General features: G+C 45.6%; 1 protein-coding gene across 4 annotated transcripts; it reads right to left on the bottom strand.

Moving 5' to 3' along the window:
* Positions 1 to 18,676: 18,676 nt before the first annotated feature.
* On the bottom strand, positions 18,677 to 58,385 carry LOC144944565 (zinc finger transcription factor Trps1-like). Of its 4 annotated transcripts, none has more exons than XM_078872831.1 (7): positions 57,972 to 58,385; positions 49,772 to 50,685; positions 48,097 to 48,890; positions 45,777 to 46,407; positions 34,028 to 34,150; positions 29,400 to 29,750; positions 18,677 to 22,753 (listed from the first exon to the last, which is right to left on the bottom strand). In XM_078872831.1, exons 2-7 carry the CDS (start codon positions 50,681 to 50,683, stop codon positions 21,878 to 21,880), a joined length of 3,687 nt encoding a protein of 1,228 aa, XP_078728957.1. In that variant the 5' UTR covers positions 50,684 to 50,685; positions 57,972 to 58,385; the 3' UTR covers positions 18,677 to 21,877. The 4 variants fall into 4 exon arrangements, with proteins under 4 accessions (XP_078728957.1, XP_078728964.1, XP_078728972.1 ...); XM_078872838.1 differs by lacking the exon at positions 57,972 to 58,385 and adding an exon at positions 57,383 to 57,392; XM_078872846.1 differs by lacking the exon at positions 57,972 to 58,385 and adding an exon at positions 57,199 to 57,204.
* Positions 58,386 to 72,089: the final 13,704 nt, after the last annotated feature.

The raw sequence follows: 72,089 nt of genomic DNA on the forward strand, positions 1-72,089 counted from the left end.
ACGTCACTCTCACACCTGTCAGGTGTGACGTCACTCTCACACCTGTCGGGTGTGACGTCACTCTCACACCTGTCAGGTGTGACGTCACTCTCACGCCTGTTGGGTGTGACGTCACTCCCACACCTGTCGCGTCACTCCCACACCTGTCGCGTCACTCCAACATCTGTCGGGTGTGACGTCACTCTCACGCCTGAGAGATGCATGGAAATTGATTCAGAGGCCACGCTCGCCGCCACTGGGACACACGTACACCGCACCTTCGATTAGCATACTTGGCTCACGTACGGTGCGAAAGAAGCTCAACATACGTTCGTACATAGAGATACAAATGCACCCTTGGAGGGGCTCTCTACTGCTCCCTCCAGCCGATGCCCTTCCCACCGGCAGTGACGTGACCAGCGATTGGAGGGCTGCACCTTCGCCTTTCATTGTAGCTGGAAAGACTGCCTCTGAATGGCCCATCACCACGAGCGGCACGGCGAAACAGCACCGCTGGACAATGCACCGCTGGGATTGTGAGCGGTGGATTGTGCACGCTGTCGCCGTGACAATGAAGGTGGCCAAGAGTAAAAAAATGAAGCGAAACGACTGCCTTCGAAGGGATAATGGTCGATCGGCATTGAGCCGATCGTTGGGTTTCACCATGCAAGCGCCAATCGAAGCGAGGAGGCTCGGCCTCTGACGTCCGCCGTTGGGAAACCCGTGGATAACGTGGCCTAAACATATAGACGAGCAAGGCAAGCCCTGCGAGAGAGGTCGATATTACGAGGTTACGTCACGTGGGTGACCCAGGCATGAGGTCGTGGGAGGGAGCGCTGGATAATGGCTCAAGAGAGAGCCGTATCCTTGGCTCGGTTGAATCGAGTCAACAGCAGCCGAATGTCCACAGACACTCGCGCGTGGGCGCGGTGCACTTCATTCAGGTAGCCCTCGATTTACAAAAGGGATGCGATGCGTTCATAGAAAAACCTGCGTAAAAAACGAAATTTTCCCATGAATTTAATAGAAAAAATATTGTTTAACATGTCGTTAAACTCGCCACCACCCGACGCAGCCAACTCGCAAGGTTTGTCTCGTAAACAAAACGTGCCAGTTCGTTACTAGTGTAGTGTCAACGATTCAGAGACAGAGTTCCTAAGAGGCACTTTCTTTATTAAATACTTTCACGGTCTCGTCCGCACACGCTCCACTGTAGCTCAGCCTAATCTGTACACAACACCAGCCGTCTAACACTGACGGCGCTGACTGAGATAGCCAACTACTATCCTTCATAGCGCAATATTGAGCGGAGACGTTTAGCGACGTCGGCGACGAGACGACGGCAACAACAAGACGAGTTCATTCCCATAACCGGCAGCCTCGAGACCCCACTTTTGGATCCTTTTATGCTCCCAGCGCGGCTTGGCTCCGCCCTGACCGCGCCTTCCTTCTCGAACCCGCCAGCAGGTTCCAGGGGCCTCCAGACGGGGTCCTCCGTGACCCTTGCCCTAGTGCCTCCGCTCTGCCTACACCCTGTGCACGCCCTCACCGGCGTGTGTGCTGTCTGTCCACCACAGTTGCCGCTGCTGTCCACCAGCCGGCGCTATTACACTACATCAGTACAGCTTACCGGTCGTGTGTTGGAGAGTAAACCGATAATATTTATCATTCGAATTACGACGTTTTGCCGGTAATTACAACCAGCCTCATTAGGCGACAACCAGAGTTGTGGAGACATTCTCCTGTTTCCGTTCCGAATCTCAACAACTTGATGTGTTTGACGACCGCAGGTCTGATGCAGCCTTTGGACCGGTGCTCCGGCGAAAGCCGAATTAGACGCACTTTTCTCCGGATCGCACTTCGTATTTTTTCTGTTTTTATTACTATAGTTATTAGCCATAAATATACGTTCAGTATTTTTTATTGAGTTGTTGCATGTACTGGATATCATATTTAACGCTGAAATCAAGTGTAAGCTACCTTTTTTTGTCACACACGTGGTGCCAATGGCCAGACTGGTTACAGCCTTTGGAGCGGTTTTGCCGGTTTTGCTGCATTGGGATATGTTGGAAGCCGGATAATCGATGATCAACTGTAGATGCGTTCTCAATCCAGCAATGTGTGAGAGCCTCCTACAACTATGGCGGTCATGGGTTGTTTTTAACGATACTACACCACACTGGTCAGTGCGGCTTGGTGAAGGTGGAGAGGGATATCACGCGCCACTGTTAGCCATGCTTGGGAATTCAACTTGGATGGTCAGGTCCAAAGTGCAGAGTGCTAATCACTACCACGGCTCAAACTCCAGCATCATTAATATTACTATTAAAGTGTTATTATTATGAATTACTTTCATGAACAAAAAAATCCTAGAAATTTGTACAGTATGTACCGTATTTAAAATTTACGTTTTTTTTCTCACACCAAACAAAATCGGCGTGTTTCATAGCCACCGTGACTGGGCTGGGGTTGGCTCACGGGGAAGCGGCGGTGGCACCCACGTCATCGTGATTGCTGACCCACGCATCTGCGCGTGCGGAGTGTAAAAGTGCTCGGGGCGACAACTCTCAACCTCTGTTCTTTTTTTCCGCCGCATTGGCGTCGAAGGGCCAGCGGTAACATGACGTGAAAACAACACAAGGGGCAGCAGAATTCGGCATCTCGCCAAATACTCCGAGCATGAATAAGTGCCTACACCACAATACGCATAGGTGTGGGCCGTTTGATAGAATCAATGATCGGCAATCGTGAGAATTGAAGATTATTTTCCCGGCCGGGTTAAACTCAAACCATCGGTTTTTTTTGGTCGGGGGGGGGGGGTTAGTAGAATGGGTACAGCTGGGTAAATAACCGCTTGGAGAACGATCAATAATGGCCGTCCTTTTGCGATACTGGACCCTGCCAGAGAGCTGTGGAATTTGCACCACTGGCTCAAAAAAACACGCAACGAATGCAGTGGCACTTCGATTTTGACAACGCAACGCGAGAGCCTGAGTGACTTCAAGATAGGCCAATTTCATGCTCCTGTCATAATTTTTCAAGTTTTTTTGTTTTATCATTTGAGACCTCCCCCCCCCCCCCCCCCAAATTCTGTCGGTTGTCATATGAAGAGTCGAATTTTTGCCCGACGGGGAATCCCTCGCGTCAGCTCGTGTTACGGGATGACCAGATGAAAGCAATGCCACGGAACCATTTCTGATATCAATTGAAGTGACCCCTTATCAGAGTGGTGACCTCTGAAACAATTTCGGTGACCTCACACCAGAGTCGTTGCACGACCCCACGCACCCTTCCGAAGAGGAGGATGGCAAGCGAACTGATGTGTGCTTAATTATCTCAGAGCTTGAATTTTACCAAAATGTGAAAAAAACGGCCGATATTACAGTTATGTGACAGTTGTTGCACGTGCGATAATTGGAGCATGGGCCGAGATCGTCAATTTGCGACACGTAAGTCGCCGGTTTAATCAAGAGGGGCTACTGAGATCTGCACCCAGGATCTTGGCGGTGCCCACTCAGTGTCCTGACCCCTAAATCACCAAGCCGCCTCGATCCAATCATTATTTAAGGAAAATCCAATACTCTCCTGACATTTGAAAGTATTTTTTTATCATTCATATTTCAGCGTTTTATCCATTTAACCGAACAGACACGATGTGAATTATATCCCACGGCACTATATCTTACCTTATGTAGATTTATATAGCGACTTTTTGTCCAAAACGCTCATACGTTTAATATTTGATCCGTTTATTAAGGTGGTGGGAACAGATCTGCTGAAAAAACACACAAGGGTGTTCACATCTCGTCTTAAAACTGCATGCTAAGTAATGACTGTGATAAAATTAGTTGTGTTTTTTTTCTATGTACAACAACAATTCCGAGTTCTCTCGGTGCACGTGACCACCGCGTCACCGCTGACATCCCCGAACTTGCTGGGGCTGCGAGCGGATCATTACATTTTTTATGGTAATACCCGGACCTGGAAGAAAAACATTCCACGAATAGTTCGATTTGAATCCACGATGTTGTATTGTAGTCGATTTTGCACGACGCATTAATTGTGAAACCGGGGGTTAAGACTCTCCAAACTCGGGGGTTGTTTTTTTTCTTTCACTTTGATGCGAATAAAACTTGTGCACACACCGCAACGTCCATGTACGACAAACGCGACGCGCACACCGGATGCGATAGATTACGCTACAACTCGGACTTTCGCCACCGAGCAAGCATTCCGGCGGCAGTGCTGCTGTGTAGCTTTCCGATGCGTCTTCGCGTTGCTCGGCAGGGTGCTTGCCCGTGCCGGGGAGCTTCTTCGGATTGAGATGTCACTCGCCGTCGAAAGTTTACCGTACCTGGGAATCAAACTCGGGTTAGCTCCGCTAACCGCTGCGCGACCGCTCCCGCTTTGTACCTCGCACGACGCTGCAGCCTCAGTAGCGCGGGTTGACGTCGGGAGTGGGTCGTTGTCCCATGGAACTTGCACTAACGCCCTTTGCGCAACGTCCCACTTTTGGTGACATTCTCACTGTGGCTAAATTATTTTTAAAAAGGCCCATAAATCAATATAAATAGGTTTTTAACCACTAACATAAAAATGGAGTGGATGAGAGAGGTGACCGTGCCATATAGGAAAAGGCAAATGCATCAGCGCGATAAGGCCAAGGTAAACGTCTGCATAGCAGATGGCCCCACTTGAAAAGTCACTGCTCAATGCATGAACGGCTTAGCGGGGCCAAGGTGGTGGAGGCAATTGATGGCACCATACTGATTTACCACAGAAAGTTCCATCCTGTCAGCTGAACTTAATGAGGTGCAGTTAGTTTCCCTTTCTACCATACATCACCTGAGGCACGGACCAGTCCATTCAGAGGCAGCGGAAATATGGCCAACGCAATTTATAATCCACCTCCGAGCCAGAAAATCTCAATATTATCAAGAGCAAAGCGGTCTATCAAAATGCACACCGTGTAAGAGCGCACGCGTACGGTTTGTTCGCATTTCTTTGCTTTAAATTGCTTACGAGAATACCCAGCCTCACCTTGGGAAACAAAAATCAATAAACGTATTTCTTTTTTAAATGGGTATTTCTTGGCCACGAAAATGTATCCAAAATATGGAATATGATTAATATAATGCACCGGCGCACAGAGCTAGAAAACGATTTCAAAATAACTTGTCACGCTGAGAACGAGTTGTTTACACCCCCCCCCCCCCCCCACATATGCATTCATTCCAAAGCAAAACGGTTGGACAAATGTAATCGTATGTTGTTGGGTTTTTTTGTATGAATTCTCCAGCTTGTAACGCACCTTGCACCTCCGTCTTACGGGTCACACATGCCACCTAGAGGGATTTGCAAACATTGTTTAAATTCCCTTGATGTTTAAAACATGCGCGGTACACACACGTGCAGTCTGTCCGCTGCATTTGGGGCCAGATTTAAATATATAATTACGTCTAAAAAAATCCTATTTCTTGTGCCAATGTTTAATAACAGAAGCCGCGTTAATGGAAATTATGCACGTGTCGATTACTTTCTTTCGTACATTTATTTGGCAGGATACCTGGCATAATGATAATCAATAATTTGTAACGGAACACACAGATACCTTTAAGTTGATGAATGATGCAAACGAGCATAAAGGAAAGGCTAAATGAAGAAACCCATGTCATGTTTTTTTTTTATTAAAGGGTAATTCCATTTTGAATGCCCTAACTTCCCCGTACACAAAGGATTTTAATTAACTAGTGCATTTAGGAAACATGCGGTAATTGGAATTTGGAAACAGTTGCTTCTGCACAGTGGCTGGGTAGTGGCCATTCATCAATGTCAGCTCCGTGGTTTCCTTAAATAACAAAAAGCTAGATTTTTGTGGCTGTGCGGGAAATGCTGATTTTTTTTCTTCTTTCACAAAGCCACTAAATCCAATGAACATTTGGGTTTTGCAGCAATAAGCATGGACCGGTCAATCCGCCCACAATACGTGGATGAGAGCAATTGCAGACTGCATTGAGTTAGGCAGCCGTGTGTCATTCCTAAACCTCGTCTCCAGCGACCTCCTCCCTCCTCCCTGGGGTTAATTTGAAGTAAAACGAGTGTTGGGGACCGCAGGCACTGTCGGGAAATGAAATTGCAACACCTCGGCTGCAAAATGGCTGAAGTGCACACACACACAAAAGCAAACGAGACGAATTGAAGCCTAATATATATTTTTAATATATTCTTGTCGGATAGCATCGGGTTTTTTCTTCAAGAAACATTTGTTTCGGTAACAAAAATAAACCAGCAGTGGCTTTACCACTGACGAATGAGAACAATCTGATAAAGGTTTGATCGCCAACTCACCAGTGAGCTGTCACAAGAACAATTGGCGCGTTCAAAGCTTGCACACGTGATAGTTGTATCGGTTTGGTGGAAGGTTTTACGACAGAGATTTGGCCAGGTCATCACGTGTGTCCAAAATCCGAACAATGCATGTCAAAATATTGGTATCGAAAGCTCAGGTTTCTGGGTTATACATCACGACTGTGCTACCATCGTCTGCCATCGTATTTCACCATAGTATGGGCGAGATGTTAACTACCTCGCCTGGTATGGAGGAGGTTATGGGTTTCTTTCCGACCCCGATGCCTGTATATTTGGAGTTTGAATGTCTCTGTGTGGATTTTTTTCCGGATCCTGCGGTGTCTCCCTCCACATTTAGAAACATGCGTTTGGAGTATTTGGCTTATTTACATTTCCACGTGCAAATCCACTTCGTTGAGCTATCATTTCTGGCCGGATCGCTTCTGACAAAGGGTTATATAGCTCAGTGGGTCTTACCTGGTAAAATTAAAATCGTATTCATTTGATTTACATCTGGCTATAGTCACAGTTCATTCTAAACCTCTCAGGGCCTTGAACTATTCTGGAAACCTAAGTGGAGTCTTGCGACCCAAAGTGGCACTGTTGCTCTTAGACCCAGCGCTGTGAAACAGAGATTCATTTCAGCTTGGTCGACAACCCGAAACATTGTCCTGAACCACGGCACACCACTTCTAGTCTAACATGTCTACAGTGAGGGAAAAAAGTATTTGATCCCCTGCTGATTTTGTACGTTTGCCCACTGACAAAGAAATGATCAGTCTATAATTTTAATGGTAGGTTAATTTGAACAGAGAGAGACAGAATAACAACAACAAAATCCAAAAAAAGCATGTCAAAAATGTTATCAATTGATTTGCATTTTAATGAGGAAAATAAGTATTTGACCCCCTCTCAATCAGAAAGATTTCTGGCTCCCAGGTGTCTTTTATACAGGTAACAAGCTGAGATTAGGAGCACACTCTTAAAGGGAGTGCTCCTAATTTCCGCTTGTTACCTGTATAAAAGACACCTGTTCACAAAAGCAATCAGATTCCAAACTTTCCACCATGGCCAAGACCAAAGAGCTCTCCAAGGATGTCAGGGACAAGATTGCAGACCTACACAAGGCTGGAATGGGCTACAAGACCATCGCCCAGCAGCTTGGTGAGAAGGTGACAACAGTTGGTGCGATTATTCGCAAATGGAAGAAACACAAAAGAACTGTCAATCTCCCTCAGCATGGGGCTCCATGCAAGATCTCACCTCGTGGAGTTGCAATGATCATGAGAACGGTGAGGAATCAGCCCAGAACTACACGGGAGGATCTTGTCAATGATCTCAAGGCAGCTGGGACCATAGTCACCAAGAAAACAGTTGGTAACACGCTACGCCGTGAAGGACTGAAATCCTGCAGCGCCCACAAGGTCCCCCTGCTCAAGAAAGCACATATACATGCCCGTCTGAAGTTTGCCAATGAACATCTGAATGATTCAGAGGACAACTGGGTGAAAGTGTTGTGGTCAGATGAGACCAAAATGGAGCTCTTTGTCATCACCTCAACTCGTCGTGTTTGGAAGAGGAGGAATGCTGCCTATGACCCCAAGAACACCATCCCCACCGTCAAACATGGAGGTGGAAACATAATGCTCTGGGGGTGTTTTTTCTGCTAAGGGGACAGGACAACTTCACCGCATCAAAGGGACGATGGACGGGGCCATGTACCGTCAAATCTTGGGTGAGAACCTCCTTTCCTCAGCCAGGGCATTGAAAATGGATCATGGATGGGTATTCCAGCATGACAATGACCCAAAACACACGGCCAAGGCAACAAAGGAGTGGCTCAAGAAGAAGCACATTAAGGTCCTGGAGTGGCCTAGCCAGTCTCCAGACCTTAATCCCATAGCAAATCTGTGGAGGGAGCTGAAGGTTCGAGTGGCCAAACGTCAGCCTCGAAACCTTAATGACTTGGAGAAGATCTGCAAAGAGGAGTGGGACAAAATCCCTCCTGATATGTGTGCAAATCTGGTGGCCAACTACAAGAAACGTCTGACCTCTGTGATTGCCAACAAGGGTGTTGCCACCAAGTACTAAGTCATGTTTTGCCGAGGGGTCAAATGCTTATTTCCCTCATTAAAATGCTAATCAATTTCTAACATTTTTGACATGCGTTTTTCTGGAATTTGTTGTTGTTATTCTATCTCTCACTGTTCAAATAAACCTACCATTAAAATTATAGACTGATAATTTCTTTGTCAGTGGGCAAACGTACAAAATCAGCAGGGGATCAAATATTTTTTTTCCTCACTGTATGGCTGCATCATATGCCACCTGCTGGGAATGTCACGGCCGTGGCCGTGATTTGATGCAACTGTCTGTCGTCTGGTGCTGTCCGTGCGTAGAGGTGGACGGCGCGATGTGTGTAGATTGTTGTGTGTAGATTGTTGCGTGTAAATTGTTGTGTGTAGATTGTTGCGTGTAAATTGTTGCGTGTAGATTGTTTAAATGTGTGTAGATTGATGAATGCCGCCTCCCACCGCGTTCGACCTGTGGCTACTTCTCTCTGAGCTTGCCGCCAGTTGCCCAAAGAAGTGATGAGATTGTGATAAATTTGAGTTTAGATTCCCAAAAACAAAGATGCCCCGTATAGCCTGAACAGGCTGTTGGGGCAAGTCCTGTTAGTGAGCACCTATGAAGGCCGAAACGGCACACGACATGGTGGGTGGCCAACAACACGCCCGGCCGCCTTTGTCTCCCTAGTGGCAATGTTTTTATACATCGCACCAGGTATTCATTTGAGGCTGAGTCGACCTATGGAAGGCCCATGACCGGTTCAGATAATCGTCACTGGTGTTGGCCGTGATCGGGAATCGAACTCGGGTCGCCGCTCCCAACACGCGCGCACACACACACAAAGCCGGCCCGTTTAGGAGCTAAGATGTCGATTTGATGAAGGAAAATGAAATCAGCCGTCGATTTGCTGGGGAACGAGCGGGCGAGAGATCGATCGAGGGAGAGATCATTGCACGCATCGGCCAGTAGGGGGCGCTGCTGCTTTGCTCTCACTGCGAGCGTCCGCTCGGCAGCAGTGAGCCAGTCACCTACTCCGAGGTGAAGCCCGAAAGAGCCATCGTCGTCATGGTCAACAGCAACAACAAAAAACACGTTCACGCCGCCATATCGTGTGACGGGACGGGTGATTCACGTTGACGCAAGGCAACCTCCAATGCAACGAGAACACGTGGTGGAATGTGTCGATGTTGCGTCTCGATTTGTTGTCTGGAAATGTTTCAAGAGAAGTGGGTTGTCGAGAGGACGGCCAAAGCCTGTGATAGCGAATGCTCTCTCCTTTCTCTCTGCTCCATAATAATAATAAAAAAAAGTCCTGATGGGCAGGGCAGTATTATCCAATATGCTCAGTAGGTACTGTGCTTAGGGCCTACGAAATTAAAGGGCCTACGAAAACAAGTTTTGATCATATTTTATTTTATTTGTATGTAACCAAGATACTTTCTTGAATAAATATATGTATATAGTGAAGATAGGCACAGTGCATATACAAAGAGGCAGAGTCATGTCAATCGTTTTTCTTTTCAGAAGGTGAGAGAGAAATTCGGCACCTGAGATTAACTTTTCGAGATTTTTTTCATTGCAAAATTTACAAAAAAACATCTTAAAATGGTGTTTTCGCAGATTCGCAATGGAGAGTTGTGCAGGGATGACAAGCGGCGTTGTTGGTCTAGCGTTGATTGGAGACAGTGGCTTTTTGTTTGTTATCAGCGGCGGTAGTGACACACGCGGCAGCAGCAGCAACTGCAGAGTCAACACTGAAGGCCAACGAAACTGATGTGCCTAGGGCCTACAAGAACCTCAATCCGGCCCTGCTGATGGGATGAGTTGAAGCCCACGTGGTTTCCCGTTAAGTCGTAACTCTCATCTCCTGTTCACAACCCAGAGCCAGTGACGGAAAATCCACATTCCTATGCCGGGGGCATGGAGGGGAGTGATATTTCTATAGGACAACCAACTGTGAACTTCCCCACAAAGTGATACCTATTTTATTTGTCCTGTAATGATGATGGGCTGAGTTAACCTCTGACGAGGATTCGAACTTGCAATCTTCCACTGCGCCACCTAGCCGGGTCACCAACTTTAGACAATTAATCACAATAATTGCATTGCCACGGAACAAACAATGAGTTGGGGTGTTGTTTGAATGTTCAATAATAGGGTGGCATTCTTTGGGTCTTTCGGTAAAGTCACGTAGAACTATTGTCTTTACAAAAAACTACGACGTTTCGATAGCAACACAAGCAATCGTCATCAGGAGCTCTTTTTTCTCCTGATGATGACTGCTTGTGCTGCGATCGAAACGTTGTTGTTTTTTGTAAAAATAAATTTAGATCTGCGTGACTTTACCGATAGACCCAAAGAATATGAACTCCTGCATTCAGTGCAGCTGCGTTTATTGATCTTACGAAGTGTGTGGGGTGCTTCCGTGGCGTAACCAGTTGGCCACGCTCGACTCGCAATCCAGAGGTCGCCCGTTCGATCTGCCGGCGCGGCAGTTAAAACGCTGGGCAAGTTTCTGAACCCCTCCCACCCCCCTCGGCATCTGTCCACTTAGCAGTTAGTTGATCGGCAGGACGCGTGCGGTGGGGTAAAGTGTGGGTGCTCCCACCTCTTCCAAGGCGTCTGACCAGTGCGTAACGGAGACAAAATATCCTCGAAGGGGTCATTCATTGAGTACGTACACATGGAGGGGGTGGGGGGTTAACCCAAATGCGTACGCTTGCGTATGGGGGGTCAACTGACAATGTTCGCATAGGAAACGGAGGGGGGGGTGAAGCCTCGATAATAATTTGTCTACATTCAAATGAGTCAGATTGTCCGGCGGTGGACTATCTGTTTGCTTCAACACGTCAATATGATTAATCCTTGATCGTTTCTGCGTGGATTAAATATCGGCCGTTCTCTAGGATTCGGGGGGGGAGGGGGTAAAAAGTCCGCGTGCGTACAGGAAGGGGGGAGGGGCTCAAGTTTTGACATATTTTTGCGTACCTACACAATGGATGGCCCCGAAGCCGGTGTTCTTCATTGCAACTGGTGGCCCCTGGCGGCCCCTGGCGGCCTTTAGTGCGGCCCTTGACGTGCGGCAAACTCCGACAAGACACGGGTGGTGAAGACACCCCCTACCCGTCATCGTCGTCGTGCTGCTGTCAAAGCCGACAATGGTTTCAAATGGCGTGGCGGCCAATCACGCTCATGATGTCTCGTCGGCGAAAGTGACCCCACCCCCCGCCCCGCCCCTCAGAAAATGAGTGAAGAACGCCGCTCTAGAGGGGGGGGGGGCTTTCTCGAGCTCCCCTCTAGCGGAGGCCCTTCCGCCAGCAGTGGCGTGAGCGAGGCATTGCAAGGCTGCGCCTTTACCTGTTTCACGAAAGGGGGTGGGGGGGATGGGCTGGTGCAGAGCGGCACCTATGGGCGCGGATGGTATCGGCCATTCGTCAGGGGCGCAGCGCGAGCGCAGTGCTTCGTCACTGTCAACGTCGTCCGTCAACCCCCGCCAGCCCTCATTAGGAACCGCCCTGGAGATGATATAAATGGATGGGCATCCGTGATTGCCTGTGATCGCGGTACAATAACCTCACTGGGTCACCGTCATCGTAATCAGCCATCGCTCGTCTCGCGGGCGAAGCTGAATGCGTTCAACCTTCACTTAGCGCTTTCGTGACTGCAGGCATTCATATTCTTTGGGTCTTTCGGTAAAGTCACGTCGATAGGTTCAAAGGAAACAACAAAAAGCTACGACGATTCGATCGCAACACAAGCGTCGCTGATGACGAACGCTTGTGTTTCGATCGACACGTCGTTCGTCATCAGCAACGCTTGTGTTGTGATCGAAACGTCGCAGTTTTTTGTTATTTTCTTTGAACCTATCGACGTGACTTTACCGAAAGACCCAAAGAAAAGTGAATGCGTTCCCTCGCTTCTTTCTTTGTTTCCCCCCTGGACGTTACCACTCCTCGCTCTTCCTCTCGGCCGCGATTAACCATGGACAGGAGGATGAATTCCACCGCCGATTGTTACAAAAGGGGTGAAATCGATAGCGCGTGCCATTCATGAACCTTTTTTATTGGCCAAGATTAAGAGGTTCTCGCGGACCGAAGCGTTTAAAGGCAATTTTGGAAATCGGAATTGCGTCCTCATTTCCAATGGGAAATGTGTTACATTTGGGAAATGTGTTACATTGTGTTATATTTCCTCAACGCAATGCCCATGGGACGAATAAGTCACGAACAACAATTCCTGCTTGTTTTTTTGCAATTGCCCTTCCATTCAGCATTCGTTTGGTGACAAAGGCCTCTTCAAAGGACCGATGTCATAACCGTCAACTTTAAGACAAAACGTTTTAAATGTTAGTCGGATAGAATGTATGCAAATGGCGGAACGGTCAACACACACACACACAACAACGGGTAGACCGAAGCAACGGTGCTTGTGGTGCTAGACAGAGACGGAGGGAATTAATACGGCCCCCGTCGCGTCTCTCGCGGTTCCCGTGGCTCGTGTCGACAGTCGGAGAGCCTGGCCGAGGCTCGTGATTCGGTCAGGAGGGTCCTGCCACGTTGGTTTGCATCAAGGCCGTAGCCATGGAGTCAATATTGGGGGAACCAAATCTTCCAGGGGGTCTGCGGGTCCCCCCCCAAGAAAAAAAATCTAAATTTGAAAACGAATTTCCTGCCTAAAACATAAAAAATTCACTAGCACATAGGATGGAGTTTTTTTTTACAATGATGTCTAATAGTGTATTAGATACATTTTCTTGTTTTATTGTACGTAATCGCAGAGATTAGGGATTAATAAAGTATAACCATAACCACAATCATATAAACAGAAATCTATTTTATAGCAATATATTGGAAGGGATATTTTGAGAATATTTGAATACTGGGGGGATGTGTCCCCCACAATATATATTATAATGACGGCCTTGGTTTGCATTAAGGGGGACGGGGTGGTGGGAGGCGATGATTGCCGTAATTACAAGGCATTTACTGAGTTTATTTGCGGGTAACTTTTCAATTTTGGCAAATCGTTGCAACCCAGTATATAGACAACAAAGACAAATATCCCCCGTATAGCCTTACTAAACTGTTGGGGCAAGTGCTGTTAGCGAGCACCTATGAAGGCTCGAAACGGCACACGAGGGGGTGAGTGGCCAACACCACGCACGGCCGCCTTTGTCTCCCGAGAGGCGATGTTTACACAGCGCACCAGGTACTCATTTGAGGCTGAGTATATATCGACATACACACACGCACACACCGTACCTGGCCGTTTTAATTGATGTGCTTTTTTTTCCTATCCTGTGCACTCCTGTCACGTTTTTGTATTGTTTGTTGTTGTAACTTTCTGACCTGTCCCTGCTTGTCATCTGTGAAAAAAGAGCTTCATAGCTCATCGGATTCCTCCAGCTCCAGTATAAAAATGACGATTCCCTCTCTGTGCGGTCGTTAAAATGTAAATCTACAGTGACCTTCTATGGATGTACCGGCTCCCATCACAGGAATATGTAATTTCACAACAGCCTCAGGGTCAGTGGTAGACACTTTGATTCTGAACAAAGCCAAGATGCTGCAATGTGGATGGGGAGATGTTGACTATCTCTCCTGGTATTCAGAAGGTCGAGGGTAAGATCCCGACCCTGACGCTTGCTGTATATGTGGAGTGTGCGTGTCTCCCTCGCCGTGGTCGCGTGGATTTTTCTTCGGTTCCTCCGATTCTTCTCTCCACACCGAAAAACGTGAGTTTAGAATATTGCGCTGCTATAACTGTCCACGCGATAAGCCACTTCGTTGAGCTGTCATTTGTGGTCAGGTCGCTTCCGATAAAAAAGCTACACATAGCTCAGTGGGCTTTACCTGCTAAAATTAAAAAAGATAGTTTAGTTTCGTAGCTGCCGGTATATATTTTGATGAAAGCGGTTATAAGAACGTTTCCCAAGGGATGCAGATGGCGTTTTCATCTAGGATTAAGGGGTCATGCAAAAATATGGGTTATTAGGCGCTTTGGTTATTTATACAGTGGGTCCAATCGCACAGTAATATTGCCTGTAATAAAAACTCAGCGGGCATATTGTATAAAAGGCTGCCTCTTCAATCCTACAATTACCACTTGCTGAGAGTCTTATACCGTCATAAAATGAACGTGGAATTTTATTTGCAAATGTAATATGATGTACCGAGTAATATCGTAATAACATTCACAAATAGGATAAAAAAATACGTTTAATTTTGCATGCCCACACTTACAATTGCTTCATAATCATTGTCTGAATGCTTTGCGCACTGCTCTCTGCTAATGTACAGGGTGGTCCAGATGTCTTAATTCCCTAAAACTTCATATTTGTTTTGCATACCAAATGTGTGTGAAAAGAGAAATGAATAAGCAAAGGTCAAATAATTGGGGGTCACAAGACATTTTGGAACCACGCCTACACGGCGTAGAGCGTAGCCGCCGTGTCACCTGAACCCCCTGAAAGAAGTCGCTCCGATGTGGCCACTTGCCACGTGGACTGTTTCCCGCGATTGCACCGACCGCAAGTTGCTGTCGTCTGGGCACAAGCGACCTTTCCCCGAGTCCTTCCACCACCTTCCTTTCCTTGGTTGCTGCTTTCCACCAGTGGTCCTGCAAGGTCCATTGCTTTCTGACACCACATGGCGGTTTGTAACAAACTAAAACAAAAATCCGTCTCATTCCAGAAATGCGTCCGAGGGTCACGTCCAGCCACGGGAGATGGAGCGGTGAAGTCCGGCTCACGTGTCGCGGCAGGTGTCGGATGGATTGCTGCATCGCAGGATCGTGAGAGGTGGTGACGGTTTGGGGACTGGGGAGGGGCTTCATCCAGCAGCGGATTGAGCATGGCTGACGATGAGGATGATTATGAGACATACACAAATAATAACATGTATATTCCCCGCCGGGGTTTCAAACGCATACGAGACTAACGTTGTTGACAAGGGCCCCCTTCTTCAGATGAATGAGAAGGCTAGAATTGAAGCTTTCGTGACTGCAATAATTACTATACTCATTGGTTATTTTATTTGTGATTTATAAAAAAATAAATATACATACGTGACTTTCCCGAAAGAACCAATGAGTAATGAGAAGGCTGTCCTGAACTGAAGTTGGACACATCACCATGGTCTGTCCGTCTCTCGAGCGCGGAGATTTCTCACCAACGTCAATGCTGACGTGAAGGTTGGCGGGTGAGCAAGTCGTAGGGCTGAACGATTAATACAGGTAGGAACAACAGTTCCACACTGCCCACCAGGGATTATTTGTCTGTCGTGCATAGCCCCTCCCAAACATGTACGCTCCCGGATTGGTTGAAGTGCGTCACGTGACCCCGAGCTTTCTGTCGTGCACGAATGCGTTGTCCAACCAAGTTCCTACCTGCCCACTCCGAAGGAGCGTGTTCGATTTCAAATCGAAATCACTATTTGAAACAATGCGATTAGCAAATCGCAAAGGCTGCGATTTTTTGCGATTTGAAAAGTCATATTACTATACTTTCTTATTGGAATTGTTTATTTTTTTTATTATTATAACTATATTTACTTAACTTAACAATTGTTCTATGTTTGATTGTTTTATTTAAATTAAAAAAATTGAATAAACAAATGTTGGAAGCAATTCATATATTTTAAGTTCTCATCCTTGCATTATAATATATATCAGTTCATATTTTGATGGTATTATGTGGTAATGCTCCATCACATGTTTTAAATCTATTACACAGTGAATATTGAACTGAAGCTTGATTTAAAAACATGTTTTTATCGCAAATCAAATCGCAATCGCAATATCTGTCAGAAAAATCGCAAGTAGATATTTTCCCCAAATCGTTCAGCCCTAGCAAGTGGACGGATCCAGGCGTATAACCCAAGCCTGTGGCGAACCCCTCCGATCCAGGGGTTGCCCGTGCCACCCTTGCCGATCCAAAAAGCGATCCCATGTCGATCGCTTGCGGGCGGTGAGGTTGCCCCCAACCCAGGAGGAGTTGAGATGGCAGAGTTCAGGGGTGGGGGGCTACCTGAAGGCGCTGCTGCTGCTGTTGCTGCCGCCGGCTGGCGAATGGGGCAGTGATGGTGAGCGCGTCACGTGGGTGCACGTGGACATATATAGAGAGAAGGTCGACTCAGCCTCAAATGAGCATCTGGTGCGGTGTGGAGTAAACATCGCCACTGGGGAGACAATAGCGGTCGGGCGTGATGCTGGCCACCCACCCCCTCGTGTGCCGTGCACGGCCTTTATAGGTACTCGCTAACAGCACTTTCCCCAACAGTTTTAAGGCTCCACGGGGGCTCTTCATCTTTTTATTTTGTGGGGGGCTGTGGTGTAGCGGTTAGCGCGCTGCTATACGAAACCGGCAACCTGAGTTCAATCCCGGTTACGACCACTAACAGCAGTGACGATTATCTAAACAGGTCATGGGCCTCCCCTAGATCGACTCAGCCTCAAACGAGTACCTGGCGCCGTGTGTAAACACCGGCCACCCATCCCGTCGCGTGCCGTGCCGGCCTTCATAGGTGCTGCTCGCTAACAGCACTTGCCCCGACAGTCTGTGACAGGCTTGTACAGGAAGCTCTTCTTCGTCTTTTGATGATATAATCGAGGCGCTGGACACTGGCGCTGTGGTTGTGAGCTCCCGAGGGAGGTGTTCGCGTTAATGGCGATAGCATCAGGAAATGAGATGGAGTGGATTAATGGGATTACGGGAGGAAGAATTCGCCACTTCACGTGGTGATGGCGCGCGCGCCGTCCCATTGTCTCGAGGCGTGATTCAGCTGTTGGCGCACCACGTGGTGCAATTCAGAACACGCCCACTCGATTGTCTCGGAAGGCCCGCGCGCACAATGCAATCCCCATGCAAATCGGTGAGATGCAATCCTTCTTTCGTACGGCTGATGCAGAGCAACGACTACAATTTCACATTCAGTTTGTCAAGCCGAGACAACCGCGTCAGGAGTGGCGGTGTTTTTTTTTTGTGGATCGGGCATTAGCGTCGTTCTACGTTGGACGGTCTGTTCCGGATGACCACAGTCGCGCAACTACTGGAGAGTTTTTCATTTTTCCATTTGTGCATCGACTATCCGCATCTACCGCCATGGTTCGTGGAGCGGATGCGGCCCACTCTGTTAGGTGACAAATCAACGACGAAATGCCATCAACGCAGTCGATCGCCGATCTCCCGCTCTCCCGAGCAACAACATGAGATGCAATCCTATCGAGGGGAGATAAACTTGTACCACGCACGATTGGGTCGTTTGTCGCGCCAGGAAATCGGTTGCAATCCCGTTGCACGCCGTCTCGCCCCACTGAGTGGGGTTCATTCTCACATTTGGCAACCATGGAACGATCGCGATCCAACTTTCATGCACACAGTGCTGGGGTCAGCGTCGCCTAGCCAGATGACTATTTCATGCGGTGACTACTGCTGATGTAAACCACGTGTGTCGAAGTATGCTCGAATTATTTTGCACCGTACATAACCAATCTAGATTTAAACGTGCATAGCCTCCAGCGGACTTCCTAATATCGGAAGAACGTTCCAGACGGCCGCAGCAGCGCATCTGGGGATGATGCATCGTGACCATCGTCGTCCACTACAGAAAAACACGTGGCAGGACCCCCCTGAAAAAAAGTCCTGAGACTCAGTGAGGCTCTCCTGGTTTAATAGTAACACGTGTGTGTGTGTGTGGGTAGCGGTAACGCAGTGGTTACCGTGCTGCGCCACGAACCCGGTGACCCGAGTTCGATTCCCGCTCACGGCCAACACCGGTGACAACCGGTCCTGGGCCTTCCCGAGGTTGACTCAGCCTCAAATGAGTACCTGGCGCTGTGTGTAAACATCGCCATTCACGAGACAAAGGCGGCCGGGCGTGGTACTTACCACCCCAACCCCCTGGTGTGCCCTTCCGGCCTTCATAGGTGCTCGCTCACAGCACTTGCCCCAACAGTCTGTCACGGCTACAAGGGTGATATTTATCTTTGTTATGCACAATAATCATTATTTAGCATCAAGTGTAATGTATTGTTTCCCGAACACCGCGCCGATTCTCAAAGACTTCTCAGGAGGGTTCTGCATTGCGGTGCTTGGCCAATTCCTTGAATTGCTCTCCCTTCCTTACCCATCACTCTCATTTGTGTTCTTTTGTTTATTGCCTGGGCAGCAATGCCTCCCGGATGGGACTAGTTTTGCAACTTACTTTTTGTCGGTTTGCAAGAACAGTGTTTTGAGTGCAAGCATGACAGTGCAAACAGATCACACAAGTGACATTTTTAGTTTCATAAAAAACGTTTTTAATTAACATATTGTAAATCCTACAGTACTTGACAGGCACTGTTAAAAAATAAACAAAAGCATTAAAATGTTTTCAACATTCGACACGCATTACACTAAAAAGTTAGAAAGAAATGCTGAAAATGCACCAAGCAGCTGAAATAACAAGAGTACCTTTCGGGGTGGGGCGGGGGGAAGAGACCAAGCCAGCTTGCATTAAAACAAACACTTCCTCTGTGCAAAAAATATTACAAAAGAAGTAAAATACAGTATACTTTACGTAGCTAGTATTTTGCAAATGATGTACTCTACGCACATCATTATAAAGTAATCGCAACTGCAATGTGTGTGTGTGCTTTTAACCAATGTTACAACAACCCCGCCCCCCCCTGTGGCCGCACGTGGTCCGTGTCAGAATCGACACGGCAGACCCCCCACTGGGTCTCACTTCAAACTACAATCCAGTATGTATCGCCAATTGTGTAAACATGGCACATGCATACATAGCAGGTATATATATATTTTTAAACGTTAAGACTGAGAGGCAATACAATATGAATGTAATAAAATGTTATACATATGTTATTCTGGGCTCAGGATGAAGATATACACGGAGTCTCATTTCTTAAAATACAATTGATGTGCGTGTATTATTTTGCAATGGTGACATGCATTCCACGGGATCTTGCAGATTTTGAAAAGTGAATGTTTGGAATGTTGAGAGTATTTTGTGCTCAAAATACAGGCTTCAATATATATGTTCAATGTGCATTTTGTTTTTACACACATGCTTATCGATATATATAGTAAAACAGTCATGTGCACTATAGACCAGCTAAACTTAGATTTGCTTAAATAAATATTGGCATGTCAAACGGCAGAAATATCAAAGAGGGGGCCTGTATTTTGGCAATAGCATTACAAAATAATTTAGTTCCAAAGACATGCTTTTGAACAGCAGTACAAAATCTGTGGAAAAATGTGGATTGTTTTAAAGATATATATAAAAACTAAATCAGTATATACTTTAATACATTGTACAGTGCAATCCTGTTGCATTTTCACGTGAATACGTTCATTTGCATATACTAAATGTTTTCCTTGCACACTGTAAACTTCGTATAATTGTCTGCTTGAGTAAATTCCTACAAAATAACTATAAAAAAACAGATATGCTTCAACCACAAGGAGAGGATAAAAAAGATATTGATTGGCAAGTTAAGCTTGAGAGATCACCTGCAGAAGATGCAATTTCACAAAATTTAAACCGATGGCTCTCCATCTTAAACAATAACAGAAGGAGCAATACTTTGCGTGGCTTTGGGTACTTGTAAGCAAGTGTAGCGGATTAAGATCGACTTCTTAACGTGTTGTCACCGGACGTAAAATGCAACCGTTTGCATTCCACTCTTGCCAAATAACGATGATCGATTTTCTTTTTTTGCATTGCATTTGTATTCCCTGTACAACAACAACAAAAAGCACACAGGACGGCAAAAAGGTTCTGGTGCCTTTCGGCAAATGTGCGCAACGCAAAAAAACCTCAGCATTTACCGGCGCATTGGGTGGAGTCGTCTAAATGACACGCGACTGGGTTCGCGCATTTTACTACGGCGCGCGGGGGACTCAGGGCCCGTCACCAGCGAGAGGGAGTCCAGGGAGGATGCTGACAAGCACTCAACAACGTGCTCAGCACTCGAGATTCTCGCAAATTACTTCCACCCAAAACGGAATGGACAGCACGTAACATCAGTTTAACACGTAGTAGGCTTTCGCGACCAATATTATTCATAATAAACGTTCTTGGGTTCGATCGCGTTATTTATAAATGTGTCGTAATTACCCCTCCACCACCCGATACGGCCAATCAGCAAAAAAGTGTCACGTTGACAAAAGACAAATTAGTTCACTACTTTAGCCCACCGGTGTGTTGAAGAGTGAATCCACAACATTTACAGTTTTTGAGTACGACATTTCGCTGGTAATTACATCCAGGATTCACTCTTCAACACACCGGTGGGCTAAAGTAGTCAACTATTTGTCTTTTGTCAACGTGACACTTTTTTGCTGATTGGCCGTGTCGGGTGGTGGAGGGTTACGACACATTTATAAATAACGCGATCTAACCCAAAAACGTTTATCATGAAGCACGTAACATCATCCCTTATCTATCGCGTTTGTAACAGCCCTTTGTGTAAGTATTCGTGAGAATAAGCGACCACTTTGTGCATCACGTGAATTATAACACAAAAAAAACCCGGTTCATTAGCATGCTTATACTAAGAGTACAAATAGTCAACGGGGCCTTACCTCACACCGCCACCACAAGAACAACGGGCTACGCACGCTCAAGCAGAGAGGGGCCCACGGTGTGCAAAGCGGAGAGGTGGGTGCGGGCGCGCAGGCGGGCACCCCAGTACGAGCTCGCGCGAGCCATTGGTAACCGCAGTCGGGGGCAGCGTCCCACGATACGCACGTACAAAAATAACTGTGACGGCGCGCGCGAGCGCGTTCTTCTCTCGCGGCCAAACAGTATTACGCACGACGCACACGAGTACCCCGGCCACTCGCCGAGGTCAACCCTATTTAGCCATGCTGTAGTGATAAAAAGACAATTCTAAAATACGGCTTTTGCTGTCCTATTTTGTAAACTCCCATCGAGAGCAGTATTGACCCAATATGCTTTACAAAGGCACTGGTAACTCTCCATTCACTTGCAGAATGGCATTCGGGCAGCTGCTACTGCCTACAGCCTCATCCGATAACATGTTGATATTTAGCAAATCATTGTTTTAATGCAATACATTTGTAACTAAAGCCTTATCGCTCAATCGGGCACAGCAATATCTAGCGATGCTGAATTCTAAAATAATGTTTTGTTTAAGGGTACAATGTATCAATTCTAATTTTCGTTAAAATTCATACTTGACAAATCTTGAATAGCTGCCGTTGTGATCAGAGCCAACTCTTACAATGCAGAAGCGGAGTGCAAGTTGAATCTGCAATTATCCAACGAAATACTTGGATATTTGCAAAAAAAAATACAAATTAGAGAACTTGAAAAGATGCCCGTACAAAAATGGCCAATTAAGTGTCGATTTATTTGACGGTTGCTCTACGAATGAACTTGCGCCGTCTGAAATGGGCATAACCTTAAAAAGCAGGATTTGTCAAGTAAAATCCGAACGACAAGCCGTGTCCTTTTCACTGACTGCCAGGCCTCTGCGGCAAAGGCACCGCAGGCGAGATCTTGTGCAGGCCACGCTGGATGTGCACGGTGAAGTCGTATTTATCGAGACACTTGTGCTGGCAAATGCTGCACTGGAAGGGGCCCTCGTCTCCGTGGCAGCTCATGTGCAGGGTGTGCAACACTTCGTCCTGGAAGATGATCCCGCAGCGAGCGCACTTCGTCGAGCAGCCGTCCTGCGTGCCCCTCTCGACCGTCCTCGGCTGCGATGTGGCAGACGGCGGCGGCGGTGCCGTCGCCGAGCCGGCGGACCGGTTCTCCCGCCTGGCCGCGGCAAAGGATCCCGCCGAGACACACCTGTCGGGCGTCGACGTCTTCCTTTTCTTCACCACGAGATCGAGGGGCCCGTCACTCGCCCCGGCACCGCTCAGGTGAGCGCCCAGTCGGTAATAGGAGGCGTACGCCTCCCAGTCCGAGAGGTGCATGGGTGCCTGGCCGGCCGGAAATCCGCCGACGTAGCTCTCCGGGTTTGCCGCCATCATCATCCTGTACTTGCTCCAGAGTCGCAGCCACTCCCCGTTGAGGGGGTAGATGGCGCCGGACAGGGCTGCCTGTAGGGCGGTGGTGGGGACAGCGGCGGCGGTGGAGGCGTACTGGTACTTCTCAATGGGGCTCCCCGGCGGGGTGCAGTGCGGCCGGTGAAGGTACTTCTCGATGGGACTGCCCCGAGACAGAGACTCGCGCTCCTCCAGCGGGCTCACGTAGCACACGCGCCCCAGAGGATGCTGCCTCTCCACAGAGGCGGCAGAGTCCGTCCGTGCCTCCCGCCAGTTCTGAACGCCGGCGCCGCCGCCGTCGTTTGAACCTCCGTGGAACGGGTCTGGCTTTGTGCTCTTAAAAGCGGAAATGATCCAAAGTGAGCACACAAGTTGGAAAAATGTTAATCCTCACATATAAATGCGGAAATTCGCGGCATCACGTAACTCGATTAACACACAACGAGGTGCACTAATGATTGCGATTTCATCTAGCAAACACAGGAATCAGAAAAGCAAATACAGGGGGCTTCAAAAAAATGTTAACACTTCGGAGAATTTGCAACAATACCACGAAAAATGTGCCTCCCGGCTCTGGAGACCACCTGGAGAAGATTCCAGGAATGTGTTGACAATCATGGCGAACAAGAGACTCTTTGACTTTTTGAAGCTTTTAACATACATTTGTTATGTTACAGTGCATTATCCGTTCTTTTTCCATTAAAAACGAAAGTCCCATATAAGTGTTTCCTTTTTTTGAAGCACCCTATTCAACGTGTACTTGAAATAATGTTAATGGATAGAATGGATTTTTTTAATGGAAAGTTCAAAAGTGAACAATGCGCAAAGCAGCACTGCTTAGTCCTGTCAGCCGTGTCTCCATGCTATGTCAGGCAGTGCCAGTCCAGTGCTGCACAATGCAGAAACTACTGCAGCACTGGGCTTGCAGGCTTAATTTGGGATTTTAAGAAGTGTTTTTACGCCATTGCGTACTATACAGGCGGTCCCTCGCTTTTACGACACAATGCGTTCCTGGAAGCCTGTCGTTGTAAATCCAGACCCCTATTTTCCCATTAGAAACAGCAGAAACATCATTCGGTTTAATCTTAATTTGGAGCTTTCGTGACTGCAGGAATTCTTCTTTGGTTCTTTCGGTTAAGTCACGTCTAAAAATAAAATAATGAATTAAAATAATAGCGACGTTTCGATTGCAACACAAGCAATCATCATCAGGCATAAAAGAAATAGCAATAAAAATCTAACTAGAAAACTATAGACAGACATAAGCAGACAGACATCACAAGGACACACAGAGAGAGGACACATATCGCCACAGAGAGAGGGGTCGTTTCTGTGACGGTCCCTTAAATATAGAGAGGGGGGGCGGGGACGGAGAGAGGGAGGGGGCAGAGAAAATTAGCATATCAATGAGTGTACGGCAACGTGTTGCTGCTGCGCAAGTAAGATGACGACGTGGCACGGCACACTAGCTTGAAAATTAGGAGAAAGGCACAGTAAAATTAAATCACCTCGCAAAATATCGAAATGTGATGTAATACAACACAGAGAGTCGGTCAACACACAATTAACGCATAGCCTGGTTGATTACGTATTTCAAAGATTGCTAAGTTAGAATTTAAGTGTGAACATTCCAAAAGAGAGGATACAGGCAGAGAGAACAAATAGCCAGAGAGAGAAAAAAGATAAGCTTAAACGGCAACGTGTTGCTGCTGCGCAAGTAAGATGACGACGTGGCACGGCACAACAAGCTTGAAAATTAGGAGAAAGGCACACTAAAATTAAATAACCTCGCAAAATATCGAAATGTGATGTAATACAACACAGAGAGTCGGTCAACACACAATTAACGCATAGCCTGGTTGATTACGTATTTCAAAGATTGCTAAGTTAGAATTTAAGTGTGAACATTCCACAAGAGAGGACACAGGCAGAGAGAACAAATAGCCAGATAGAGAAAAAAGATAAGCTTAAAACTTCCCCGGAGAAGTGGTTCAATCTTAATTTGGAGCTTTCGTGACTGCAGGAATTATTCTTTGGTTCTTTCGGTTAAGTCACGTCTAAAAATAAAATAATAAATTAAAATAATAGCGACGTTTCGATTGCAACACAAGCAATCATCATCAGGCATAAAAGAAATAGCAATAAAAATCTAACTAGAAAACTATAGACAGACATAGGCAGACAGACATCACAAGGACACAGAGAGAGGACACATATCGGCACAGAGAGAGGGGTCGTTTCTGTGACGGTCCCTTAAATATAGAGAGGGGGGGCGGGGACGGAGAGAGGGAGGGGGCAGAGAAAATTAGCATATCAATCAGTGTACGGCAACGTGTTGCTGCTGCGCAAGTAAGATGACGACGTGGCACGGCACACAAGCTTGAAAATTAGGAGAAAGGCACACTAAAATTAAATAACCTCGCAAAATATCGAAATGTGATGTATTACAACACAGAGAGTCGGTCAACACACAATTAACGCATAGCCTGGTTGATTACGTATTTCAAAGATTGCTAAGTTAGAATTTAAGTGTGAACATTCCAAAAGAGAGGACACAGGCAGAGAGAACAAATAGCCTCTCTCCGTCCCCGCCCCCCCCTCTCTATATTTAAGGGACCGTCACAGAAACGACCCCTCTCTCTGTGCCGATATGTGTCCTCTCTCTGTGTGTCCTTGTGATGTCTGTCTGCTTATGTCTGTCTATAGTTTTCTAGTTAGATTTTTATTGCAATTTCTTTTATGCCTGATGATGATTGCTTGTGTTGCAATCGAAACGTCGCTATTATTTTAATTTATTATTTTATTTTTAGACGTGACTTAACCGAAAGAACCAAAGAATAATTCCTGCAGTCACGAAAGCTCCAAATTAAGATTGAACCACTTCAATGGGGAAGTTTTAAGCTCATCCTTTTTCTCTCTCTGGCTATTTGTTCTCTCTGCCTGTGTCCTCTCTTTTGGAATGTTCACACTTAAATTCTAACTCAGCAATCTTTGAAATACGTAATCATCCAGGCTATGCGTTAATTATGTGTTGACCGACTCTCTGTGTTGTATTACATCACATTTCGATATTTTGCGAGGTTATTTAATTTTAGTGTGCCTTTCTCCTAATTTTCTAGCATGTTGTGCCGTGCCACGTCGTCATCTTACTTGCGCAGCAGCAACACGTTGCCGTTTAAGCTTATCTTTTTTCTCTCTCTGGCTATTTGTTCTCTCTGCCTGTGTCCTCTCTTTTGGAATGTTCACACTTAAATTCTAACTTAGCAATCTTTGAAATACGTAATCAACCAGGCTATGCGTTAATTGTGCGTTGACCGACTCTCTGTGTTGTATTACATTACATTTCGATATTTTACTAGGTTATTTAATTTTAGTGTGCCTTTCTCCTAATTTTCAAGTTTGTGTGCCGTGCCACGTCGTCATCTTACTTGCGCAGCAGCAACACGTTGCCGTACACTCATTGATATGCTAATTTTCTCTGCCCCCTCCCTCTCTCCGTCCCCGCCCCCCCTCTCTATATTTAAGGGACCGTCACAGAAACGACGCCTCTCTCTGTGCCGATATGTGTCCTTTCTCTGTGTGTCCTTGTGATGTCTGTCTGCTTATGTCTGTCTATAGTTTTCTAGTTAGATTTTTATTGCTATTTCTTTTATGCCTGATGATGATTGCTTGTGTTGCAATCGAAACGTCGCTATTATTTTAATGTATTATTTTATTTTTAGACGTGACTTAACCGAAAGAACCAAAGAAGAATCATTCGGTTTTTATCCTTTTTATATTAAACAAGAGTTTCATCAGTAAAACAAATCCACAAAAAAGCCACTTGACAATGACAAAAGCTCCACGCCGAGTCACTGTGGAAAACCAGACCGGCTCAAATGTGTGCGGAGTCGTGTCGCAAATCAAACCTCCACGTCGTGAATATATCCACGATGGTGTTATGCAAATGTCGTAAATGTGGATTGGACCGTCGTAAACCGGACATTGGCGATATAAATAACATTACAAACCGCGAATGGGCAAATGTTGTGTTTGTGGAAATTAACGGGGTTATGTTAAGGAAGTATTTTGAGGACACGCCGCAGACTGAGTGCACACCAGTGGCAAGGTTATTATACGCCATCGGCATGTGTCTCTCCACCGATGTAAAAAACACCACAAGGGTTTCCAAAGAGAGAAAACCCCTCTTCATAACGGAGGTTTTTTTTTGGATTAGATCGCGTAATTGTAAATGTGTCGTTAAACTCGCCACCACATGACATAGCTAATTAGTAAGGTTTGTCAGGTAAACAAAACGTGCTAGTTAGTCACTCGTTCAGCACACCGGTTGTGTTGGAGAGTGAATTCCTCTTATTGCTGCATTGGCTTATCCGCCGAGGAAAGTGTGCATGAATTGTGTATATATACAGAGGATTTTTTTCCCCGTACGATGGTTTCTTTCTGCAGTGAGCTGGAGGCTTCCCTGGGCTGCTTGCGGAAGCCATGCGATCGCTGGTAATGATGTAACATTGGGTAAGGAGACGACTTTGAAGGGGGAATCACGTCTTAGAAACTTGCAGCTGAAACTCATGGGGCTGGGATAAATTAATTCTGTGAACTCTTGTTACTGGATCCTACCCCCTGTATGCGCCTCTGAACACAGTTCTGTATTTGGCAAAGGAGGACATTTATCATTAAAATAGTTTCCGAATTAGAAATGCGGAGCTTGTTGTCCAGAACCACACAGAGAAGAGGAAGAATACTAAACACCGATCAAACTACCAAATCCTTGTTTTGTCAAAAATAAGTCCAACATACATACATCATCCAGAATGTTTGGCTACTACTTCCAGGTTCACCAAGCACAAGATATTTACATAAACCTTGGCCAATTAGGAACTCCCTTCCCAACCAAAAACACGAAATATTAAACAGAAGCGAGATCATAAATCTTGCAACACAGAGGCCGCAAATAAAATAACATGAAAATTTGACCTATTTTATTAATATAGCTGGAACATATGAAAGATGGAAAGTTTCCACATAAAATAGCACTGAAGAGAGGTTTATTAGGATTCCGACACTCCTTCAGACGACAGCCAGGAATCCAACCACTGTAGTTAATTTAACACGAGTCACTGCATGAGTAACACAGAGATCCATAACACAAGTAAAGCATGAAAAGAGAACACGCGTAAGAACAGGATACAAAAAGACAAACTGCTAGATCAATGCAACAGATTCAAAGACGCTCTATAAAATTAAATTAAACACCACACAATCAAAACCCATCTAGAATACCCTAAAAAACCCTTAGCAAATAGGGGATATCACCACCCTACACCTTACCAATGAGTGCTATACAAGTAGAAACAACAGGTTCCACACTGCCCACCAGGGATTATTTGTCTGTCTGTCGTGCACGAATGCGCTGTCCAACCAAGTTCCTACCTGCCCACTCCGAAGGAACGTGTTTTGCCAACTCGTGTCCCCCTCTGCACAGCTGTGCTCAGAGTAGCTGACAATTCTACTGGCCAATCAAATGGGTGTCTTTAAATTGGTGTCTAACCTCTGCAATGATATTCTTAGGTTTTTTTCAGTAAAGTCACGTAGGTAAAAAAAAATTAAATTAAAATTAATAAAAGTAAAAGAAATATAAAATAAAAATCACAACGTTTCGGAGGCAACACAAGCTTCCGTCTTCAGGTGGAACCGTCACAGCACGACTGCTGCATCAACGTGACTTTACTGAAAAAACCTAAGCATATGAATCCTTGCAGTCACGAAAGCTTCAAATCTAGTCTCTGCAATGATCTCCAAACTCGTCGAGCTGTTTAAACCCCCCAGAGTCATACGGTCCATACGTTACACACCTCTCCTGTTTCGTACGGTGCTTCACTTTACATCATAAGTTTGTTCAATGCAATTAACATATATCCTATTTGCCCCATTCTACAAGTGTATGGCTATCACGAAGGCTTCAAGTTTCACGGGTGATGAAAGTTTTCCAGTCGGGGTGATGCTGCACGTGATTTTTACCCAATTAGGTAAATTGCGAGTCATTAATCACGCTTGGGAAGTTTTGCGAACATGACGCTGGCACACGTGGCTTACTCTTTTATTTCATAACTTCACAGGATCGCTTTACGTCCACTGCAAAGCAGACAGAGAGTGCTTTACGGGCAGCACGCCCGCAGGATTAACCATGGGGTGATCCTCTGGGCTGGGAACCGTAAACCTCTGCAACACGTGGACAATGCACTACCGCTCGGCCCACGTGATTCGATTGGAGGGTGGGGGGTTCACGGTTTCTATCACAATGACGAAATTAACTCAAAGAAATCCACATTGGGATGAAGGCCACCCCATGCTGTGACAGTAGCGGTGGTTGTTTGGCCACACTTGACCCAGGTGGTCTATTGTAGGTTAGTGTAAGAATGGGCCCAGGACTGGTTCAGATATCTGTCGCCACTGATGGTCGACGTGTGGCTGGCAAGGAACTCGAGTCATCGGCTTCTCCCACCCCTCGCAGATATTAAAACATTTTATTCACAACGTGTACAGCCTACCTTCAAAGAGATGAAGCTATTCTTCAAGATACACTTCAAAAACCGTGTCGAAGCGGATTTAAGCTCATTAACAACACTGTTATGTATTCTTGGTTCTTTAGGTAAAGTTACGTAGAAGGGAAATACTAAAAATATAAAACTATACAAATTCTCACGAAGTTTCGACTGCAATACAAGCAATCATCATCAGGTGCTGTGGATTTCACACCTGATGATGATTGCTCGTGTTGCAGTCGAAACGTCGTGAGAATTAGTATTATTTAATATTTTATTATTTTATTATTTCCCTTCTACGTGACTTTACTGAAAGAACCAAGAATATGAATCCCTGCAGTCACGAAAGCTTTAAATCAAAATGTAACACTGTTATGTCCCCCCCCCCCCCACCAAATAAAATAAACGTACACACATATTCCATCCACCAAGGGACATACCTGGATGCTAAGGTCAGCGGGCGAAGTCGCCGTAATGATGGCGGATGTAGGCACGTGGACGTGGCTTGCAGACGCATGATTCCTGCTCAAGGATGTTGGCACTTTGGGAGGATGCCCTGGTGAGGCTCTCTGCGGCCCCTTCTCCCAGCTTAAGGCACCGTTTGCCATCCTGTTTTCAGCGGTATGGCCGTCGCTGTTGTGAGTGCTGTTGCTGGAGAGGCATTTCTGCTTGCCGCTCATCCCAGAATGCTGGTCTCCATGCGGAGGGTCTGGCAGCGTCCGCTTGCGGGTGCGGCGTCTAATGATCTGCTCTCCGTTATTTTGCTTGATGATGCTCAATGGTCGAGGTGCCTACGTTGCGGAGAGAGAGCACACGTGAAATCCACACGCGTGAGAATGCACCTCGCACACGTCCCACAAGATACACGCGCAGGCAGCCCACGGACAAGGCTAAACTTTTCGAGGCCAAGCATGGGTAAACCGGAATCTGGTGAACGTTGAACAAAGCGGCCACAAAACAAATCTAGAATTCCAGCCAGAATGCCATTCCACCGCGATTAAGCTGTGGTTAGAAGGTTATGAGGGTTAAATATTCTGCGGTTATTAATTTGTAAAATATATAACAAATGCATTTTATTCACAGTACTGTGTTTAGATAATTAATGTCGAGAAGCGGGCGATCCAAGGTTATGAGCCAGCACAGCGGTGGCAGACTGCTGCCATCGGCAAATCCGTGCTCTGCTAATTGGAACTGTGTGTTCTCTCGCTATTATACATTTATTTTGCGAATAAATGATTGTAGATGAGTTCTAATTTAAAGATATTAAGTTAATTAAATGTTTTAGTCTACAGTTTGATTGCATTCGTCAATAGTTTCTACGGATAATGATTTCAACTTCTAACTTGCCGCGGCAGTTATTCGCTCCCTCTCGCAGACAGAAAACTCCCACCTCCCAAGCTCTGCGATCCTCTATATATGAAGGTGTTATTGGCCAATTAATGAGTGGTTCCATGTGGGGGTGAAACCGGGGAACCGAGAAAAGCCATGCTTGAGAGGGACGACGCTCAATCCCATACAGAATAGACATAATATTAGTCCACACTTTGCTGAACTGCCTTCTGCCGGGCAAGCCGGGGTACGGAGTTTCACAACGTTTGAATGATTCACCAACCATCGCTGCCTCCACTGCGCTGGATTACAGGCGTGCATAGCCACCACCGCCGGCTAAAGATTTACGTTTAATTATTTGGAGTATATAAAGACATTGCCCAATCTTCCAGAATAAAAGGCTGTCCACCCAATGAGTCTGGTTTCCGCATGTCTTACTGCACACGTGCTTAAAAAAAAAACCTGGGCAAATACAGGGCGCAAGATGCTATGGGAGTATAACCGCAGGCAGTCATTGGAGCATATCGCAAGTTGTTACCACAGGAGGTGGTAAAACGTAGCTGAACGTGTAGAATTTCACAGTCGACATTCTGATTAAATGATTGATTTCCGGGTTAGTCCACGGAATGGTCTGGCCAGGTTTCTGTCTTGAGACCATCAACTGCCTGACACAGCCAAGCAAATAAACTTGTCACATGGTGTACGTGCATTGAAAAGCGCCAACCGTGATTGTTTCAGCTCACTGGTCAAGTCAAAGAGAACAATCCACACAACCAAATTTAGCAATGGGGATACGAAGTTTAAATTGAAACTACACAGCAAGCATCTGCAGGAACATCCAGCAAGTCAGAATGAAATCGAGGTCAACAAAGCTACCGATTGTGTTGTTATGTGTCGTATAAATTTAGACTTAAAACTTTGGTGACTGCAGGAATTCATATTCTTGGTTCTTTCGGTAAAGTCACATATATAGAAAATACAAATAATAAAATAAAAATAAATGCAAAAAACCCACGATATTTCGATCGCAACACAAGCGGTCTTCATCCGCCTGATGAAGACCGCTTGTGTTTATTATTTTTACGTTATTTTCTATCTACGTGACTTTACCGAAAGAACCAAGAATATGTGTTGTATACTTTTTTGTATCTAACTCGGACCAACAACTCATAGAGAGGGTCCTTGCTTATGACATCTGGCCATTCAGCAGCATCTGTTCAAGCAAAGCCTGACTGCTGATAAGACATTGTCGAAACCGGTCCAGAGTTTGCTAGTTTTTAAAACAATGCTGCTGAAGAACTCCCAGAAGGCCTCGTGCATAAAAAAAAACATCCTCTTTTTATACGGAAGGACAGATGTGTGAATAATATATATGTCCTACTTATTATTTTTTGTATATTATAAGAAACTCATTTTCTAGACTACTGAAGAAAGCAGTGCTGACCAAACACCAGGCCTATTTAGAAAAAATGCTCTCTAATGTATAACAATCGCATTCCAGTTGTGTCTTCGGCATCAGACAAGACCGAAAAGGAACTCTAATTGACATAACCACTAGACTGCGCTCTTTACCTGCGCTGATCATCTGATAATTGAGACGTCGGCACAACGTGTCTGCCAAAAATGCCAAGCCTAGGCTTGGCCAAATCACAGCAAGTACAAAACCAATCGTCTCCGATGTTGTTTATTGTTTGCGTAGCCATGAGTGACGGAGCAGAGAAGAAACATCAAATGTAAAATGATGTTTTCTTGGTGGGGCCTGTGGTTTTCTTTACCGTACACAACTAGTATACACCCTCGGAGACACCAGGTCACCTTTAAAATAAAAAGAAACATTTCTATATCATTATACTCATAAAATACAGCCCTCAGTAAATCAACTACTGAATGAATGCCTCCCCATGTCGTATCGGCAATGGGGGCTGTTTAACCATACTTCACCACACTGGTCAATCTGGGGCTTATCGAAGAAGGGGGAATGTTTCTATTTAAAGCTTTCGTGACTGCAAGGATTCATCTTCTTATAATAAAATAATAAAATAAAACATAATAAAATAATTCTCACGACGTTTCGGCCACAAAGCAAGCAGCCGTCTCCCTGACAGACCTGGTCTTCACCTGAGGACGGCTGCTTGCGTTGTGGCCGAAACGTCGTGAGAATTATTTTATTATGTTTTATTTTATTATTTCCATTCTACGTGACTTTACCGAAAGAACCAAGAAGGCAAATTCAGTTTTCAGGTCCATTCGGCGTACAGCCGTTTCAATACGGGCTTTGTAGAACGAACACTTTTTATAAGGGGCACCGGGTGGCTAATGAGGTCTGAATTTGTCTGTAATAAGGTCGGCAATGATAAGGGTTGACAGGTATGCAGCACCAAACACCGCACCACAACTTTGGCTTATTATATGGAGATGTACAGTACAGTAGTGAGATGTATGGGAACAGTGCTGCTGTACCATAAGGGATGGCAACGGTATGGGAAGATGTTCGTATAGCAGTGGATAGATAATGATTGTACGATAATGATGCCATTCTAATATAACAAAAAATAACAACCTGACGTCCTGTAAAGGAACGTGCCCTTTGACGTTGGAAACGGAATGCCGTCCAATTAAGATCTGGAACGGAAAGGAGTGTCTGGACGTTCCTGCCCACGGCAATAACAACAAGGTCACCGTGTCCTATCTGTCGTGGACCTCACCACTAACAGACGCCGAGTGCGAGTGTTGTTTTCATTGTTGTTGTTGTTGCTGCTGCTTTGCGCCATTGCCTCCGCACGAGGGACCGCGCGGTTTGCAATGGAGAAAGCGCGCCGAGACATTGACGTGAGCAGAGGGGGGAGTTGGGGGGTGGTAACAACGTCGTGCGATAGAATAATTGTATTAAAACACCGCAGCACTTCTGTTCTGAGTGTTCCACAATGACACAAATGCACTGTAAGTGTGAAGGTCCGCCTGAGATAGAAACCAGCTTTTCCAGCTGGTTGTTCAGTTGATCATTTAAGTGCCATTATTTAAGCACTTCTTTCAAGTCTGTTAAAGGCCAGTTGGGTGTGGTCGGCAAGGGCGTGGATAGGGGTTGCTGTCATTACATTACAGGTTCAATTCACTCATGAGAATTCCTCCGCGTACACACACACACAAGCACACGTTCAACGGTTTCCTTGAGATTTATGATATTTGAACAAATCTCCAAGTGAACAAATATGTATACATGCTACTTGCGGTGTTGCGAGCCGTATGATTGGCAGGCGTGTATGTGGAAGCACTGCAATGCTAACTCAGTGCCTATTGTCATTCCTTAACAGCAAAGTACAAGCCATTAAATGATCATCCTCTACTTACAGCCAATTCACGACTACCAACCCCCATGGCAGCACGTTATTTTGCACGAGTTCAAACTGCGAATAAATTACATTAAAAGTTCAAATAATTGTACATCTATCATCGCAGGGTGTGTCATTAATCAACAGCGAAACGTCGTACTCGAATTGTAATTGTTGTGGGTTTTCTCTCCAACACACCGGTGTGCCGAAGCAGTAACTAATTGGCACGTTTTGTTACGTGACAAACCTTACTAATTAGCTGTGTTGGGTGGTGGTGGCGGGTTTAACGACACATTTATATTTACGCGATCGAACCAAAAAAAACCTCTACTGTGGATTATATTGGTCACGAAAGCCCTACAACTACTACGTGCTAAACTGAGGGTGTGTGCAAAAGTTTGAAAACTTACAGAATGCAGTTTTTCGTAGAGGCCACAGGCATTGCAAACGTAGACACCGCCGGCGTTCTTCCTCCAGAGTGTCGTCGTAGTTGTGAGGCAGTTTACACAAAACAGTCCCTGCCCTCTCTTCCTCTGTTTGGAAAAACAGAGAACACATTTAACGGGCGCCACGGTGGCTCAGAGATGTCAACTGCCTCGCCTGGTATGCAGGAGGTCGTGGGGTTCCATCCCAACCTGCTGTATATGTGGAGTTTGCGTGTTTCTCTCTCTCTCTCTCCCCTTGGTCGTGTCCATTTTCTCCGGGCTCTCCGGTTTTTCACTCCACATTTAGAACCAACATGTGTTTTATAGTAATCCACTTCGTTGGGCTATCATTTGTGGCCAGGTCGCTTCTGAAAAAAAAGAGCTATATAGCCCGGTGGGGCCTTACCCAGTAGAATAAAAAATAGTTTCGTGAAAAACTTTTTTGTTTAATTAGTTACCATTTAAACAGGTCCACTGCCCATGTAATTATTACAATGCATGCTTCATGCACACAGCAAAACACGACACTCCACGTTCATCCATCGTTGGTTTCGTGGCTGCGTAGCTTTGCGCCATTCCTGTCCGTTCGGCTAGCTTTAAAAAACAAAACAAAACACAATTTTAATTGTTGCTGCCAAACGGCAATTTGTGCAGGAAGACAGCAACGGCTGCTTAATGTGCATGTTAAAGACCCATGCCATCATTTGCGAGCTTCAAAGTGAATCTGGCTTACACCAACATCTGCAAAGCATGCCTATTGAATGTCAACTTCTGCTTAAATGAGGGGAAAGAGAACGAAAACACAAAACACATATTTACCCCAAGACCTTATAAGATTTCATCAGTGCGCCCAAGCAAATGTTTCGCAACTTGGGACCTCATACTGGACCTAAAGTATCCACTTCACAATTCCCATTTTGAAACCGTTCCGAAATGTCTCATTTTTGGTAAAAAAAAATAGTGCAAAGTTACATGCACAAATCTTTGTACAAGTCTTTACGACAGGGCAAATTAAGAGTTATTCAGTCCACAAGCTAAGTCGCGAGATTTAAATAATTTGCTATTAAATAAATACGAAACTTTTGTAGTGTTTTGTATGACATCCATATTAATGTAGAAAAATATAATTCTGTGCAACAAATTTTATATATTGCTCTCCATATTAAAATGTAATGTCACTCGACACGGAGTGGCAAGGACAAAGTGCCTTTAAAGAGAATGTGTGGGCAGCCACAACATTGGATCCCATTACTTTAGAGATACAGTATAGATAGAAACCCATTCTAAATTACCATGTACAACAGAGCACACAGAGTAAGTAGGTAACTATACAATTGGAGTTTAAATTATAATAACTTAAGCTATCAACAAAATATACTGACTGTTGCTATCACTGCATACAGATAAATGTTTACGCATTATTTACTTTAGAACAATGCTTCAAATTTAATTTATACAAAGTGACGCACCTTTTACACAGTTTGGCATATCACGTTCAAACTACGCCTTTTTGACCTTTGACATATTTTCGTGTTATTGTTTCCCGAATTCCTTTCTCAACGTATTATAATGCAGAGTCCTGAGTCGATCCACTGCTAGATGTAGGGAGGCCTTCCCCAGGCGGTGTGGGTTCATTATAAACCACGCGGGTCAGTGCGGGTTCGTGGATGGGTCGGTCCCGTTACCCCCTGCCAGCGGGCGTTCAACACGACACGGCCTTAAAGTGCACATAGCCTGGCACAAGAGCCGTGGTGACGTCTCCGCTGCTCAGTGGAGAATGGCGGTTGTAGTTGTTGTGGATGGGCACAGGACGGGCTTATAGATCACTCACATGGGCGTTTGCCGCGACTGGCCGCGGCCGCATGGTTCATAGCGCAGCACGCGAACCACTGTGTTAGGATCCCAGCATCACGCACGTACATAAATACTCCTCGCGTTATCTGTCAACCAAAATAGTGCCCTTATCTGAAAAGCTTATCTCCATTATTGCAGATAATTAGGTGAACTTAGAGTACAACCCCTCATTCATTTTTTGTGAAAATGACGAACAGGAAGAGACCCTTTCACTATTAAGCTCCAAAGCCAACCGAGACTAACAAACTATTCTGAAAATTGCCGTGTGCACACAAGCCCAGAGGTATGCGGCAATACAGCTTCACTTTACCTGAACGGTGAACACTGCGTGGAAACCTCCTTTTTCTTGTTCATACAAAAAGTGAACAAAGGGGACATCAGCCCATCCTCGGTACTGCCTAATGCCGTGGCATCGCTCCACGTGCGGTGCCACGCGGAGAAGACCGCTGGACCCCCAACGGAAACGCCTGCTCCCCTCACATGCTGTTAACTACCTCGCCTGGTATACAGGAGGTCGTGGGTTCGATCCCGACCCTGACGCCTGTGTATTTGAAGTTTGCATGTCTCTCTCGCCGTGGTCGTGTGGACTTTTCTCCGGGTCATCCGGTTTTTCCCTCCACATTTAGAGACTCAACACCATGCGTTAAGAGTATTTGGCTGCTATACATTTCCACGTGATAAGCAACTTCATTGGGCTATCATTTGTGGCCAGGTCGCTTCTGAAAAAAGAGCCAATTAGCTCAGTGGACCTTACCTGGTGAAATAAAAAAAAGTTTAGTTTAACTTGTCGACAGTTGAATTGCAGCGTTTGCACCCCCCGCCATGTACTATTATGGACCTAGTCTACACCAATTGCGTGGGGGAGTGATCGCGGATGCCTGCGGATGCCCGCGGACGCCATTGAACGCGACGAACCCAGCAGCAGCAGGCGGCGTAGAACGCGTTCTCGACGGCAGTCACGATGTTGCGCGCCGTGCACAGCGTGCCGAAGGTGTCCACAGAGTGGGCGCTTCCATGATCGATGACTGCGTTGCTCTCTTTAAACATCGACACGGTCCAGAGCTGTTGTGTTCACTGGTTCGTATCCGGGAGCTCGCCACCCTGGTTAGCACTATATTAAACTATTTTCTATTTTACCAGGTAAAGCCCACTGAGCTACGTTAGTTCTTTTTCAGACGCGACTTGGCCACACATTATAGCTCAACCAAGTGGTTTATCACGTGGAAATTTATAGCGGCCAAACACTCTAAAACGCACGTTGTAATATTACTCCCAAAATTATCTTATTTGGGAAACACGTGACGAACATCACCCAACCCCTGTGAAAACTTGGCGGGACCCTCCTAAAAGAGAGGCTTGAGCCTCAACGAGGCTCTCCTGGGTAAACAAGTGTGGTAATAATAATGATATAATAACCCGCACTTCAGTAACGTGTGGAATTTGTCATGCGGCTCCTCTGTACGCGAAAGGAGGAGTGAGTGAAGTAACACATTCTTCATCTTATCCAAATATTCCAGCGGAAAGACGCCCATCGACAGATACAAATTAATTGCAGATAAGCTCACGGATAAAAGGAGTGATTGTTATGATGTACAGAGCGGCTCTGATATTTCTTGGACTGACTTCCGTCGGTGATAAAACAGCCGCTCCACACGTGATAATAGATACATCATCGGATGTAGGACTGACAAATCCCGCCTGATGAGTGTTCAAAGTACTGTATAATGCACCAGTACAAGTATATGCCTTCCATTCAAATAGCCCATTATTATACCGGTCTACAATTCTTAGACGTCTGCTTCAGAGATTAAATGTGTTGTTTATTATGGATTTTAATGTGCTGAATTCAATACGATAATTGAAAAAAAACTGATTGGCTACTGTTCCCAAGATATTTAAGTTTTTACATTTTATGTCTATGTATATAGAGTTTTACTCATAAATTGTAAGATAATTATCTTAACGCATTTCAGAAACTTCCGAGAATTGCTGTGACAAGAAAAATGTAAGTGGTGTAAGATGAATTAAAATGTATTGGTTTAAATCAACTGGCATTTAAAAATAACCCTAACCATCACTTTTGACACAGGACAAATTCGTTTAGGAGATACTGGGTTGGCACAAATAAAAAAAACACTCGACGCATTCGTCAATAACACTGCTCTAACAACACTGAATTAAACACACACATGGCACAGGGATGTGCTAGCGATACAGCACATAGGCATTGCTATCTTTACACTCGCTTAAACCTCGCTGTGCACGCTGCATTAAAACGGTCGCGTGGAGTTTGTGTCAACACACTCAATGTTCATGCTCCTCGGCTACAGTGTTCCCGGCTGCGATGTGTGGTGCTACAGCCACGACAGACGCGAACACAGTTTTCCATCCTCGTGTCCAGCGCGTTAATATTTAGGTTACGGCTTACAAACCGAGGTGCACAGCTTACGTTTTCCATCCTGTCGGCGTTTGTCATGTGCCTACGAGAAATGGTGTAGCAGTGGTGTCATCTTATGTATCCATTCCAAAAAGCTATGACTATTTTGTTGAGTTTTACTCTTTTTCATGTACCAGGTAAGGCCCAAGAAAGATCAAGCACACGTTATTATCCACTTTCATTGTCAACTATTTATCAACTCACGACGGAAGCGCGGTGGGGCGGTGGCGCAGCAACCGAAGCGCTGCAAACGACGACACCGGAGTTCGATTCCCGGCCACAGCTAATATCAGTGGCAAGTTGATCTGAATGAAACCCTGGCCCCGTCCCACCTTGAGTAACCTGCACTGACCAGCGTGGTGAAGTATCGTCAAACAATCCCTACGACTGATGCAGAATGAACTCAAGTCGCCAGATACATAGCACAGTGCGTGCACCAATCACAGCACCACCACTCCCCCTTTCAAAAGTGTTTAAATGTCAAATGTCAATATATTTTTTTATGAATTAGACCTATATATGTCCAAAGCACCTGGAATGTGTTTTATTTCGTCAGATCTCAGGATCGAAGCAGGGTTGGAGTATGAATCGTGTAGTGCTTGAATGATTGACCATCATGCGAAATGCATGTTTGGAGGCAGCTTTGGGGCTGCAGTGTCGGCATAGTGCAGTGTAGCTAAAATCCATTGCCGTACTCTACTAAACTCCAATGTCTGTGCATCTCATATTCACCGACCAGCATTGGTCAGCATGGTGAAGTATGGTCGAATAACCGCCATGAACCACACGGCGTGGATAGCCTCTCATCCAGCAGCAGGATTGACAAAAGCTATGCACTTATCTTCTTGGTTCTTTCGGTAAAGTCACGTAGAAGGGAAATAATAAAATAATAAAAATAAAACATAATAAAATACAATTCTCACCAATTATTGTGAGAATTGTATTTTATTATGTTAATTTTTTTTCCCTTCTACGTGACTTTACCGAAAGAACCAAGAAGATGAATCCCTGCAGTCACGAAAGCTTTAAATCGAAATCTATGCACTTATCTTACAAAAGGGATGCAATTACTTATATTCATGAAGAAAACTGTCCACATCACACGAGCCTCAGAAGCAACATCCACTTCTATCAACAGGATGTATTTAATGAACTCGATTAAAAAAACACAACACGGTAATACCAGGTATTTATCTAGGGGAGCCTTGCTGTAGCCCAAGACTCCTTGCCAGGAGGATCCTGCACTGGGATATATTTGTCCAATTCAATTTCATGAGTGATTCCCTTTTGTGGGTGGAAAATGAAGCATCGTGGAAAAGCCCCCACACTCGGGCAGAAGGACAGAAAGAACCGAAGTTGCCATATTACCGACCATCTCCTGGCCACCTCGCAGCCACAGGGAGTTTCACGAATCTGCCCGATCCACCAATGCTTGTCTTCCAAGTGGTGATCGCAGGCTTTCGCAATATGCGCTCAACATTTTAAAACATGTTAAACCATGTTAGATTTGACCAAATACATAGATATTGTCAGTTTGAGCATTATAACCCAAAAATGACGGAATTTGCAGTGGACGGGCTATCTGCCCATGGATCGTGAAGATGATGATGAGCTTTATATCCACACGTACTTATTTATAAAGTGAAATAATCTTGAGAAATGAAACAAATTACCACAATAAAGATGCAAGGTCAATGCCATTGGCTCGTGATAGGATACATAAAGTCCTAGACCAGCAAGAGGGCAGTAATCACCATTCCTAGACAATCAGTGTCAAAGTGTGGCCAAAACTGGACCGACCAGTCACCTCACTAGGAAGATATCTGGCTCTTCAGCTCACCGAGCCAAGTCTCAGGCAACGTCCATCTTTGCTGCTAAATCGAGGAAGATTAAGTGTGCTGTGGACGTTTTCTAAATGTGCACTGCATCAGAAATGATATTGTACGCCGAGTTTCTTCACGGAAAGGAGAAACATTGACCACAGCTCGAGATTATAACACGTGCATTGCTTGTGACACCACTTGCTGTGACGTAGTGGCAGATTTCATTTGTATATCAAAACGGTTGACTTAAAACCAAGTTGTACTATGGTAACTGTCAAGATTCAAGCACATTTTAATTTTGATACAGAAGTCAAGATGATTTAATATAACAAAAAATACTACGTAATATATTGCATATAGTAGCTTATAACCAAAAAATCATGTGGCCATTCAGCAATGTGCACATTCATCTCAAGCTTATACTTGTCTGGCCTGGGTTAAAGTCACGTGAGTGTGTGTGTTTGTAAGCTCTTACACGACACATGTTTAATGGGGAGCAGTACGTGTAAGGGTTAGAGCACTGCGCTACGAACCTGGCGACCCCAGTTCAATTCCTGCTCACGGCCAACACCTGCGACAATTATCTGAACCGGTCCTGTGTCTGCCCTAGGTCGACTCAGCCTCAAACATCGCCTCTAGGGAGACAAAGGCGGCCAGGCGTGGTGCTGGCCACCCACCCTCTCATGTGCCGTCTCGGCCTTCATAAGTGCTCACTAACAGCACTTGCCCCAACAGTCTGTTCAGGCTATACAGGGGATATTTGTCTTTGATTTGTCTTTGTAGAACAACACATCAATGGCATTATTTTACGTGGATCGGATGTACATATATTTTATCATGGATAATGGCAGTGATTGCAAAATACTTGTGCAACACAATAGCTAATTAAACGTCAACAGCTTGGACAGGCCTGAGTAAGCTGTAATTGTTTACCCAGATTCACTGCATTGTTAGGTCCAAAGATCTCACTGCATGGTGAAGTCTTGAACGAGGGCACCCAGAAAGAAGGTTTGTAGGGTAGGGAACACGTTTCTTGAGTAACATTAGCTCTGCCAGAAAAGAGGTTTGTAGGGTAAGAAACACGTGTCTTGAATAACATTAGCTCAGCCAGAAAAGAGGGTTGAAGGGTACAGAACACGTGTCTTGAGTAACATTAGCTTCAACGACAGCGGTGTGTGGCAGGTGTGGGGACTCAACAATGACATTTCATACACCAAAAAATGTGGACGTGTACACAAACTCGCGTGTGTGTGTGTAAACATTGCAAGGTGCCCAGTGTCATTATTCGCATGGTAAAGGGATCCATCGCTATGTTTCTGCACGACGTGGATAAAACGCAAGCTTTTAATCGATCGTCGCAAAAAGCAACCCGTATTTTAGTTGGCATTAACGTGATGCTTATTTAAAAAATGGTAAAATTGAGATATTTAGTGTCTATAAATCAGTAGAATTACATTTTTATTTGGTCCACTCATTCATCCACTTTTTTACTCATATTGCCACCTTGACTGTAAATTAAAAAAAAATGAAACTTGTTCCATGTATTTTAGGTCATGCAGATCTATGTTAAATTATTGCGTTGAAGAAACATCCCGGGCTGCCAGTTGGACATGTAGTTACAAGATTAAGTTGCCAACGTGGCATTGTCGTTCAACAAAAAAACGTGAATGAATGATTAATTAGGTCACAGGGATTGTACAAATTTGGGAGTATATTTACAAACATTACAACCCCACGCATCCTATAACCAAATCCCTACATTCGTCGAAATGTCTATTGAACAAGATTACCGACTGCACAGCTATGGAAGATCTATTTTTTTACTTTTTGTGAACATTCTCATAGTTCCCTTGCATACAACAACAAACTTTAATTTCTACGGGGATGAATCGAGAAACCAAACGTCTGCATAGCGTTGTTCACTTGAGCTGCATAAAAAGCCCCACCGATGTGTTTCTGGGTCACGTCACGTTTTATTCGAAATTGTGTCCCCACGTTTACGCCCCACATGTTACGTGGGTTCAGGGTACTATCCATCCCCAGTCTAACCCACGGTACAGACATGGTACTATCCTTCCCCAGTCTAACTCACGGTACAGACATGGTACTATCCTTCCCCAGTCTAACCCACGGTACAGTCATGGTACTATCCTTCCCCAGTCTAACCCACACTACAGTCATGGTACTATCCTTCCCCAGTCTAACCCACAGTAAGTCATGGTACTATCCTTCCCCAGTCTAACCCACGGTACAGTGATGGTACTATCCTTCCCCAGTCTAACCCACGGTACAGTCATGGTACTATCCTTCCCCAGTCTAACCCACAGTACAGTCATGGTACTATCCTTCCCCAGTCTAACCCACGGTACAGTCATGGTACTATTCTTCCCCAGTCTAACCCACGGTACAGTCATGGTACTATCCTTCCCCAGTCTAACCCACAGTACAGTCATGGTACTATCCTTCCCCAGTCTAACCCACAGTACAGTCATGGTACTATGCTACCCAGTCTAACCCACAGTACAGTCATGGTACTATCCTTCCCCAGTCTAACCCACAGTACAGTCATGGTACTATGCTACCCAGTCTAACCCACAGTACAGTCATGGTACTATCCTTCCCCAGTCTAACCCACAGTACAGTCATGGTACTATCCTTCCCCAGTCTAACCCACAGTACAGTCATGTTACTATCCTTCCCCAGTCTAACCCACACTACAGTCATGGTACTATCCTTCCCCAGTCTAACCCACAGTACAGTCATGGTACTATCCTTCCCCAGTCTAACCCACACTACAGTCATGGTACTATCCTTCCCCAGTCTAACCCACACTACAGTCATGGTACTATCCTTCCCCAGTCTAACCCACAGTACAGTCAAGGTACTATCCTTCCCCAGTCTAACCCACACTACAGTCATGGTACTATCCTTCCCCAGTCTAACCCACAGTACAGTCATGGTACTATCCTTCCCCAGTCTAACCCACGGTACAGAGTAATCAATAGCTGGCCACGCCACGACCAAGCATATTTCAAAGAATCACCCCCTGCTGAAAGACCGATTTGTTTCCAGAGGAAAAATAATCAATACGACGACAAGTGCTGCGTTTTTTGTCCCGCTGTTCACTGCAAATGAAAAAATATGAGGTAAACGGAGAGAGCGAGAGCAGTGTATGACTTAAACAAAGGGAGTCGGAAATACCACGGCAGGCGAGGCGGAGGATACAAAAAAGTAAACAAACGGAATTAAGAGAAATTGCACAAGAACATCCGATGACCACAGTCATCACCCGCAGTGCACCCCAATCATCGTCAAATCTCGGAAGCCAAAGCAGCATCGAGGCTGGGTGCTCGTGCCAGCACGGGTGATCGCCATGCATAAACCAGGTGTTATAGTCTGTGGGGGCTACGCGGTGGCCAGCAGCAGCAGAGCAGAGAAGCATGGTGAATTGTTGTTGTGTACTTCAGTGTGAATGTCACCCCGCCTTCACAGAGCCACAGTGAATGAAGAATGGCCAAATAACCCCGCCATGATCCGCACAGTGTGTGGGAGGAGGCTCTCGCATCCAGCAGTGGATCAATAAAGGGCTGTGCAAAACACTGCACGGCAAAAAAGCTACACAATTCAAGGGATTTTCTGTCGAAATCATTTCCAAATGATACTTCGTATAAACAATAGGTAAAAATTGGTAAAAATGACCGACAAAATCTCCCCATTCACATAAGCGTACGTGGAATACGGCATTGACGTTGAAACGATGAAGGTTTTTATTATTATAAATGAGCAATCGCTGACATTTCCCCACCTCCTCACCAACAAATGGCACTCATAAGAGTTTTTTTTCAACGGTTTTACTTAACTTGATTCCTGTCGTGGTCAAATCTTGTAATCAAAACTTAGTCTACTTCCTGCTGTCAAATCAATTCCACATTTTTCACACATACTCAGATCCGGTGACAATGCGTGGCTGTATCAAATAATCAATGTATTCGCTACTTAAAGCAATTTTCATTTTGTGTGGACGCCTTATTATTTATATATATATTTGTGTAGATCAAAAACGCCGAGGGCCCTAAACGCTCGAATCGCCTCGCCCAAGAAGCAGGCGCCACGTGTCTCAGGCTCGCCTGCTCCGTGTCAACGAGTTACGGGCACCCTCACTCCACACAAACAAAAGTTGTACATTGAAGATGCATTCATAAAGTAATCAATTAATTCAAGTAAGCGTTGATGTGGGAGCATGGGTCGCATCATTGACGTACTTCGACCGTGAGTTAAACAAAGTTGTGAATAAAACCGTTTTTTTTACTTGTTTGAAGGAGTTTTTCACGTAATACCAAAACTGGATTTCTCAACAATTCTGACTGTGGCTTGATGATGCTGTTTGTAATTACCGGTGAAACGTCGTACTTAAGTTGTAAATGTTGTGGGTTTACTCTAAAACACGGTGTGCTGAACTAGTCACGAATTGACAAGTTGTGTTTATGTGACAAAACTTACAAATTGGCTGTGTCGGGTGGTGGCGGGTTTAACGACACATTCATATTTATGCGATCACACCCAAAAACCTCTATTCTGGATAATATTGGTAGTGAAAGCCCTACCGCGTGTTAAATAAAACCCACCTTCCTCTGACAAAAACGGCATTTAAAAGTCACACGTCGTGTAAAGTTGAAGGAAGGGGATCACCATCAAGAAGTGGCAGGTCGCCCTCCTCTCAACTCAACGTTGTAAACTTTTATCAGGGCATCGTTCTCTCCCGGCCTGGCTCCGTTGTGTATCGTTTGACTTCCCCCCATAACCCTTGTGGGTCGCGTCTGAGCCGCCGCTTCTCGTGTTGTGTGATGTTCCAGCCGTTACGGACGTAGTTTAGCATTTATTTACACGCGATATACATTAACAAAAATGTAATCATTCATCGTAACTCGTATATAAGAATGGAGGGGGGGCAAAAATATTGCCAAACAATACTGCACTCTAATAATCTCAAGAGTTTCAACGAGACAACTTTATTCTATTACAAAGCGTTTGAAAGCTGCGTAGGAAATTACTTTAATGAATACGAGTATGTGTATATGTATATGGGGAGCACAATGTACATTTTTCAAGCAATGTTAGTTTGACATTATGTAACGCGCTCTGCTAAACCCTCTACAAGTCTCATTACCCTCAGCTGTGATCCAGAAGTCACGTGCGGGTTTAAAAAAAACTTTACAGCTCTTTTAAAACACCCATCATTATGACATTATATAAACAACTGGACTAGTTTTTTTTTGTTTGGGGGGGGGAAACGATTTAAAGTAAAGTACTGTATAGTAGTTATGAAAGGTATTCTTTGACGAAAGCCATACATACACCTTTAAAAACACAATTACAGTATATGTTGGGAATCCAAGTAGTTTTTTTTATTTTGCAAAGAATTCCTTCTATTTTCTTTTACTGAATCAGCTATATTTTAACAGTAGACCAGGCTTTATATTTAAATTATGAACATGATGATTTGGTTGATTAAACATTTCTTAGAATCAAGATACAGCAGCTGCACGTGTGTTAGTCTCACTTTTTTTTTGTACAGTTAAGTAAATATTACCAAAACAAAACAGATAACACATTTACTCACTCTGAGTGATGGGAGCTCCTCCCTGGATCTTTCACCATCCGCAGCTGGGAAGGTCATGAAATCCATGCCGGACATCATGCTGCTGCCATCCTCCACAGGAGCCACATTGTGGCCCTTAAAGTTCTGAGTCCTGGCGCCGAGGTCGGAGGTTAAATGTGGCGAGACGAACTGCGTCATCGACTGCCTCGTCGCGAAGTAACCTCGTGCGGCGCTCTGCGCCGTCAAAACGTTCTTGAGGACCGTTTTTGACGCGGAGCCCTCAAGCTGTCGAAGGCTTACCCCGTGCTCTGAACCGGACGATCCAGATCCCCGAGTCGCGAGTAGATTGTTTAAAGACCTCGCGCTGAGCTTGTTTGACTGCAGGCTTAAGCCGTTACCTGTCAGATCGCACGGCTTCTCGCTCTTAACAGGCGCGACCAAGGAGAAGCCAGATGTGGCCCATGTGGCGAGCAGATTGGTATAGAGTGCCGAATGCTCGGACTTGATAGCGCTCTCTGGCCCCACTGTAACCGGTGACACCTGACTCATGCAAATGACATGCAGGGGAACTTTTCGGAAATGTTCTTCAAGGGAGGGCGCATCTTCAGCAACAAAATCGCAGTGTTGGCATTTCATGACGCCGTGGATTTTTCTGCAGGTGCAAAAAAAACCAGCACATATATATAGAAACAAAATCTATACATACAATTTAAAATGTACAGCGCAGCAAGCCGTGAGGCTTTTAACACGTACAGCTATAGCCCGTGACAAAAGAGGGCTCAGCTCATATTTTTAAAAGGTGCGAGTTCAAATGCTGGCTGGAGATTGACGTAGTCCATCGTCCATGGCTCTGCTGTCTATAAAGTGAGTCCTACCTTGTCAAACATATACAACAGTTGTCCTACCATGTAGCAATGGGGTATTTACACAACTTCCTCCTGGAGAAGGAATCCGTCCTCCCAATGATCGTACAGAAACGTTTCCTTGACAAAGTAGCAGTTACCAACGTTTGTTTTCCTGTACTTGTACGCAGTCATGGTAGTCCTCGAGCCAAATATCGTATATTTCAATTATCGGTACCACCAGAGGTGGCGTGACCTTTGCGGCTCCAATTTCTTTATGTGGGCAATACCGATTAATTATGTGATAACCGTTTGAAACGAGTGGGTTCTCAAATAATTCACTCTTTTCGGCCATGTAAATACATCAGAATGACGAACGTTTTGCTACCTTAGGTGGTATTGATTTCTGCTCTGGCCCACAAACTGCGTAGGGGGGGGGGGCGCAGTGGGTCAGTGGTTACAGCACTGTGCTATTAACCCGGTGACCTGAGTTCGATTCCTAGCTGCGGCTAAGACTGGTGATGAATGACACCTGAACCAGTCATGAGACCTGCACTGACGGTATGGTCAAAACAAAACCCATAATCTGCATGGCATGAGGAGCTGTGACTAAAGGCTTAAGTTACTATTTGACTGACTGTGCAATAAATGTAGACACCTATGGAGAGACTTGTCCCGGCCATAGTAATGTATAATTTCCACCGTTGGCTCAAGACCACCAACAGAGATGTGCATCACCCACAATCCAGCTGATTTGATCTAAACCTCTTTTGGGCATACACTATGAAAGTCATGAGACATCCCACATCAGTAAAAGTGTGGAGGTGATGTGTCTACCAAATCTTGCAAATACGTATTACACATATATTTGATCAAACATGGTTAAATTAACAATCCATTTCTCGACAGGAGGCATAACTCGTTACAATTACTTTGAACAGGTAGGTAACCCATAGTAGGTAATGTCTGCCCATATACCTTATTCACATTTTTGCATGCCAACAGAATGGCTTCATATACTCCTTCCTGTTTTGACAGCTTCAACGATAGCATTTTATTTAGAATATTCTCATTCGTGTCATATCGCATATGTGTTTTATTTGCCGTATATTCCAGTAACAAAAGAAAAACATACATTGGTGTGTCGCGTGGGATGACAGCAACAATGTCTGCATTCAACGTGTAAAGTATATCGTTTCATCCCTTGAACTGCAGCGCTCATATTTCACCATCACAGTTAATCGAGGTGTATGATACGGGAAAAGTTGCGTATACGGATCTAACGGCTTGGTGACGACAGACATTTTATAACCCCTACCGTTACTCCCCCACGTGGGGGTTCGTGCTCAACTCTTTCCTCCATGAACGGTTAATTATTAATTTAAAAAGCATGCATAATCATGCACTACTACAATACCAAGCTATGTGGCATGTGGGCAAAGGGTCAACAGAAAATAAACCGCACTTGAAGGGTGATACTGTTAGCGGATGTGACCAACCTGCAATGCCGAGCAAGTCCCTCCTCGGTGGGCGATGTAAATATACATTTTGTGCACTGATATGAAGTGTCACGACGTTCGTCATGCACGGAGATTTCCAGTGGTTGGTCCGGGCAGGTCTCCTGATTAAGACCATCTTTGCCCTCCGGCAGCACGGTGTGTGTTGGCGTCGCGGTTCTGGAGTCTCCTCGCCCGGGGCCTTTTATAACGGACGAGCTACCGTCGGCGAGCCAGCCTTGACCATCCGTCACCGGAACAACTTCATCCATCACGGCCCCCTCCGTCGCTTCCTCCTGTTTCTCAGGAGACGGTCCTGAAAACGTATCACCGTGGATTTCACGGTAGTGGCACATCAACTTCTCACCGTCGCCGCCCTCGCAGGCAAAACTACACGACCTGCACTGGAGACGCCGAAGTGAATCGTCGCTCTGCTTGGCGGCGGCACTGGATGTGGCACCTGCAGCGGGCAGCTGCGATAAACCCTGACCTTCAGATGCCGACTCTTGCTCAACATTTTCACAACGCGCATTTTGACTCGCCCCAACGGGACCATCCAAAATCTGCCCGTCGGCGTCTACGTCTGCGGCTGCGTTGCTTCTCCTGTGGTCATCGTTGGGATTTTCGGCAGACAACTTCAGCTTGCTGGGATGCACGGAGAGGGCATGGCTCTCCAGCTCTGCCGAGGCGCTCCCAATGTACGTGAAGTTGCAGAACTTGCACCTGAAGTATTTTGTGTCGCCCTGGCAGTCCGGAGTCTTCCGCCCAATACCGATAAGGGTGCCCTGTATCGCCACCTTCAGGGATAATAATGCATATGCATTGTTAACGCAAGAACAGTATACAACATTTTGCCTAAACTTGTCTACTGAAAAATATATATACTTTTATGGTCAGCAGCACAAGGAGAGTGTGGAAGAGAAATGCATTCACAATCTGATGGTTCAAATCATGCAAGGGAAATTACTCTGCCGCTCATCCTTTTTGCGGTAGTTTAAATTGGTACAACTTTGTGCAAAGTTAACATTGGTTGACCTTATACCCTGGCTCCTAGCAGAGGACGCTAGTCCCAACCGGGAAGCTACCTGTGAGCCCAGTCTTCTAAAAACTGAGATATCCCATTGGTTCAAATATGAGTAAGGAAATATTTCAAACATTTAAATTACAGTATATCCAAAATTCACTTTAAAGGCTGAGACAATATAAATTGCTGTACTGTCATAATAATTCATTTTCTACACACTCGTGTAAATTCGTTTCACTTTTCTACCACTAAACATTCATCATACCCACGTAAAGATAGCAATTGTCTGGTAAGCATGCATCTTTAAAATCTCTTTCAGGGGGATCCTGAAGAGAATATTGGGCCAATTCCTTAGCGAGTACTGTGCTTATGGGAGTAAAACAGAGTACCATATACCTGGAGCACACGTTCACAGGGGAGGATAACACGAAACTATCTTTCGTCTGCGTGCACTACCATCTCATCAGCCAAAATGTTGCAGGTAGGTGCCCCGCACACTGTATATGTCTGCATTACTCACCAACCACTGCCACAAAAGTAGTGTATTACCGGCATGCCCCATCATGCCAGTTATAATTCCCAGTGCTGATCGGGGTGGGGAGGCGGGGGGACAATGGCAGCAGCTGCTCATCAGTTAGCTTTGCGTTTACTCACCTGCACATCGTAGGAACCATTCGAGGACGAGGTGGTCGTCTTCTGGATGACTGCAATCTTCAGTTTATCGGCGTGGCCAGCGAGCCCCAACATTTCGCTCGTCTCCGACAGGCGGCCCGTGCGGTGCAGCGCCAGGATTCGGCTATCCAGGTCCGCGTCGTGCCGTGTGCGGTTGTGCAGCCCGAGGTGGTATTTGCGAAAGTGCTTCACGAGGTCAGTAGGATCGTTGCCATAGTAACTGTAGCCACAGGCACTGCAAGTGAAGTCTTGCAGCTCCGGCGTTGGGGAGGTGCCAACATCGTCCGCCTTTACCGTGATCTTGACACCGTCGTTGTCAGGGGACTTTGGGGAAGGCCGTTGACCAACCTCGTCGGCTTCGTCATCTTTGCCGGCGGTAGTTACTTTGCATGATGTGTCAGTGGTGGAGTCTGGCTCGCTCTTTCTTTGAGTGTCGTCGGCGGCGATTTCTGCCTGTTCAGAGTCATTCACTCCATCGTCTGAAGTTAACTTCTCTTGTGTTTGTTTTGTACATTCAGGGCTGTATGTTTTACAGAAAGCAGCGACCTCTTCATGCTTCACTGGCGGACAATTGCCCGTACTGTCCTCTCTTTTCATCTCGGCTTGACCAATAAAAAAATCACAAGTCTTTGGCAAACAGGTCTCTGCCGCAACACACAGAAGACTTGTTTCCATCATGGCTGCTTGGGAATCCCCCTCTGGGCCTGCCTTGGGATTAATCTGCTTCTGTTGTACTCTCTTGGAATTCACAAGTCTTGACCTCAGTTGTCCATCCACCCCGGCGGTTGTAGTCCCCTTTAAACTTGTGCGTATCTTGGTTCTCTCTGAACTTGCGGCTTCAGTAGTTGATGCATCCAACACATTTCTTAATGGGAGATTCTTTCTGCGAACCATTCCTAGAAATGTAAAACAAAAAAGAAATGAGAATTAGCTCTGACTATACACAATCGATGTTGGTACCTCCGCTCAAACAAGCTAAAGGGTGGCCGCTCCTCTCAGTTAGGAGCCAAAAGCCACTGTTGGAAAATCCATATTCCCATGGCAGGGGCCAGTCTTTCTCGATCGGAAGACCACTGGCAACTTCACACGCAGCGGCATTTTTGTTGTAATGACCCTGGAGGGTTGAGTCGAGTTATCTTATGACAATGAAACGACAGTACAGTCCTGCAAATCCTTAAACTACGCTGGATTAAAAATGCATTAAACATGTAATTCCAGCCTCGTATTTCATGGCAGTTGTCCTCAACTGATTGAATTTAATTTCTTAATGTATTTTACAGACGATATTAAACATCACCACACTATCAATATGGTACAAGATGCAGTATTTTAATAATTTTACAATGCTTTTACTTTTGCCTTTGGTCCCTGTGGTTATGGATCTAATAATTTAAACCGATTCATTAATTAATTTCTAACACAACAACAGTATTATAAAGTGTTAGTACTCAATGTATTACACACAGTACCTGAAAATGTACAATTCAATGCTAGCACTTGATACCAATATTTCCTGTTGGGGTACCCACAAAACTATACTGTGCGTGCGCTTTTAAGACTGCGACTTTTCCATCAATGTCTAAACTCGTATGGTGAAACGAATATTAGTGGTAACAAATACATAGGCTGTATATACAGTGCGAAAATAAGTTTTTGCTCATGGCTAAATATTTTAATTACAACGGTGGCATTTTTCAATTTTACAATTAAATAACACTGCAGTAATGGGCCAAACATATTTCCTGATATGTTTTAATTTGCGTACTGCAGTGTGATACTTTGGCCATTAAACAGCGAAATATGTAAGTGAATCATCACGGAGCCTGGTTCGTGAACGTAAATAATTAAACAAGCCTAAGCGTGATGAATCTAAGCTTTCTGCAATGGTCAATTGTCCTTCAGCCCTGCAATGTTTCCCAATAGACGGGAGCCACCACCACTAAAAACCCAAGACACATGAAAGCATGTCTCTCTCACGGTCACCCTAACAACCACACGTGTCACTTCTGGAGGCTCACAGCATTCACTAACTAGAGGCAATAAATCACGTGCTTTTTACTTGACGTGCTTGTATCAGAGTTCAAAAAACACTTGTGACAGCGTTTGCCAGTGTTGTATTGGACACGCAACAGGCGTGATCGAGACGTCTAAACCCAGCGTGTACAGGAATGTACTTGCCGCTGCATATAGAGACAGGACTGTCTGTACGCGTTAACTTTACACGGCGCACTTTTGAAAGCAACCTTGCAAACTTGAACATACGCTTCAAATTAGCCACCGAAACGTATTCAACGGACATGATGCACGGTTATACGAGTCGCGTTGCACTTGGTTAATTCACAAAAAAACGAGCGCAAGATACGAAGAGGTGTGTGCTTGGGTTTACAATTACGAAGGGAAAAAGGGAACACGTGGATTGGAGAACATACTCAGGGTTTTTTGTTTGTTGGTAAAGACATCATCCACGCTGCCAAGGAAAGTAAACGATAATAGCGAAGTGGCAGCCAGGGAGTGGATGGTAAGCGTCCGAGAAACACGTCCACCAAGGAGATGGAACGATCGTATCACACAGCTCTTGTGCACGCATTAAGAGCTACATTATTACATCGCAGAATTGTGGATGGCAGCGGACCTTTGTCCAGCAGAGGATAGACCAAGGCTGATGATGATTATTATTATTTTAAACGCTCCACGCATACACGCACATCCGATTAGCACGGTTGGCTACGTAGGGTACGAAAGAAGTTCATCACACAGTACTAACTACATACAAGGACCCACACACCAGGACCCCCACACACACGCGACACTTACCCTTAAGCGACGTTCACATACATCCATGTTAAACACTGAACAGTCAAACGCCATCATCGTTCAGCCGCGGTCAGTCCACTGCTGGACGAAGCCCTCTCCAAGCTGCCGCAACCTCCCACCACCCCGGCGATGTTTAACAATCCACCCATTCCCACTGGCACTTTGTAGTGCCACCAGCTGCAACATCGTCGCCGTTCTTCCATCGGCCTCCGTGGCCGTGATCTCGGCGGACGGATTCTGTCGCCGTGTGCGAATATATGAATCGTGTCTGGCAGATGATGCACACTGCTCGACGCGTACGCACCACTGCAGGAAACCCCCCTCTCTCCATACACGACTCCAAGTTGATGCTGCTACACTTAACGAGCCTCCGCTACACAAAACCATATCAAAAGTGCACAGCAGATGAATTGACGCGGCCAGATGTCGTTAACACGACGAGACGCGTTCTCTACCCCCGACTTGATGAATGCGCGCCTAAGTAGATGTGCGTGTGCAGATGTGTGAACTCGTTAGCACCACTTGCCACAAACGTATGTGATTATCGCACGGTGGGCTACGTACGGTGCGAAAGAAGTTCGACCTGCATGCACGTGTATTTATGCGTGTGGCCCCCCACCGCCTTGTGCGCCGTGCCGGCCTTCACAGGTGCTCGCTGGCAGCACTTGCCCCAACAGTCTGTTTAAAGACTATACGGGGGATCTTTGTCTTTGAACTCTACGAACTCGGCGACCCCAGTTCGATTCCCGCTCACGGACAAACACCGACGACGAGTATCTGGGCCGCCCCTAGGTAGACTCAGCCTAAAATGAGTACCCGGTGCGATTTGTAAATATCGCCACTGGGGAGATAAAGGCGGTCGGGCGTGGTACTGCTGGCGACATCACCCCCTCGTGTGCTTCACAGGTGCTCGCTAACAGCACTTGCCTCAACATTCTGTTACAAGCTTTGTCGATGTGTGTGTGTAGGTGTGGATGTGTGTGTGTGTAGATGTGTGTGTGTAGATGTCTTTGTAGATGTGTGTGTAGATATTTGTAGATGTCTTTGCAGATGTGTGTGTGTAGATCTTTGTAGATGTGCGTGTAGATGTTTGTAGATGTGTGTGTAGATGTCTTTGTAGATGTGGGTGTAGATGTGTCTGTAGATATTTCTAGATGTCTTTGTAGATGTGTGTAGATATTTGTAGATGTGTGTGTGTAGGTGTGTGTGTGTAGATGTGTGTTTAGATATTTGTAGATGTCTTTGTAGATGTGTGTGTGTAGATCTTTGTAGATGTGCGTGTAGATGTGTGTGTAGGTGTGTAGATCTTTGTAGATGTGTGTAGATATTTGTAGATGTCTTTGTAGATGTGTGTAGATGTGTGTGTAGATATTTGTAGATGTTTTTGTAGATGTGTGTGTGTAGATCTTTGTAGATGTGTGTGTAGATGTGTGTGTAGATATTTGTAGATGTTTTTGTAGATGTGTGTGTGTAGATCTTTGTAGATGTGTGTGTAGATGTCACTGGGTCTCATCATCAACAATAGACGTGGGCAGCACGCGGCCCCATGTCCAAATACAGTAACGTGGCTACGCGTCTCAGGTTCACAAGGAGGGGAACTCGACACACGCAGCTCTTACAAACAAGCCGGTTGTCAAATGTAATATATATGAAAGAGACGGCTTCGACGGCGAGCAACACAAACAACACAAAAGGAAGACTTTGTTTAAAACGGTAGTTGGGTAGTTAGTGGTGGTGTCAGCTGGTGAAGGTTGAGTCGAGGCTGCCCTCGACTGTGTGAGCGACTCACAACCACCCCCACACAACCACCCCCACACACAACCACCCCCACACAACCACCCCCACACACAACCACCCCCCACACAACCACCCCCACACACAACCACCCCCACACACAAACACCCCCACACACAACCACCCCCACACAACCATCCCCACACACAACCACCCCCACACAACCACCCCCACACACAACCACCCCCCACACAACCACCCCCACACACAACCACCCCCACACACAAACACCCCCACACAACCACCCCATACACAACCACCACATAAACAACCACCCCCACACACAACCACCCCCACACAACCACCCTCACACAACCACCCCCAAACAACCACCCCCACTCAACAACCCCCACACAACCACCCCATACACAACCACCCCCACACAACCACCCCCACACAACCACCCATACACAACCACCCCCACACAACCACCCCCACACAACCACCCCCACACAACCACCCCCACACAACCACCTCCCCACAACCACCCCCACACAACCACCTCCCCACAACCACCCCCACACAACCACCCCCACACAACCACCCCCACATAACCACCCCATACACAACCACCCCACACACAACCACCCCCACACAACCACCCCCACACAACCACCCCACACACAACCACCCCCACACAACCACCCCACACACAACCACCCCCACACAACCACCCCTACACAACCACCCCCACACAACCACCCCATACACAACCACCCCCACACAACCACCCCCACACAACCACCCCTATAACTCCACAACCACCCCAATACAACTCCACATCCACTAACATTCCTACGACTGGACATCCACATCCCCTAACCTCATCGATTACTACCTCATACTTACGACTACGTACAAACACGGTACTACAACCACACAGTCAACACTTACTATTGTACAACCATCCTACACCTATCCCGCTCCTACAACCGCTCCACATCTACTCCACCACATCCACAACTACACCACCACCACATCTAAAACCACTCCACCACCACCACCACGTCTACAACCACACCACCACCACCACGTCCACAACCACTCCACCACCACCACCACGTCTACAATCACACCACCACCACCACGTCTACAACCACTCCACCACCACCACCACGTCTACAACCACACCACCACCACCACGTCTAAAACCACCACCACCACATCTACAACCACACCACCACCACGTCTACAACCACACCACCACGTCTACAACCACACCACCACCACGTCTAAAACCACCACCACATCTAAAACCACACCACCACCACGTCTACAACCACACCACCACCACGTCTACAACCACCACCACATCTACAACCACACCACCACGTCTACAACCACACCACCACGTCTACAACCACACCACCACGTCTACAACCACACCACCACCACCACAACCACACCACCACGTCTACAACCACACCACCACCACGTCTACAATCACACCACCACCACGTCTACAACCACCACCACAACCACATCTACAACCACACCACAACCACGTCTACAACCACACCACCACAACCACACCACCACCACCACCACGTCTACAACCACACCACCGCCACGTCTACCACCACCACCACATCTACAACCACACCACCCCACCACCACGTCTACAACCACACCACCACCACGTCTACCACCACCACCACCACTCCGAGACGCAACGACTGAGCTGCGCCGAGGCCGCTCTCGAACCAAGTCACCTCAAGTCTCACGAGTGTGGCACCATCGCCTCCAACCTCCCTCTACCCACCCACCCCTATAACCACCCACCCCTACAACCACCCACCCCTATAACCACCGACCCCTCGACTCATCCACTCCTATAACCACCCACCCCTATAACCACCCACCCCTATAACCACCTACCCCTTGACTCATCCACTCCTATAACCACCTACCCCTATAACCACCTACCCCTCTACCCACCAACCCCTATAACCACCTACCCCTATAGCAACCTACCCCTCGACTCATCCACCCCTATAACCACCTACCCCTATAACCACCTACCCCTCTACCCACCAACCCCTATAACCACCTACCCCTATAGCAACCTACCCCTCGACTCATCCACTCCTATAACCACCTACCCCTATAACCACCTACCCCTCTACCCACCAACCCCTATAACCACCTACCCCTATAGCAACCTACCCCTCGACTCATCCACCCCTATAACCACCTACCCCTATAACCACCTACCCCTATAACCACCTACCCCTTCTACCCACACGACCCTCTGCCTCTCCAACGTCCAGCGCCTCCTTCCTCGCCCGAGTGGGACACCGGCTCCACGCGAGCCTGCGCTCCCGGTAACCCCGGACTCCCCTCCCCAGCCACCTCGACCTTCCATCTCCAACCACCATCATCATCACCCCCCACCACCATCATCATCATCACCCCCCATCATAATCATCACCCCCCACCATCATCATCATCATCACCCCCCACCATCACAAGCAAGCATCGCCATCCGCCTCTCTACTCGCCAATCCCACGCCAGCACCTCCTCACGGGTTCAGCAAGTTCCCACTCAACACAGTACCCGGCTGCGTCTCTCTCTCTTCATCGTCATCATCATCATCTCAGAGCACAACGAGTAACCACGAACCGGTTACCAGCAGCCCTGCTGCTACGACGGACCCACGTCGCTCGCTCTTCACTCCTCGTGCGTCCGTCGGCACCACCTACGGGACGGACGGGTGGAGACATCCTCGGCCAGCCGAGGATGTCCCCACTGCGTTGGTGGCGGTGTCCCTGTCCGCTCCGGGGCCTCTCTCATCCCTCACCTGTGAGGTGCTCTGTCCATCCCTCACCTGTCAGCTGCTGTGTCCATCTCTCACCTGTCAGCTGCTCTGCCCATCTCTCACCTGTGAGATGTCCACCCCTCACCTGTGAGGTGCTCTGTCCATCTCTCACCTGTGATCTGCTCTGCCCACCCCTCACATGTGAGGTGCTCTGCCCACCCCTCACCTGTGAGGTGCTCTGCCCATCCCTCACCTGTCAGCTGCTCTGCCCACCCTTCACCTGTGAGGTGCTCTGTCCATCTCTCACCTGTGATCTGCTCTGCCGACCCCTCAACTGAGGTGCTGTGCTCACCCCTCACCTGTGAGGTGCTCTGTCCATCTCTCACCTGTGAGGTGCTCTGCCCCATCCCTCACCTGTGAGGTGCTCTGTCCATCTCTCACCTGTGATCTGCTCTGCCGACCCCTCACCTGAGCTGCTGTGCTCACCCCTCACCTGTGAGGTGCTCTGCCCATCTCTCACCTGTGAGGTGCTCTGTCCATATCTCACCTGTGAGGTGCTCTGCCCCACCCCTCACCTGTCAGCTGCTCTGCCCACCCGTCACCTGAGGTGCTGTGCTCACCCCTCACCTGTGAGGTGCTCTGCCCATCTCTCACCTGTGAGGTGCTCTGTCCATCTCTCACCTGTGAGGTGCTCTGCCCCACCCCTCACCTGTCAGCTGCTCTGCCCACCCGTCACCTGAGGTGCTGTGCTCACCCCTCACCTGTGAGGTGCTCTGCCCATCTCTCACCTGTGAGGTGCTCTGTTCATCTCTCACCTGTGAGGTGCTCTGCTCGTCTCTGCCCGGCGAGCGAGAGGCGTCGCGATTCGCCATAAATCCCGGCGGCTCCGCGCTGTGAAATCCTCTCCACCTCCTCCACCTCCTTCACCCGCGCTAACCGCCCAAGTCGCAGTGTCCTGGGGGGTTAGTGTGGTGGTGTTAGTGTGCTGGTGTTAGTGTGGTGGTGGTGTTAGAGTGGTGGTGGTGGTGCAATGCCACTGGTGCTGTGTGTGCGGTGCTGTGTGTGGCACTGTACGTGTGTGCTGTGGATGCGGATCGTATGTCTGTGTATGCGCTGTTACTGTACTGCGTGTACTTGTAGGTGGACGTGTCCGCAGATCCTATATATTCTTTGTTTCGTGCATTCGGGTGTCTATGTATACGAGTATCCTGTATACCGTGTGTGTCCTGTGTGTGGTACCTTGTGTGTGTGTATCCTCTGTGTGTGTGTGTCCTGTGTGTGTGTCGTGTGTGTATGTCCTGTGTGTGTGTATCCTATGTGTGTGTATCCTGTATGTGTCCTGTGTGTGTGTATCCTGTATGTGTGTGTGTATCCTCTGTGTGTGTGTCCTCTGTGTGTCGTGTGTGTGTGTATCCTCTGTGTGTGTATCCTCTGTGTGTGTATCCTCTGTGTGTGTATCCTCTGTGTGTGTGTGAACTGTGTTGATCTCGGCCACGACCGCCCTCCGTGTCTCGCAGCGCTCCCGGGGTTTTGCTATCTGATTGATGATGGTGGTGGTGGTAGTGGTGGTGGTAGCGGTGGTGATTGACGGTGCTCTCTCTCTCGCTGCGTGTCTGTGTGCGTCTGCGGCTACTCCATGGCGCTACTCAGCGCTCTCCCCCAGCTCCCTCGCTCGCACGACTCCCTCCCTCGCCCCGCTCGCTCGCCTGTGCGAGCTTTTATCTGCAGCCCTTATCACTTGTCAGGACCCCCTCGTAACACGTCACCGGCGAGACGCGCCCTCGCTCCGCCCGCCAGAGCCTCACGCACTCGGCACGCATCCGCTCTCTTATCACCCCTCCCCCTCCTCCTGCTGCCCTCCCACCTCTCTCTCTTATCACTCCTCCCCCTCCTCCTGGTCCCCCCCCTCCCTCTCTCTCTTATCACCCCTCCCCCTCCTCCTGCTGCCCCCCCCCTCTCTCTCTTATCACCCCTCCCCCTCCTCCTGCTGCCCTCCCCCCTCTCTCTCTCTTATCACCCCTCCTCCTGCTGCCCCCCCTCTCTATATTATCACCCCTCCCCCTCCTCCTGCTGTCTCCCTCCCCCCTCTGTCTATCACCCCCCCCCCTTCTTCTCTCCCCCCCTGCTGCCCTCCTCTCTCTCTTATCACCCCTGCCCCTCCTGCTGCCCCCCCCCTTTCTCTCTCTTATCACCCCTCCCCCTCCTCCTGCTGCCCACCCCCCCCTCTCTCTCTCTTATCACCCCTCCTCCTGCTTTCTCCCTCTCCCCTCTGTCTATTATTACCCCCTTCTCCTCCTCCCTGCCCCCCTCTCTCTTATCACACCCCCACCCCCACCACCTCCTCCTCCTCCCCTGCCTGCCTCCCCCCCTCTCTCTCTCTCTTCCAGTCTCAGCACCACTCATCACCAGCACCACAACACTCGTCACCATTATTCCAGAGATTCGTTTTATCCACACCCCCTCCATTCCTCCACCACCCCACCACCCTCACACCCACTGGAGCTGTCCCCCACCACCCTCCTCCCCCTGGGGAAATGTTTTCCGGCGCTCAGCCTCAGACAGCTCCTGCTGCTGAAATTAAATCCTGATGGCCACGATAATGGATTGTGTTATTTAAATGCCCCCTCCCCCCTGTTTAAACCACCGTGCTTGCATGTCTCGTCTGTTAAGAAGACTAAACAACACGCCAACGCCACGTTCAAAAATAGACACCATCCATGTTCCTGCCGTTCACTATTTCGCCGCGTGAAATCGAAGGTGCACGCGCACAGAGTTGCACGGCAATGTATTCTCGGTTGTAACATACCGCATGCGATGTTTTAGGTAGTAGCTTATTAAACATCGTCCAATACAGCGTTGGTGTCTCCCTTGCACATTGCCAATGTCACCGTTGTGAGGTTGGGGGATAACATACAGAGAGAGAGAGAGCCGTTGATGTCAATCGTTTTACTCTGTTTGTCAGTCATGAAATGACCGGCCTACTCAAGCCACCCGTGATTATGCCGTGTTCTTGAGTGCAACAAGTCGAAGGTTCCAGCCAACGATGACTGTGCAAAGGAGTGGTCATTGGATTGCTGTTTCGACTGAATTCAGCTCAGTCCAGCCCGGATATTTAACAACAAAAAAACTTAACATGCGACAAGCCACGTTTGTAGATCGTACGCATGCAAGGCGTGTCACTCGTCCGTACCGAGAGGCGCCGTGAAGGCGCGAGATGAGTTCTATACCCACACCGGGTGGCGTTCAGCCCGGCTGCGCGAACTCCAAATGTGAATCTGTATTTCTCATGGCACCGACACGCAACTGGACTGCAATTGGACTGCAACTGAAGGACCGTCAATGGTAATATTCATGCAGATAATGCCAGCTTTGCGATTCATATTTTCTGAGTGTTATTTTCTTTATTATATTTCACCTTTGCATATATAGTGTAAACAACATTGGCTTTAGCTCTACCTTTATGTGTATATCTTTTCCTATGCTAAATGCAACCCAAACTTTCAGATATAATAAAATAGTGATTTAAATGTGATTTGTTTTATTGCGATCTCATTCTGCTTCATAATTCTGCAAAAATACACAGCCAATTATTCCATACAGCAGTCTCCAACTTTCACTGACATGTAGCGTCATATACATTCTGTAATTTGACATTTGCTTGAATTAAATTGCAATGACTGCATTTACAAATAGTATTTGTAATCATCGAGTGTGTTTAATCAGTGCAATAGTATTTTATGTTTTCTCCCCACAACGTCCCACCTCAACTATCTTCCCAAAAGAGTATCCACAATTTAAAGGGCCCTTATATCATCAATGCACAATAAGTGACTATATCCAGTTTACAATTGTTAAATTTCATATGGACTAATTGTTCTATTCTTGTTGAAGGCGAGTTTTTCAAATTAGGCTTACTTTAACAATTTTCTTTGTATTTGTAAAACAAATGTAAGGTTGTATCTCGCGAGGATTTAAATATATAACCAAATATGGATTGAATTTAATGTTATTATGGAACAGCTCAATCACAATAACCTGATATCTACAAACCCAGAGTACACTAATCGCGTGTCGCGACTACGTTTTTCTTCAAAGGTTACATTTGTGAGGTTGTGATTGTGACTGATTTAGCTCAATTACTTTTTTCGCTTTGAAAAAAAATTAGGTATTTGACAAAAAAATACTTAATTCAATTGTTTAGATTTGTTTTGAAAGTTACAAAAATTCAGAAAACTGAAAAAAATGCATTACGGTATACAAGTAGCACTTAAAGTGTAGCGGAATATCATATTAATGATTTCCCCTGGACCTGCTTAGGTGTACTTGACATATTTATATCGACGATATATTTGCTGTTCCCTTGTGCAAAATGCAGTTGAGTAAGGGAGTACAGTATATCACCATCGGTCAAATACATTTCCGAACAAATGTGCGATTCATAGTGTACTCGACGACAATGATCCGATGTACATAATTCACCAGTTCTTAGCCATCATTCGGGACTGAGACTTCCAACATCTACATCATGGATATTGCAGGCCAGAAGGAGCACCCAGAGAATATGACATCCATAAATTACCGGGAAACTAACACGTTGAATCCGTAGTCTCTGTTACGGGTTTAGGTCTATATTTTCACGTCAAATTAACATCCGCAGGGACATTCTGCTTTTTTTCAAATAGAAGCCCCTAGGTAACTTGCTTTAGACCCAGGAAACCGTGTCATTTTACACATCGCTAGTTGAGTGCAGAGTATGTCGAGGAGTAACAGTGATGCTGGGGTAGAGTGGTGGTGCAATGATTAGCTCACTGCACTAGGAACCCGGTCACTTGAGTTAATTTTGCTGGCCATGCATCACATCAGTGGCGAGGGACATCTGAACCGGTGCAGGGCCCACCTCTTAACAAAGACCCCCCGTATAGCCTTAACATCCTGTTGGGGCAAGTGCTATTAGCAAGTAGCACCTATGAAGGCCGACACGGTACATGAGGTGGGTGGCCAGCATCACAGGCCTTTGTCTCCCCAGTGATGATGTTCACACACTTCACCAAGTACTCGTTTGATGCTGAGTCGACCTAGGGGAGGCCCAGGAACACTTACAATATTCGTCACTAACTGCTACCGCTCACATAATGAACTTGTGCTGACCGACGCGGTGAAGCACGGTCAAACAACCCCCATGAGTGAAATGTGTGGGGAAGCCTTCATATGTCCAGTCGTGTACGTATTAACAAAGGACTGTGAAATCATTATTTCTCGATCAACAATCATTCTCAGCTGAGGTACGCTTAGGTATACGTTTTTAGAATATGCTTCCATGTTATATACTGCACCGTAATTATATGTTAATTTTCATTTTTTTATATATATATCACGGTGCATGCCTTCCAAGGTGAATGTATTCCTGATTATATTATACATCAAGTAAACAAGTCAAATTCAAGTTGTCTCCAATGTAAAAAATATAATACCCCATGACTGATCTGGCAATGTGTTGCAGCTTCATCCAGCAGTGGATTAACAAAGGGTTGAAATTGTGTACGTATTATAAGCAATAGTAGATTAAATTTTTTTAATTTGTATATTCTCAAGTCACTCCTGTGGAACATACACTTCCCATTTAACTCTCACATGCTCCAGAAGAACTGATTGATTGCATTTCGATGTTAGATTTTAGCACAGATCATTAGGTTAAAAGAGTCAATAGCATTGGCTTTGGTTGTATTGGTCGGGCTCGAGTTGGCATTAAGGTACGCATTGATTAATTTATGCAGCCAGAGCAGTGTCTGGTTTGCACATTGGTGTCGAAATTTACATTTTATAACGTATTTAGTTGAGCACTGGCAACATCAGCATAATACTACGAACAGTAATTTGTGAAGAAATGGGGTTCAGTTGAGTTTTAAAATAATAAATGTTAGTAACATAGCTGAAACATATGATAGGATTAAGCTTAAAATATCAACTAATCACTGCACGTTACCGCAAAACAAAGCGGTGCATTTTTTGTTCTGGTCATTATTTAGATAATTGCCATATTTATACTCGGGTAATTGCTCATAGTTGTCATAAACGAGTGCAATACATTACAGTTTCGTAAATGAGCGTCTGACGATACCTGGAGGTGTTTTGCAGCCGCAAAATGTCCCTGGATATGGCGAGGTCCGAACAGGAGCGTAACGTCCAAAAATGCATCGCGTTACATGAATACCTTTAGAATGCCACCAGATACGCCGACGATTATTCGGGCATTTGCCCCTCCTCGAATTGGCTACAGCGCACTGTGTTTCCTGAGACATATCCCTTAGATGTGTGCCTTTAAGATGTTTATAGTAACAGTGGGATGTAGTCGATCATGCGGATGAGCTAATGCATTACTGAGTGCGGATACATTTTGTTAAGTGGAGTCGCTGAATTAAGATCCTAAGGCCTGTACTCTGGCTTATCCGAGCTCTTACTGAATGTACAATGCGTCTATTAACCCCCCTCTCTGCTAATGTAACACTATTATTGAACTAAAAACTTATATGAAAATAGGTTTTTCCTCTTTTTTCTGGCAACAAAACAGGTTTTAAGATGTTAAAACACCAAACTGAAACCTTTTACAAGGAATCATGTCTGCATCAACCACAATGCAAACAAAAACATACTCTGATAATATATGCATTGTCCTTATTATCAGAGTATGTTTTTTTTTTGCATTCTGACCACAAGCATTGTGGTTGATGCGGACATGATTCCTTGTAAAAGGTTTCAGTTTGGTGTTTTAACATCTTAACACCTGTTTTGTTGCCAGAAAAAATGGGAAACCCTATTCTCATATTTTGGTACTGGCAAAGGAGGTCCCATGATGTAGATAACAGCTTATAATCCGGTGAGAATTACACATCACACACTCGACCCTGACGCCTGTATATTTGGAGTTTGCATGGACTCCCCGTGGTCGCGTGGGTCTTTCTCCGGGTCCTCTGGTTTTTCCCTCCAAATTTAGAATCAAGATGTATTCAGAGTGTTTGGCTACTATACATTTCCACGTGATAAGCCACTTCGTTGAGTTACCATTTGTGGTCAGGTCGCTTCTTAAAAAGAGCTATATAGCTCAGTGGGCCTTACCTGGTAAAATAAAAAAAAAATAAAAAAAAATAAAAAAAACCTTGTTCCATACAAGAAAGATGTTTAATCGTATCTATTACAACTTTGATCGTACCGTTTGTTTCTGACCGCTTGGCATTTTGGGCCTCAGGACCTGTACTCAGAAACTACGATAAAAAAAAAATTGTTTTTGGTCAATATCTCTATAAAGCTGTTGAAATGCAACATTGTTGCAACAAAGATTATGTAAATATAATTGCATAATTTGAAACATTTGGATCCGATTTAATACTCTAGTAACATCCCACGCTTTTATAATGTACGTGGAATGTTTGTGTTAGTTGTACTTTTACTGTTTTAGAGAGATAAAAATGCTTCTTGTGCTGGAAAAGCATTGCAGACTTTAAACACCCAGCCCTATAGGTAAAGTGAGCAGTTTTCGTTGGCTCTGACGATAAATGAATCAATAATTGGTAGAACGGTGGGATCGTGTAAGGGTGGCTCTTGGAGGTCAAGTTTTTTGCGGCAGGCATGGATCTAGAAAATGGAAGGAAGCGATGGCAGGGTGCGATGTCAGCAATGGCATTTGTGGTGATAACTCTTGATCTTTGTTGAAATAACCGGTAATTATTTATTGCAACGCTAATTGTCATTATCTTCAAAGCGCAATTCAGTTGAGTACTTTTACAACGATTTGTAAATTTTGTAAAAATATAAGTAAAAACATCCCATGTAAAACCTGTATGAGACACGCACAATGCTAGCTAACAGACATACTCTTTATTATTGGCCACTAGTCATTGTTATTGGCCAGTAATATCAGGACTTTCTGGGTAATCCAAACCCAGGATGGATTCTTGTATTCGGCCGTTTGATGTCGGGGCAGTGGGTGCCATGGTGACAAGGTACTTACAGCAGCAACGAAGAGGCAGGTGAGGTGTTCGCGAGTTGGCATGCGTTGGGAAGGTAGCATTCGTTCATGGTAGGCAAACCTACTGTGTGACTTGACCGCTAGAGTTCATATTAAACATATAAATATTTATCAGTTGTGCTCCCTACCAGTGGTTGTCATTCAAAGTGGCAAAAGAAACAGAGCCAGCTACGATTAATATAATTTATCTTCATCATTAAATTAACTGCACAATAGTAATGTGTTTTGTGATTGCCCAGGCTAACAAAACATCAGTGTATCCTGTACAATACCGCAACGTTGTGAAAATTAGGGCAATAGCATTTAACACTCAAAATTGAAAGCCATAATGAACAACACCCTTATCGAACCACTGTAGCTCGCGCCATATAAATGAGCATTGACAGAACGATGAAATTGTGTTGGTCATATATAAGAAGTACGGTATGCAGTCAGTCCCAAGGGCAGGGTTACATTATTAGCAAAATTCTGCAGCTGAGAAAAAAGAATGTCTGTGACTCCTTAGGGGGGCGATTGGTGACACAAGAATAATTAAGTTAATTAATATTTGTCTTACCACACTTTTATGTCTGTATATTCCCTGAAACGGCAAGGCAGGCGTTCATAATTAGTTTGCGTTGGGTTAGATCATGGTGGTATGATGGCAATTATTAAACTCTAACCCTCCACCATCCGACACGGCCAATCAAATACAGTTGTCACGTGGTGGGAAAATGTGCCAAGTGAAATTTTTTTTGGCTGATAAACCAAATCAATCGGCACATTTGCGACTGATGTTACAAGTGTATTGTATTCGCTCTATCAGGCGGTTGAGGGTTATAATTCAAAATTCTATGGTTTTTTTGGTAAAGTCACGTAGATAGAAAAAACTAATAATAAAATAATGAAACTGAAAATAAAGTGAATAAAAAATAATAAAAATATCACGACTTTTGATCGCAACACAAGCAATCGCCTTCTGTTTTCTCCTGATAACGATTGCTTGTGTTGCGATCGAAACGTCGTGATATTATTTTTAATCACTTTATTTTCATTTATATTTGTATTATTTTATTGTTATTATTTTTTCTATCTACGTGACTTTACCGAAAGAACCATAGAATATGAATTCCTGTAGTCACGAAAGTTTTAAGTCAAAGGTTAGAGCTAAACATTTACATTAAACCCACACGATGATCTAACCCAACTTCAAATCATATGTATTGGTCATAAAAGCCTACGTACAAAGTAGGAGTGTGTTTTACTAAATTGAGAAACTTTCAATCAATATTGTAACTATGTCCGTGTGATGTCGATGAATATTACAGAGAGAACTGTCGCATGAACCTAGTAATCGTGCAATATTTATTTCTATATTTTACCACAAGATGGGTTTTGCTGCTATGTGGACTTCAAATTTTCCCATACGCTAAAAGAGAGTTAGTAGTGCCCTTGCACAACTGCACAGTAGAAGAGCAGTGAGGAGTTATTTGTTTTTGTCTCCCGGTGGTGTAAGTACAATTGAAATGTATCAACGAAGCCAGTGTATGGTGTCAACTTTATGAGTTAGTGCTGTCCACAAATGGTTGGAATGATTGCAATCAGAGCATGGGCGTGCTTATGGTGATAACAGAAATGATAGGCTAGTTGATTCTTCAACTCCGGTCAATCTTTCTTGCGTTGACATTGATTTTGTGTGGCAGGTGAGCAGTAATTCAACACATATCAGCGGTCTTAGTGAAACGTGTGGGAACAACTTATTGAATAAACCATGACAAGTAGAATTTCTGAAACATGTGTTGGTTGGGTGCCAACATTTTTTAATGGACACCATGAAACCAACAGGATGTATCTTTGTCACGGCTTTTCGGTGCAATTCTTACGAGGCGACAATACACTTAGCTCGCAATGCAGCCATTTAACCCATTTGTCAACTTTGGCCACAATTAGTAAAAGTTTCCAACATATTCCAGCTTAGTGCTTCGATGAGTTACACTTGGCCATTTCAGCCTTCCGCTTTTCTCGTGTGCACTTCCACAAGGAGGGGAGGGGACTACCGTTATTTATAACGTAACCGGCCATTTAGTGGCAAAAACTCGAGAAAGACAAAGATTGTACACCAGTGCCAGGGGCATGCTCCCATTGGTGACGCAGTTTGTTTATGACCAATTTTGATTTGCTTAATAGACACATCCTCGTGATGAAACGCAAAACGCGTTGGATGGAGCACGAGATTCGAGATCGTAAAGACGTAACAATACGTGTATTTTCATTCCCTGATCCGTGCAATAGTCTCGAATAATGTGATATCTTTGTGCATTACGACAAAGACCTGTAACGTTGATATCCTATTACCGCTCAGATGTACTCAATGTGCTCTTTATTCTCAAACCAATGCATTTTCAAGGGTTTTGGCATTGGACTTAAAATAACATTTATAAGTCGAAACATATAATTGCATGTTCGATATTCTTTCAATTACAGCGCTTTATAACACTATCATATTACGGTTATTTCTTATTTTTAATGATTACATTTGAAGTATCCTATTTTTAACATTGCCAAAATATGAAAATGTGAAAACAGTGAGGCCTTTCAGACTGTTACTCTTGCGCAGCTGTATTATTATAATTATCTCCGTGGTCATACATTTTGTATGTCTCTAGAACAGTACATTTTGAATGCACTTGTTTGTTAGCTTTGAATGTAAAAGAAAACATTTGTTGTAATAATACATACGCTAAATGTGGTCTAATAGCCCCTAAGATCACTGAACAAAACCTTCAGCCAAGTAACACGACGCTTGCCCAACGGTCTTGGCTGCTTTAAGCTCAACATTATTGCGATGCAGATGAATCAAATACTGTTATTTCACCGTTGAAGTGACACACCTTCTACGCGTCCATTGGATGTGTTATCATTGCGTAATCTCTCGTCACATCCTGCTCGATATCACGACATATCAATGCGAGTCTTTGAGGGACGGATTTCTATTTTTGTGGGAGCCCTCATTCTCCAAAGTCTAGGCAGACAAACAGCCACATTCAGAAAAAAATATCGGCACAATTTTATCCCAAATATACCATCAAACAGGTTCACGAGGGAGAAAATCTTGTGTTGTTCCCGTGATTTTCTGCATGGCGGAAAGGTTGACTGCGGTGACAAATTCCTTCTACGGCAGCACGTGTGGGCACAACGGGCATGGTAAGAGTTCGGTAGCCGTGATACTCACAGCGCCGACTCACAGCCTCTCACTCCGACAAGACCGCCAGCAATCCCTCACAGAACCATTAAGCTTGGGCCATGAGCAGACAGTTTCCACAACTCACAGGTTCCACTCTGCCGCTTTGTAAAAATACGAGATTTACATTGTGTCTGCGCACAGTGGGACATGCGAATCAGACGGTTAGAAGGCATAGGCTTAAATTAAAACAAAAGACAGTATTTGTAAATTATATAATACATGAATAAATAAGAATAGGTTTTACCCTTTCTATCAATAAGACAGGAGGTGTTAATATGTTCAAACACCAAATAAAAACCTTTTGCAAAGAATAAAGTCTGCATTAACCACACATACGTGTGGTGAACACGCAAACAAACATGCTCTGATCATATATGGCATTGTCTTTGAAACTGATTGGCCTACACCAAAGACTGCCTTCTTTAGAGCCTAGTCTCACAAAGACAATGTACTATCAGAGCATTTATAGTGAGCAGCTACAAAAATAAATACCAAATTGGCAGTGCCGGATTAAGCTAGTGCGGCACCTGTAGCATATGTTATAAAGGGGCCCAAAATAAGAAAAAACACGTAAATATTAAAACACTCATTTTTTACTTGCATAGTAAAGTAATTGTATTTTTTCATTTGCTATACAGCTAGATAATACGACAAATCGCTAACCTTAAACACCCAGTCGTTCATAAAAATTGAAGGCAGTATAGTACTGTAGTAATAGGGCTAGTGCAGAATCACTGAACCGAAATTGATAGCTTGATAGCATTTAGCGCGGGGCTCTTGAAAGTGCGGGGCCCGTAGTATGTGTAGCTACTTTTGCTACTAGGATAATCCGGCACTGCAAATTGCACATTTTAAGGGGAGTCAGGCAGGGTTGATGCGCTTTCACCAAAGTTATTGGCATTGAGAATAAAAGATGCTTCTGAGGATTGGATTGTATAAATAAAGGCATAAATATTAACGGGTAAAATTTTAACTATCTCAGCATTGCTGACGAAACGGTCATTAAAACGTGAATTTGGAATTAAACGGCAAGAGATGTGAGAAGAAATAAATAAAAAGGTTGCAAAAGTTTGGGTTCAGGATAAATGAGCAAAAATAAAAGTCACGTGCGACAAAGTTCGCCAATCAATTAGAGATGTCTGTCGGAGAGACACGACTGGAAACACAGCAGAATGCGTGAACCTGGGACGGCGATTGAAGGACGGACCAGCATCAAAGAGATACAACACAAATGGCAGAGACAAGAACGGGTACTTTTGGACTCGACAATGATAAACTCACGGACCGATGTGCCTATAGAAGACGGATCATAATCAGGGTTTACTGCAACCTGCTAGAACGTATCGTTCAAAAACGTGGCCACTGATGAAATATACGAGAACAACTAAAAAGCTGCATGGACTAACTGCACGCGTATAATTACATGGAATGATAGAAAGAGGAACCATAGAGATTAGCAGACGGACGCATGCGAATGGCATCGTTCTAGCTGTTAAAAAGAGTGAGTGGTTTTGAGCAGGACACGTCGGGAGAAGGGATGATAGACGAAGATCAATAATAATAATAACAACGGAGTGTCAGCCAAGGAACGGAACACGTACGACAGGACATCCACCGAGGAGATGGAGCAATAAAATACGTTTGTGTGCAGGTGTCTGGGTGGATGATTAGATTGCAGGCTCGTGAGAGGTACGTATGTATGCATGTAGCTAATCGGAGGTGCGAGGGTGAGGATTACAAACTAAAAACAAAAAGCAGTTCCAAAGAAATTAGTTTTCAATCTAGATGATTCAAACGTGCACTGCTCCAGTGGCTTTCTAATATTGGAAGGAAGAGTGTTCCAGACGGCCGCAGAAGAGCATCTGCAAGCGCGCGATGCGATGTCCGTCTTTGTTCGATGGCCAGCCAAAAGCTGCCTGCGAGGATGACCGGAGTTCGCGTGTTGGTATATGCTTCTTGACGACGAGATCAGCGAGGTAAATGACGCGGCAGCTTGACAAGGCCTTCATCCAGCGGTGGATTGACCATCGCGGCTGCTGCTGTTTGCTGGTGCTGCTGAGCAAGAGACAGCGAGAGGCCGAGCTCACAAGGAAGGTTACGAGTCTGAACTTGCACGCGGTTAAGGCGTCGGTAGTACGGGCGGTTTGAGAAAGGGGATTCCAGACCACAGGAAGAGCAGACAACCAGTTTTGCCCTTATGGGGCTCATCAGCACATTTAGATTGTGGAAAAGACAAAGACCCCCCCCACCCGTGTAGCCCACACAGGCTGTTGGGGCAAGTGTTGTTAACGAGCAGCTATGAATGCTGGATACGGCGCACATGGAGGTGGTGGGGCCAGAACCACAACCGCCGCCTTTGTCTCGCTCGTGCCAATGTCTATACACCGCACTCAGAACTAATTCAAGACTCAATTGACCTAAGGGAGGCCCAGGAATGGTTGATATATTTGTCGCTGATGTTAGCCCGAGCAGGTCGCTGGGTTCTTGGCGCAGTGCGCTAATCACTACAATCCTGCTTCCCTGTATACAATAAAGTCGTCTGGGAGGCTCACTCCCGCACACACACTAATTGCACACGTACGTGTTTATACAGTATTGGATGCATACAGTCTAGATTGTATGCAATGCACAGATATAAAAAAAAAACTATACAGTAGGCACCATATATTCAGGTACAGTGGTGTACCTGAAAATACATAATACATGCAAATTTAATAATTATGCAATTCAAACATTTCTGTAGACCAATTGAGATTTTCCACTGGACATCTGTGAAAAAGAGTTTCCTGGCTCATGGAATTTCTCCAGGATAAATAAAGATTCCGATTCTGTGTGTGGCTAACCATATGCCAGTCCCGGTGCGGGTGTTGGACCTAAAACTATACAAATTTTATATTTCTTCATTTTACCAGGCAAGGCCCACTGAGCTATATAGTTCTTTTTCAGAAGAGACCTGGCCACAAATGATAGATCAACGATAAGTGGCTTATCACGTGGAAATGTATCGCATCCAAATACCGTTAAATGCATGTTGATTCTAAATGTATGGAAAAAACGGAGGACCCGGAGAAGATCCACGCGACCACGGGGAGAGAAAGAAAGAGACATACAAACTCCAAATATACAGTAGGCGTCAGGGTCTGGATCAACCCACGACCTCCTGTATACCAAGCGAGGCATTTTGCGTCTTTTCAAAGTTCCCCCAAGAGCTCTCGGCGTAGCCCTGCGCCTCACGGCGCCACATCGCTTGATCCTGCAGGCCAGGTGAAAACCCCGTTTCAGCTGGTAATTCACTATGTAACACGATGTTTATTCCTGGGTAGTAAGTGTTATTTTCTAATTGCTTAAGCCTCAAAAGGACTTTACGTGAAGGAATGACTCAAATGCACACCTTTTCTCATTGAAAATATGTACATTTATAAATATAACTGTCCTGGTCACAAAGCAAAGTTTGTGGGGAATAATAGCAACTTTCTGTACTTTTGAGGCATAAGCAATTAGGAAATAACACTTACTACCCAGGCACAAAAAACATTGTTATTGTTACACATTCAATTATCTGAAACCCGTCCATGCGAGCTGGGAATAAACTTTGTCGTTTTACATTTTACGGCAGTTTGCTCTCGTTAAAACGGCACTGTGACCATGACATTTGTAGAGTACAAAGTAAATAATAAATACATGTAT

Source organism: Lampetra fluviatilis, chromosome 2, assembly GCF_964198595.1.
Source record: "Lampetra fluviatilis chromosome 2, kcLamFluv1.1, whole genome shotgun sequence".
In the NCBI taxonomy this organism is placed as follows: Eukaryota; Metazoa; Chordata; class Hyperoartia; order Petromyzontiformes; family Petromyzontidae; genus Lampetra; species Lampetra fluviatilis.

Bases quoted from the DNA above. Each gene is read 5' to 3' on its own strand.
- LOC144944565 (XM_078872831.1), bottom strand. From the start codon at position 50,683: ATGGTTCGCAGAAAGAATCTCCCATTAAGAAATGTGTTGGATGCATCA. The intron at 48,891-49,771 runs GTGAGTAAACGC...TTATCCCTGAAG, and splicing joins ATGGTTCCTACGATGTGCAG to GTGGCGATACAGGGCACCCT. The intron at 34,151-45,776 runs GTGAGTAAATGT...TTTTCCAAACAG, and splicing joins AGGAGCTCCCATCACTCAGA to AGGAAGAGAGGGCAGGGACT.